The 72,089-nt window shown below is 41.1% G+C and overlaps 1 protein-coding gene across 2 annotated transcripts; it reads right to left on the bottom strand.

The window, feature by feature from the left end:
• Nucleotides 1-20,400: 20,400 nt before the first annotated feature.
• On the bottom strand, nt 20,401-48,966 carry TMEM192 (transmembrane protein 192). Of its 2 annotated transcripts, XM_070386697.1 has the most exons (6): nt 48,836-48,966; nt 41,861-42,007; nt 37,011-37,275; nt 30,436-30,570; nt 23,036-23,138; nt 20,411-22,719 (listed from the first exon to the last, which is right to left on the bottom strand). In XM_070386697.1, the coding sequence occupies exons 1-6, from the start codon at nt 48,842-48,844 to the stop codon at nt 22,581-22,583; spliced, it is 798 nt and encodes a 265-aa protein (XP_070242798.1). In that variant the 5' UTR covers nt 48,845-48,966; the 3' UTR covers nt 20,411-22,580. The 2 variants fall into 2 exon arrangements, with proteins under 2 accessions (XP_070242799.1, XP_070242798.1); XM_070386698.1 differs by lacking the exon at nt 30,436-30,570 and having other exon boundaries at nt 20,401-22,719.
• Between the last annotated feature and the right edge of the window lie 23,123 nt (nt 48,967-72,089).

The raw sequence follows: 72,089 nt of genomic DNA, 5'->3' as shown, positions 1-72,089 counted from the left end.
TGCACAAATTAACTCAAGAGACGAAGGACAATTGGTTTAAAGTCCTACCCATAGCTTTAATGAGGGCTCTAACTGCCCCCAAAAAGGAGAGACTGTCCACCTTTGAATGTATTTATGGAAGGCCCGTCTTATACACAGACATTGTTATAGACCCTGAAGCCTTGGAATTAACTAGTTATGTAACTCAGCTCTCAGCTTTTCAACAGGCATTAATAGAACTCCTGGAGATGACTCTGAGTCAAGCAAGCCTCTATTTGAGCCAGGAACAGAGGTCCTCATAAAAACATTGGGATCTAGGGGCCCATCCCTTGAGCCCCTCTGGGAAGGCCCTTACCAGGTTATTCTTTCTTCTCCCACAGCTGTCAGAGTGCCAGGAATTGATTTGTGGGTACATCACACTCGAGTTAAGAGATGGCACCCTGACCAAGACTAAGTGATGTCATTTTATGTCTTTACTTTCTATACTCTGTACTTTTCAAATGGGCCTGATAATCTAGGTGAGCCTACTTCTGCTGACTCCAAAAGTCCTGAGTTGTTGGGGTCCTTTAATGGACTGGAACCTGGTGGTCTGGAGTCAACCGATAAGAAAGTAAAGGAGAGAGAAAGAGGCTAATATTCCTTGGTTTACGCAGAAAGCCAATAAAGCCCTGCACGAGGCTTGCTCTGTTTATGAAGGCCACAGGTGCCCTCTCAATGGGGTGAAGTCACAGAGCACCTTCTCGAGAGGGTCTTAGAAGCCCGGGCAGGAAAGTGAACCCAGAGGACCTCTGCACTCCAAAGAAATAGCCTGAGAGAGAGAGAAAGAAAGCAAGACACGGGGACTAAAGCTCTGATGGAGCAAAGGTGTTTTATTCAACATTGTGTAGATATTTATACTGTCTTACAAGATAGCTATTTTCAGCAGAGATAAAATCAAAACTTAAAGGTTATCAAGGAAACATGAGGTCATCCATATGAAAGAGAGAGGGTTGTAAATAATGACTTTTACCATATGGTTCATAAAAAGGAAGAGGGTACTTATCACCATATAGAAAAACTAACGAAGGAAATGCCTGGATTCCTCAGCCCCCAGGAGAGGCTTGCCTCTTCTCTTAATTCCTGAATATTCAGGAATTAAGGAACAGAATTCCTGACAGATCCAAAACAGCACACAGGAAGCCTCCTGTTAAATGCTTCCAGACACTGAGTCTCCCATTTGATCCTTAAGACAATGCCTTCCTGTCATGGGCTCACTCCTTCGCTGCATTCTACAATCAGTCTAACTGCTGGTCTGCAAAGCGCTCCCCTCTTCATCAGTGGAAGGCTTCCCGTGGTCGATATCTCCACTTCAAGGAAAAGACTTTCTCCAAGTCTGCAAATACTTTTGACAACAATGATATGTGGTGCCTCTTCTTCATCTGATGACATCTAACAACCCTAAAATAGACTGGTGCAACACTTTGTACTTTAACTACGGACATAACATGACTTTTAATTTTGATTATACTGAAAGGTTGTTGTTGAATCATGCAAAGACACCAGTATTCTTAGCCCCGGAGGAGAAGAATTCAATCCGGGGCCAGAGACAAGGCTTGATCGCTCAGAGCTTTTGTGTAATAAAGTTATATTAAAGTATAAAGGAGATAGAGAAAGCTTCTGACATAGGCATCAGAAGGGGGCAGAAAGAGCACCCCCCTGCTAGTCTTCAGCTGGATGTTATATAGTCACTAGCAGTCTATTAATGAAAGAAAGGGATGTCTTAAAATTCAGAATGGCACCAGGCCCCTCACCCATAAGATGCATTTTGGGATAATCTTGGCACCAAATGGTTTATCCTGGGCCATAAAATGATTAACTTGAATCTTGAAGAAGGGCAGACCACCATACAAATAGTTTCATTTACATAGATTAGGGGAACAATATCTGAGTATAACATACTGGTTTGTCAAGTAGGTTCTGAGCCAAGAGCCAGAACCGACTTGAAGACAGAGTTTGGGGTAAACACATAGTACATTAGCATAGCTTAAGACAAACATTTCCATAAGAAAAAGGCATTGGTTATCTCTACCAGTAACGCTGAAGAAGCTGAAGTTGAATGGTTCTATGAAGACCTACAAGACCTTTTAGAACTAATACCCAAAAAAGATGTCCTTTTCATTATAGGGGACTGGAATGCAAAAGTAGGAAGTCAAGAAACACCTGGAGTAACAGGCAAATTTGGCCTTGGAATACAGAATGAAGCAGGGCAAAGACTAATAGAGTTTGGCCAAGAAAATGCACTGGTCATAACAAACACCCTCTTCCAACAACACAAGAGAAGACTCTATACATGCACATCACCAGATGGTCAACACCGAAATCAGATTGATTATATTCTTTGCAGCCAAAGATGGAGAAGCTCTATACAGTCAGCAAAAACAAGACCAGGAGCTGACTGTGACTCAGACCATGAACTCCTTATGGCCAAATTCAGACTGAAATTGAAAAAAGTAGGGAAAACCACTAGACCATTCAGGTATGACCTAAATCAAATCCCTTATAATTACACAGTGGAAGTGAGAAATAGATTTAAGGGCCTAGATCTGATAGAGAGAGTGACTGATGAACTATGGAATGAGGTTCATGACATTGTACAGGAGACAGGGATCAAGACCATTCCCATAGAAAAGAAATGCAAAAAAGCAAAATGGCTGTCTGGGGAGGCCTTACAAATAGCTGTGAAAAAAAAGAGAAGCGAAAACCAAAGGAGCAAAGGAAAGATATAAACATCTGAATGCAGAATTCCAAAGAATAGCAAGAAGAGATAAGAAAGCCTTCTTCAGCTATCAATGCAAAGAAATAGAGGAAAACAACAGAATGGGAAAGACTAGGGATCTCTTAAAGAAAATCAGAGATAGCAAGGGAACATTTCATGCAAAGATGAGCTCGATAACAGACAGAAATGGTATGGACCTAACTAACAGAAGCAGAAGATATTAAGAAGAGATGGCAAGAATACAGAGAAGAACTGTACAAAAAAGATCTTCACGACCCAGATCATCACGATGGTGTGATCACTGACGTAGAGCCAGACATCCTGGAATGTGAAGTCAAGTGGGCCTTAGAAAGCATCACTACGAACAAAGCTAGTGGAGGTGATGGAATTCCAGTTGAGCTATTCCAAATCCTGAAAGATGATGCTGTGAAAGTGCTACACTCAATATGCCAGCAAATTTGGAAAACTCAGCAGTGGCCATAGGACTGGAAAAGGTCAGTTTTCATTCCAATCCCAAAGAAAGGCAATGCCAAACAATGCTCAAACTACCACACAATTGCACTCATCTCACACGCAAGTAAAGTAATGCTCAAAATTCTCCAAGCCAGGCTTCAGCAATATATGAACCGTGAACTTCCTGATGTTCAAGCTGGTTTTAGAAAAGGCAGAGGAACCAGAGATCAAATTGCCAACATCCGCTGGATCATAGAAAAAGCAAGAGTTCCAGAAAAACATCTATTTCTGCTTTATTGACTATGCCAAAGCCTTTGACTGTGTGGATCACAATAAACAGTGGAAAATTCTGAAAGAGATGGGTATACCAGACCACCTGATTTGCCTCTTGAGAAATTAGTATGCAGGTCAGGAAGCAACAGTTAGAACTGGACATGGAACAACAGACTGGTTCCAAATAGGAAAAGGAGTTCGTCAAGGCTGTATATTGTCACCCTGTTTATTTAACTTCTATGCAGAGTACATCATGAGAAATGCTGGACTGGAAGAAACACAAGCTGGAATCAAGATTGCTGGGAGAAATATCAATAACCTCAGATATGCAGATGACACCACCCTTATGGCAGAAAGTGAAGAGGAACTCAAAAGTCTCTTGATGAAAGTGAAAGTATAGAGTGAAAAAGTTGGCTTAAAGCTCAACATTCAGAAAACGAAGATCATGGCATCTGGTCCCACCACTTCATGGGAAATAGATGGGGAAACAGGGGAAACAGTGTCAGACTTTATATTTCTGGGCTCCAAAATCACTGCAGCTGGTGACTGCAGCCATGAAATTAAAAGACGCTTACTCCTTGGAAGGAAAGTTATGACCAACCTAGATAGCATATTCAAAAGCACAGTCATTACTTTGCCAACAAAGATCCATCTAGTCAAGGCTATGGTTTTTCCTGTGGTCATGTATGGATGTGAGAATTGGACTGTGAAGAAGGCTGAGCGCCAAAGAATTGATGCTTTTGAACTGTGGTGTTGGAGAAGACTCTTGAGAGTCCCTTGGACTGCAAGGAGATCCAACCAGTCCATTCTGAAGGAGATCGGCCCTGGGATTTCTTTGGAAGGAATGATGCTAAAGCTGAAAATCCAGTACTTTGGCCACCTCATGAGAAGAGTTGACTCATTGGAAAAGACTCTGATGCTGGAAGGGATTGGCGGCAGGAGGAGAAGGGGACGACAGAGGATGAGAAGGGTGGATGGCATCACTGACTCAGTGGACGTGAGTCTGAGTGAACTCCAGGAGTTGGTGATGGACAGGGAGGCCTGGCGTGCTGCGATTCATGTGGTCGCAAAGAGTCGGACACGACTGAGCAACTGATCTGATCTGATCTGATCTGATCTCTAAGTTTGAGAAGTTAACTTCAGGCAAAACCAGGTGTCATTATGGCAACACAGTATTTTAAGAGAAACCTCCTTTTAAATTTGTATAGAGAAGGAAAAATTATCGCTAGTTTGTTTCCTCCTGCCGCTTAAGAGGGATAAAAATGTCTTGACACTTGCAGGCTATTTTCTCTGTTTGGAGACCCCTGGCCTTCCTGCCTGTTACCCTCTCAGTATATTGTCTCGGTTTAATGACTATTTCGCTCTACATAAGGCAAATAGGTCTAGATCTAATGGTTTTTTACCTGACGTTTATCAAATATGGGATGAGGTTATATGGCTAACTCCCGCAAAAGGACATCTAATATCTAGTGCCCCTATATGCTGGGGACATCCCCAAAAGTTAGCCAACAACTTAATTACCATGATTGAAAACAATTGGGATTTTTGCCTTAGGAAATATGCAACGTAATCATTCCTGTGTTTTCCAACCCCAGTTCAGGTCCTCCCTTTCTGGCCAGGAACTAATTGGGACTGGATATCTCAGTCACACTGGCTTGCTCCAAACAGTACTTATTAGATATGTAGCTCTTACCTATGGACATGGCTTCCCCCTGGTTGGATAGGGAGATGCACCCTGGGTCTAGCATTTACTCACAGCTTTATATTTTCAGAGCTTCCAGAAAAGCCTGCTAATTTACCGCACCTTAAAACTTGGTGGGCAAGTTCTATATTTCACTGGTATGATTATTTGGCTGCAGTATTTGTTCTCTCTTTGGGAAATACAGATATTATGCTACAAGTAGATGCTTTAACTAATTTTACTCAACAGGTATTACAAAGAGTCTCAAAAAGCTATTTCAGCTCTTAATGCTGAAAAAGCATAAATTAAAAAGGTGGTTTTACAAAACAGATTGGCTTTAGATATTCTGACAGCTGCGCAAGGAGGAACTTGTGCCGTTATTCATACCTAATGCTGTACATATATATCTGATATGAGCACTAATGTTACTCATTTTACTAAACACATGAACAAAATGATTGGGGTCATGGATACTCCTGAAGCCTCAATTGCCTCACTTTGGGAGACGTTAAGTAGTTCTCCATGGTGGAAAACTATCTTAATTACAATAATTCTGATTGTTTTGTTTTTGCTGTTTGCTCCCTGCATCTGTAACTGTGTAACTGGATTTGTTTCTAGTTGCATAAAAACTTTTAAGTTACAAATCGTTACTCAAACCCCTGCTACTGCTGCAGCTTCTTCCAACTACTATTTGGGGCCCCTGGATCAGAAATCCTCCTATAAGGGTTAGGAGAATATGTTGCCTCACCAATTTAGGGACAATGCCCCTTGTCAGCTCGGAAGCAGTTATGGAACGAGAACGATGCCCCTTTTCCCTAGGCAACATATTCTCTTAAAAGAAAAGGGGGTAATAAGAGGATAATAGGCAGGAAGGCCAGGGGTCTCCAAATGGAGGAAATAGGCTGCAAGTGTCAGACATTTTTAATCTCTCTTAAGCGGCAGGAAGAAACAAACTAGCGATATTTTTTCCTTCTCTATACAAATTTAAAAGGAGGTTTCTCTTAAAATACTGTGTTGCCATAATGACACCTGGTTTCACCTGAAGTTAACTATTCTCAAACCTTGAGTTAACCTATGCATTTTTCTTATGGAAATGTTTGTCTTAAGCTGTGTTAATGTACTATGCATTTACCCCAAACTCTGTCTTCAAATCGGTTCCGCCTAATGGCTCAGAACCTACTTGACAAACCAGTATGTTATACTCAGATATTGTTTCCCTAATCTATGTAAACGAAACTAATTGTATGATAATCTGCCCTTCTACAAGATTCAAGTCAATTGTTTTATGGCCCGGGATGAATCATCTGCTGCCAAGATTTTCCCAGAATGCATCTTATAGATGGTGCCATCCTGAGTTTTAAGACATTCCTTTCTTTCATTAACAGACTGCTAGTGACTATACAACATTCAGCTGAAGACTAGCAGAAGGGTACTCTTTCTCCCCCTTCTGATGCCTATGTCAGAAGCTTTCTCTATCTCCTTTATATTTTAATATAACTTTATTACACAAAAGTTCTGAGCGATCAAGCCTCGTCTCTGGCCCCGGATTGAATTCTTCTCCTCCAGAGGCCAAGAATTCTGGCGTCTTTTCATTCAGCAACAACCTTTCACCTTTCTGTGGCAGTCATTCTTTTTCTGTTAGAGAATTATGCTCTTAGTTTGTGTAAGGGAAATTATCCACCCCGCCCCAACCCCATATGTCTTCTCTCCTCTTACACATCAAACAATTCTGCGATGTCAGCTGGGAATCCCACAATTTGTGATTCTGAAACCACTTACCTGGAGATATAACATCAGCTCCCACAGGTTTAGGGTTTCAATCGCACAAAGCTGCTGCCCCCAATCCCATTCCGACACACTTGGGGAACCATCACAAGTCTAGGTTGACACTTGTGCTTCCCAAAACACACTCTTTAGTTTCCTTTAATTTCCTAGAGCAGTTCATAGAGCACAGGAAAACACTTTATTTACTATTAATACATTTCCAGTTTACTCTAATAGGAATAACTTGGGAACAGACAGATGGAAAGAATGCATAGGCATGATGCGTGGAAAGGGGCACAGAGCTCCCTTCTACCCATTTCTGGGCACAGCACCCCCTCCAACCTCCATGTGCTCCCCAGAAACACCTGGGCTCCATCTTTTGAGGTTTTATGGAGGCACAAATGAGTAAATCATTGGCCACTGGTGACTGCTGCTGCTACTGCTGCTAAGTCAATTCGGTCATGTCCAACTCTGTGCGACCCCATAGATGCAGCCCATCAGGGTCCCCCGTCCCTGGGATTCTCCAGGCAAGAACACTGGAATGGGTTGCCATTTCCTTCTCCAATGCATGAAAGTGAAAAGTGAAAGTGAAGTCGCTCAGTCATGTCCGACTCTTAGCAACCCCATGGACTGGAGCCTACTAGGCTCCTCTGTCCATGGGATTTTCCAGGCAAGAGTACTGGAGTGGGGTGCCATTGCCTTCTCCGACTGGTGACTGAGTCAACCACAATCCTCTCTGTCTCCCTGAAGGCTAGTAAAGAAGGGACTGTAAGTTCCAGTCCTCTGATCACTTGGTTGCTTTCTGAAGCATCAAAACCCAATCCTTAGGGTCTTTCCAAGAGTCACCTTTGGAACATCAGCTCAACTGCAGTTGAAAGGGGTTGTTATCCTTCCACTTCAATACCTTTGGATCTATTCAAGAAATGATGACAACAGACCAAATATTATAACAAGATGTTCCCATTGGTCTTGTCACATAGGAAATTTCAAGGGTTTTAGACGTGAGAGGGTCAATTTCTAGGTAGGTTGATAAGAAGTCTGGGGTCCCCAAGGAGGAAAGAGGGGTCTGGGGCTCTCAAAGAGGAGAAAAGGACAAACTGTTTCTACATTCCTTAGTCTTAGTCACATAAAACATTTTTTTTTTCTTTCTCTAAGCCCAGAGCTGATGATTACACAACAAAACAACTCAGCTTAAACTCTGCACTAAGGATTATATTATATTATATTATATTATATTATATTATATTAACTTATATGCAGAGTACATCATGAGAAACTCTGGACTGGAAGAAGCACAAGCTGGAATTAAGATTGCCAGGAGAAATACCAATAACCTCAGATATGCAGATAACGTCACCCTTATGGCAGAAAGTGAAGAGGAACTAAAAAGCCTCTTGATGAACGTGAAAGAAGAGAGTGAAAATGTTGGCTTAAAGCTCAACATTCAGAAAACGAAGATCATGGCATCTGGTCCCATCACTTCATGGGAAATAGATGAAGAAACACTGGAAACAGTGTCAGACTATTTTTTTGGGCTCCAAAATCACTGCAGATGGTGACTGCAGCCATGAAATTAAAAGACGCTTACTCCTTGAAAGGAAGGTTATGACCAACTTGGATAGCATATTCAAAATCAGAGACATTACTTTGCCAACAAAGGTCCGTCTAGTCAAGGCTATGGTTTTTCCAGTGGTCATGTATGGATGTGAGAGTTGGACTGTGAAGATAGCTGAAGGCCAAAGAATTGATGCTTTTGAACTGGGGTGTTGGAGAAGACTCTTGAGAGTCCCTTGGACTGCAAGGAGGTCCAACCAGTCTATTCTAAAGGAGATCAGTTCTGGGTGTTCATTGGAAGGACTGATACCAAAGCTGAAACTCCTATACTTTGGCCACATCATGCGAAGAGTTGACTCATTGGAAAAAACTCTGATGCTGGGAGGGATTGGGGGCAGGAGGAGAAGGGGACCTAAGAGGATGAGATGGTTGGATGGCATCACCAACTCGATGGACATGAGTTTGAGTCGACTCTGGGAGTTGGTGATAGACAGGGAGGCCTGGCGTGCTGCAATTCATGGGGTTGCAAAGCGTGGGACATGGACACAACTGAGCGACTGAACTGAACTGAAGGATTATATAACAACAATGTATCCTGCTTAATGATATGCTTTTCCTTCTTGAGAACCTTCTAACTAATCCTGTTATCTTAAAATGTATATTATGGGAGTGGGTCTGGTAAGATCTTTCTATTGCTAGTTCTAATCCTGTCATTCTAAAATGTAAATTGTGGGAGTGGGTCTAGTAAGACCTTTCAGACAGTTTTTTGATTTATTGTAATAACTAATTAAAATGCATATGAAAAGTATATAAAAGTATAAAAGCACCCTCTGTCCCCCTTCTGATATCTGTGTCAGAAGCTTTCTCTGTCCCTTTTTATACTTTAATAAAACTCTGCTACACAAAAGCTCTTGAGTGATCAAGACTGGCTCCTGGTCCCAAGGCAAAGTCTTCAGAGGTCACAAATCCAGCTTCGTTCACAGTGAGCTGTCAGATGTTCTGTGCCAAATATATACTCCTTAATAACAACTCAAATTCTTAGCCTGTGACTTTAATTGTAGATAATTTTTACCCAGTTTCTTATTTGTCCTAAATCTTTTGTCATGATTGCTTTACAACAGTTTTTTCCCAAGGGGAAATTTTAATTTCTATGCAGTTAAATATATCAGGCTTTTCACTTATGGCTTCTATGCCAATCCTAAAAGTCTTAGACTTCACCTCTCTGAAATGATTGTAAAAATACAACCATTGTTTATTTCTAATATTTTAATAGTTTCATTTTAAAACATTAATCTTTGAATTAGCTGGATTTAGAAGCTATGAATTTTAAGATAGAGATAATAACCTAAGCTTTTTCTTTGGTGCCTTACCCAGTGGTTTTAATATCATTTAGTGATTGAGCTAACTTTTCTGTGGTGATTTTAAGTGTCACTTTTATATACTAAAGGACTTCCCTGGTGGCTTAGACAGTAAAGCGTCTGTCTACAATGAGGGACACCCGGGTTCGATCCCTGGGTTGGGAAGATCCCCTGGAGAAGGAAATGGCAATCCACTCCAGGACTATTGCCTGGAAAATCCCTTGGACAGAGGAGCCTAGTAGTCTATAGTCCATGGGGTCGCAAAGAGTCGGACACGACTGAGTGACTTCACTTTCACTTTTCTTTTCTTTATATACTAAATTCCCATACACACTTTGGGCTATTTCTTTATTTCCTATTCCCTTTCTTTGATCTGATTGTTAATGGAAAATATTTAACTGTTGCTGTTATTATAATAATGAGTCCAGTTTTCTATAGCATTAGTCCTCTCATAGATTGCCTGGACAAAAGTAGACACGTTTATGGTGTCAAGACTCTGAGGACATGCCATGCCTTTTCAAGTCTTCTTTTGTAACTTTTAGTAATGTTCTTAAGTTTTCTTCAAAAGGATTTGGATTATTTAATCTTTTTTCATTGTTATTACAGATGAGGCCTGTTCTTGAATTATATGTTCTAACTGGTACTTATCTGTATAAAGCAATGAATTTTTATGTATTAAGTTTCCAGCCATCTTACTGCATGCTCCTATTTCTATTGTTTTCCAGGAATTCCAAAAGCATATTTATATACTCACAGGTGGCAAAAACATCATAAAATTATTTTTGTGGTTGTCCAGCCATGGTAATTCTTTTCTGTCTCATCAAAGTGAATATTGATTAGAAATTATTATGGGGGAAAAAAGACAACCATTCAAAGAGAGGGTGTGAACTAGGCAAGATGCATGAACCAAGTACCTATTATGGTCCTGTGATAATGTCCTTCCTTAATTTATTTTTATCTATATTTTTTAATAACAGTTTTTCTAGTAGGATTTTTGGAGTTTTCCTGGTATTCAATCCTATTATTCAATCCTAAAAGATGATGTTAAACTGCTGCACTAAGATCAGATCAGTCGCTCAGTCGTGTCCAACTCTTTGCGACCACATGAATCGCAGCACGCCAGGCCTCCCTGTCCATCACCAACTCCCAGAGTTCACTGAGACTCACATCCATCGAGTCAGTGATGCCATCCAGCCATCTCATCCTCTGTCGTCCCCTTCTCCTCCTGCCCCCAATCCCTCCCAGCATCAGAGTCTTTTCCAGTGAGTCAACTCTTTGCATGAGGTGGCCAAAGTACTGGAGTTTCAGCTTTAGCATCATTCCTTCCAAAGAAATCCCAGGGCTGATCTCCTTCAGAATGGACTGGTTGGATCTCCTTGCAGTCCAAGGGACTCTCAAGAGTCTTCTCCAACACCCCAGTTAAAAGCATCAATTCTTCGGCACTCAGCCTTCTTCACAGTCCAACTCTCACATCCATACATGACCACTGGAAAAACCATAGCCTTGACTAGACGAAACTTTGTTGGCAAAGTAATGTCTCTGCTTTTGAATATACTATCTAGGTTGGTCATAACTTCCTTCCAAGGAGTAAGCACTCAATATGCCAGCAAATTTGGAAAACTCAGCAGTGGCCACAGAACTAAAAAAGGTCAGTTTTCACTCCAAAACCAAAGAAAGGCAATGCCAAAGAATGTTCAAACTACTGCACAATTGCACGCATCTAAAACGCCAGCAAAGTAATGCTCAAAATTCTCCAAGTTAGGTTTCAACAGTGCGTGAACCAAGAACTTCCAGATGTTCAAGCTGGATTAAGAAAAGACAGTGGAACCAGAGATCAAATTGCCAACATCCACTGGATCATAGAAAAAGCAAGAGAGTTCCAGAAAACCATCTACTTCTGCTTCATTGACTAGGCCAAAGCCTTTGACTGTGTGGATCACAACAAACTGTGGAAAATTCGTAAAGAGATGGGAATACAAGACCACCTAACCTGCCTCCTGAGAAATCTATATGCTGGTCAAGAAGCAATAGTTAGAACTGGACATGGGACAATGGACTGGTTCCAATTTGGGAAAGGAGTACATCAGCACTGTATATTGTCATCTTGTGTTGGGGGCCAGAGTGAGGCACTCGGCCCGTGGCAAAGGTCATGAGGAAGGAGGCTCGACATACGCAAAGGCGGGATCAAGCCTCAGGGGTCCCCCTGGAAATCCTCGAGCATCTACCCCCATAACCAGAGCCTGCCTGCTTTACTACTTTGTGTTCCCACCTACACCTCTGACTTTACGGGGGGCTGTCCCCCACCACCTCTTTCGGAGAAGGAGTTAACCTAGAGCTCCAGTTAATAAAAACTCCTGGGCATGACAACAGTGTTTTAACCTACAAATTCCTCTGAAGGTTCTCTAGCCTGCCTGACAGGCTTGTCCAGCCACATGTGATTGCTCACAGCCTCCCAACCATGAGAGGCACAAGATGCTTTAAACCTTCTAAAAACAGGTTCCTTAGAAAAGTTAGAAAACTATTAGTATAAGTATGATGGGCTGATTAGAAATTGTATTGGTGAAGGGTTTTTCATTTGTTGAGCCAATGTTTGTTGCTAAGTCTCCACATCCCCTGCCCTTACACACATTAATGAATATATAGAAGAAATAAGTATTAACCTTTGATATTAATCATGTTAGATCTTAGGCTAAGTAAATTCTTTCCTTAACTAAAACCCACTACACCCTCACCCTATAGGAATGTAACTTTATTTAGGTGGCATCTGTTTTAAGAATAATCACCCCTGGAGAAATAAGTGTCCTGGTTGACTGACTGCTGTCACAAGGAGAGGGTCATAAATTGTCAGCAGGCCCCCTGGCCAGAAGATGATGTAACACCCCTAAGACCTCTGTATACATTTGTATGAAGCACCTGACTTTGATAAAAGTCAGGACTGCTGACCCCACGTGACTTTTGTATAACATCTCAGTGTATAAAAGTAGATCATGGAAAATAAAGAATTGGGATCAGTTTCTCAAAAGACTGGTCTCCCCATGTTGCTCTCTCTCTGTCACTCTGGCTGAGTCTCCATCTGGAGCGTGGAACCCACCATGCTTACTACTTATGCCTGGGCTTCTAAGATCCGACCGGGGAGGCCTCAGTGTCTCCTCTCCTTTGGAAGAACGGAAGGACGCCTGCGGCCTATGTAAGTGGTGCAAGCTTCTTGTCTTGAAGTTTTATTGGTCTCCCGCATAAACCAAGCTACTCAGCCTCTTTTCTCCACTGAATTTTCCTACTGAGCTATCCTCATTCTATTACTTTTTACATCTCTAATTAATATCTAATTGAAGCTATTGTATCCCGATCCTCACCAACGCTGTCCCTGCTTCAAATTCCCTGGATCAGCCAGGGCTGGACCCCGGCAATCTTGCTTATTTAACTTACATTCAGAGTACATCATGCAAAATGCCAGACTGGATGAAGTGCAAGCTAGATTCAAGACTGCAGGGAGAAATATCAACAACCTTAGATATGCAGATGACACCACCCTTATGGTAGAAAGTGAAGAGGAACTAAAGAGCCTCTTGATGAAGATGAAAGAGGAGAGTGAAAAAATTAAAACTCAACATTCAAAAAACTAAGATCATGGTGTCCAGTCCCATCATTTCATGGCAAATAGATGGGGAAACAGTGGAAACAGTGAGAGACTTTATTTGGGGGGGCTCCAAAATCACTGCAGATGGTGACTGCAGCCATACAAGCAAAAGATGCTTGCTCCTCGGAAGAAAAGCTATGACCAACCTAGACAGCATATTAAGAAGCAGAGACATTACTTTGCTAATGAAGATCCATCTAGTCAAAGCTATGGTTTTTCCAGTAGTCATGCATGGATGTGAGAATTGAACCATAAATAAAACTGAGCACCAAAGAATTGATGCTTTTGAACTGTGGTGTTTGAGAAGGCTCTTGAGAGTCCCTTGGACTACAAGGAGATAAAACCAGTCCATCCTAAAGGAAATCAGTCCTGAATATTCATTGGAAGAACTGATGCTGAAGCTGAAACTCCAATACTTTGGCCATCTGATGTGAGGAACTGACTCATTGGAAAAGACTGTGACACTTCGAAAGATTGAAGGCAGAAGAAAAGGGGACAACGGAGGATGAGGTGGTTGGATGGCATCACCGACTCAATGGACATGAATTTGAGCAAGATCCAGGAGTTTGTGATGGACAGGAAAGACTGGCATGCTGCAGTTGATGCGGTCGCAAAGAGTCAGACACGACTGAGCAATTGAACTGAACTGAATCATATAATCTGGAAGTAATGGTAATTTTCATTATTTTTTCCATCTATAAAGACCCATATACTTTTTTTCATCTGAATATTTTGCTGGAACCTCCAGAATGATAATGTGTGGACATTTTTGTCTTAATTCTAATGTTAATGGGAACATCTGATGTTTTCTACTACCCTTGTCTGTTTTCTGTTGCATTCTTTTCAAAATGAAAATGTTAAATGAGCATATTTGACTCTTACATTGTAAATATTTTCCCCACATATTCTAAATTTTATATATGGCACCAGACATCTTCTATATCAGTGTATATGTGTACATATATATATGTATATGTGTGTATATATATATACATATATAACATTATGTGTATATATATACTTAATCCCCTGAAACTATTTCAGTGTATTGTGAAATTTTTCACTCTTATAACCATTACTGCCATGATTTTACATGTCTTTGTGCATTTGTGAATAATGTAGCAAAATGGTTGTTTTTTTTTTTTACTTTTAAATCTTTGTTACATGTTAAATTAATATGTTACATTCCAGTCAGGGGAGAGAAAAATAAGCAAGTAAATTACATAATATGGAAGGTGGGAAGTGCAATGGGAGAAAAACAAACAAGATGTAGGGGAAGAAAAATCTTCTCTCCTTCCCTCTTTGTTTCTTTGACTGGTTTAATAATATAATGGCTATAAAGCCATTAGATGAACAGGAGAAAAAAATTTAATTTTGTACACATGGGAGCCCCATAAAAACATGACTTGTAAAGAAGTGACCAAGCAGTTAGCTACTCTTTTTAAAGAAACATTTACATTTATAAATAAAATCTCTATTTGTAAGGGTATCTCCGTCTCTGTGCCAGGATGAGGCAGATAGTTCTACATCTTATAATCTGACCAATGGAGAACGCAAAGACCTAAATCTACATAACAATCATACTCTCATTAACTGTGCCTTTCCTGTAGCCTCCAATAACTGGCTTCCTCACCCTTCAACATGTTCTTTGGTCCTTTGCTAGAGGTATTTAAGGTGGTGGCTTGGGGCTTCCCTTGTGGCTCAGCTGGTAAAGCATCTGTCTGCATGCGGAGACCTGGGTTCGATCTCTGGATTGGGAAGATCCCCTGGAGAAGGGAGAGGCTACCCACGCCAGTATTCTGGCCTGGAGAATTTCATGGAGTCCATGGGGTTGCAAAGAGTCGGACATGACTGAGTGACTTTCACTCTGTGTCACTCTTGGGCTGTTTTGGGATATTATTCAGTATTCCTGAGTATCTCCCATGTACACAGAAGGTATACATGCTGATAAAGTTTGGGTTATTTTGGTCTCCTGTTTACTATCTTTTATTACAGTGGGTTCCCAGGAAAGAACCTAATAGGGCAGAGGGAAAATTATTTTTTCTTCCCCTAAACAAGGTTTGTTTATTTAGAGCCTTCTTGGGTCTAAATTCCATCTGGTGATAAATATGACTTCTGCTCTCCTGGTGTTACCAGATCAATCCTGGGTTTGCTTGCCCACCATGCTGCAAAGCCAATCTAATGACACCAGGTTGTAGTGAAGAAAGTATAGCATTTATTTCAGGTCCAAGTAAGAAGAATGGGCAGCTCATGCTCAAAAGACCTCCAGATGGCTTTCAGGGAAGGGTGTTTAAAGGCAACAATTGGGATGAGGGTTGCAGGGTACATGGCTTTCTTCTGATTGTTTAGTAGTCAGGTAACCAGGTGGTTTCAAGACTCTTAATTATCAGCCTTCTTTTTCCAACCAGCCTTGGGCTACATACTCATCCTTAGCTTGTAGTTATCATTCTACATGTGGGTGCGGTCTTAGTTCCTAAACAAAAACTCAAAGATATGCATCAGATTGCTATGTATGTCACTTGGGGAGGAACCAGGACTCTTTTTATCTATGCACTATTATTTCTTGGGGCTTCCCTGGTGGCTCAAACAGCCAATAATCTGCCTGCAATGCAGGAGACCCTGGTTTGATCCCTGGGTCAGGAAGATCCTCTGGAGAAGGAAATGGCAACCCTCTCCAGTACTGCCTGGGAAATCCCATGGACAGAGGAAGCTGTTGGGCTACAATGCATGGGTCACAGAGTCGGACACGACTGAGTGACTAACACTGATGATGATGATTGTTTCTTGACTGCTTTTCGTGTCTGTATTCCCTCTCTCCACTAATAGTAACTTCTTGTGCCTGCTCTTTGGAACTCAGGGAAGGCCTAGGAGACTAAAGCCTTTTTTTCTATACAAACAAGAAACAGGGGACACAGTGGGTCTTTTGAATCCAGGAGGGCCATACAGGATCCTACTGTTTCACTGCTGAGGGGATGGTACCTTTCACATGGCAGTTTTATCTCCTGCTTTCACAGGGACAAAGGAGAATAAGAGCTTATTTCTTTTTTTTTTTAAGTGACTCTTTTATGAGTGGTGGGTTCTCTTGTGGGTTCTTTTCTGCAGGGGTTCTTTTTTTGCTGGGCCATGCGGCATGTGGGATCTTAGTTCCCCAACCAGGGTTCAAACCCATGCCCCCTGTAGTGGAAGGCAGAGTATAAACTACTCAACTGACCACCTGGTCAGTCCCAAGAGTTTACTTTTTTGTAAGTGGTTGTTTCTCAATAACTTTAGTTTAAAATAACCAATATGCCAAACTGACAATTTCGAGGAGACATATATTTGGAACCCCTACAACATAAGGGAGATGGGCTGAGTGTGAGCGGGAGGCCTCAATAAACAAGAGACATGTGAACACAGACTTGAAGGAGGTAAAGTTCCATAGGAGTTGATCTTTCCAGACAGAGGGAACTGGGGTGCAAAGTCCTTAGTTGGGGATGTGTCTCACAGTCCAGAAACAACATGACCAGAGCAGAGAAAGTGAAGGAAAAGCTGAGGTGGGTGGGAGCTGATTTTCTAGAGCCCTGGATGTCACTGCCAGGGACTTGGATTTTTATTGAACATTTAGGACTCCCCTGGTGGTTCAGCAGTAAAGAATCGGCCTGCAATGCAGGATACCTGGGTTGGATCTGTGGGTCAGGAAGATCCCTGGAGAAGGGCATGGCAACCCACTCTAGTATTCTTGCCTGGAGAATCCCCTGGACAGAGGAGCCTTGCAGGCTACAGTCGATAGGGTCACAAAAAGTCAGACAGGAATGAAGCAACTAAGCAGCAGGGAAACATCAGAGTTGCATGGTATATGTGTACTTTAGCATGACCTCTTTGGCTCTTACACTAAACGTTGATGTTTGGGGTGGGGGAACAGCATTGGTTAGAAGCTGAAACACCATGTAAAGAGACTATTTCAACAATCCATGTGAAGGTGATGGATTCTGGCTCTATTTTAAAGGAAAAGCCAGCAAGGTTTGCTGATAGATTCTGTGTGCATGTGAGAGGAAGAGGAGCTACCCTGGTGGAGATAAAGAAGGCTGTGTTGGAAGGCTTAGTTTTGCAAAATGCCTTTCAGGCATTGCAGTCAGGATCTAGAGGAACAGCTGGGTATATGCATCTGGAGGTCAGGGAGGACACATCTGGAAGTGGCCAGCTTGTACACTTTGCTATAGCCATGAAGTCAGCAAGAACAAGAACTGATGGAGACGAAAGAGGACCAGGAGACACTAACATCAAGAAAAGTAGCCTGCAAAGGAGATAGGACAGGAGACCAGTGAAAAGGAAAATTAGGAGGTTGCAGTGTCCTGGAAGCCAGAGTAAAGAAAATCAAGTGAGGAGAGAGTGGGGAACTGAGAGGACCACGGCAGGCAGGCCGAGGAGGTATACTCAGTCCCAGGTAAGAAATATCCTACCTTTTGTCTTGATAAGAAGTTCCAGTAGAGTAGCTGGGTAAAAAAGCTGGGTCAGAACAGAAAGAATGGGAGGGGACAATTTAGAGACATGTTTACTATAGTCTTCTTTAGGAAACCTAGGAAATGTCTTGAGATTTTTGTGATTTGTGGTTGTCGTATATTTGAGGTTTGTTTCCTCAAGAATTCAAGAGGCTGCCAGATGGGAGTTTTGTATTCAAGGCTCACAAGAGCATTTCAGATCAGGCTGTAAGACCACTAAATACTGGTGTCTTCTGTAAAAAGTATGAAGCAGACATAAAGTTCATTTTCTCTGCCATTCAGTTTTCTGAATGTTTATAGGATACTGAAGCTAAATTCTTTCCATAAGTCATACTAACATTAAAATCTCCATGAGGCCTGATTTACAGAAAAAGAATTGTATTCCTCAAACCAGATACTGGCTTGTTTGTCTATGCATTCACTTTTGCCCTCCCTCTATCTTACTCCTCCCAACCCCACCCCAGAATGTAGGTTCCATGACAACAGAAACCATCTCTGTCTGACTGACCCCTGTTGCGAACACCTATAACACATCCTGGTGCGCATCAGCTCCCACAGAATGTAAGTATGAAATGAAATGAAATGCCTGTGTACATACATTACAGAATCACAAGTCCATGTGCCCAATACACAGTAAGACCCATCAATACTAAAACATTAGAGTTTGGAACAGAGAAAGGTTTATCACACATTCATAGAGGGAAATTGGTGGCTCATGTCCTAAGAATCCCAAAATTACTGAAAGCTTTTAGAAAGCCCCTTTAAAAGCAAAAGGTGAGGGAATGTTGTGGTGAGTTGTTGCAAACTTCTTGGTGTCAGAATCTTTGTGGTCAGGTCATGGTTCGGTAACGATTTTCCTGTTTATCTCTACCAAATGAATGTTATTCATTTATTATTAACAGAACAATGTTACTCTGTCCTGACAAGAAAGGGCAAAGTCCCAAGGTACAACTTTCACCCTCCAGGTCCCAGTCCTGGCTAAGAGGAGGCAAAGCTCAGCTACAGCTCCTCAGGGCCAGGTTCCCCACACTCTGCCCACCTGTCACCCCTGAGGGAGCCGGGCATCCAACCCAACTGGCCCTCAGTCTCCTCAGGCTGCCCAAGTAGGTGAGACCAGGTCTCACAGACTGTGACCCAGACAAACAGACACTGCTATTAGGTCACAGACGGGTTCACTGCTGCCTCAAGGCCTGGGCCTCAGCGTGGAGGGGCTGAGTGAGGGCTCTGGAGCCCTGCAGGACAGAGTGTCCAGCCTGGTCCCTGGGCCCGCCAGCTCACCCATTGGCCCAAGGCTGAGTAAGCTGGAAGGCCTCCAGGAAAAGGCCTGAATCTGCCTCTTACCTCACTCTCCACCTTATGACCACCACACCACTGACCCTGGCTGAATCACTTCCCTAAGGTCCCTTATTGACAGTTCCTTGTGGACAGGGCCCACTGTGGTGCTGACCAGTAGCTGGGCAGGGCAACTAACAGCCCCTCATTGATGCTTGTTTGTGGGCAGGGCCTACTGAGGTAGCAACCAACAGCTGAGCGAGATCTGTTGCCTTGTAACAGGGTATGGAATAATAAGGCACAGCAATGGCCGCCTGCTAAGGGCTGTGCTCATCCTGCTGTTACATGGAGACATTTTTGGTTGTCACAACTAGAGGTTGCTACAGGCATCCCAGTAGTCATACTGCTAAACATCCTATGTGCACAAAACAGTCCCTGAAACAAAGATTATACAACTTAAAATGTCCATAGCACCAAGGATGGAGAACCCTGTCTTAGAGAATAAAGGAAAAAGAATTAACTCAATTCATATAAGACCTCTGTTTGAATCTCTGGATGAAGACAAAGGCCTCCAGCAGAAGCCTCTGTGTGTGTGTATACATATATATTTGGCCTTGCTGTGCAGCTTGTGGGATCTTCATTCCCTGATCAGGGATTAAACCTGGGCCCTCAGTAGTGAAAGCACAGAGCCCTAATCATTGGACCTCCAGGGAATTCCCAAGTCTGAGTATATTAAAATTCCCTCAAGATACTCCTAGCTTTCACCCAATATACTTTAGGGGTCTATTTGTGTCAGTCCCACCAAGGCTGCAGGGACAGAATCCAGCCTGTGGTTGAAGAGTACATGGCAAAAGTACCCCAAACAAAGTAGAAAATATTCCCAACAAATATAAACTGAAGACTATCCTGATATAGAAAGGAAGATAGTGTTTGTTATGAAAAAGAATATCCTAGGAGAATAATAAGCAAAAGACTTATACATGTACATCACAAAAGATTTGTAAAAGGACAAAGAATGAAAAAAAAAAAGTCAGCCTCATTAATATTCAAAGAAATGCAGTAAGTCATGATGCTACTGTCATCTGAAATACAATTTTCAAATTAACAATATAGGAATACTCACAGATATAAACATGATAAAATGTTACTCCACCTGCCTTTGTTCATTCAGCACCATGTACTCTGCCACCCATTTTCCCATTCCACCCTGACAGTCTGATCCTCCTGAAACTAAAACCAAGTGCCACTTCCTTGCTTAGAACTCTTCAGTGGGACCCATTCCAGTGCAGGCCCCTTGGCCTACAGGGTCAGGATCGCCAGAATCTCGGTTATTCCTCCTCCCAGTCCTGCCTCACACTTTGGGCTCAAGTTATACACAGCACGTATGGTCATCAGTAGCTGTCGTACTTCTTGTTTGCTCATGAATTTCCCTGGAATTCCTAAAGCTTTGTCCTCCCCACTCCCTGCCAGAGAACCCTCTGACTTGGAGCCCCTATGGTATCTTGGGGCTTCTGCCATCATCTCACATAGCACAGAACCTGGAAATCCTAGTCCTCTTCTTAGAGTGTAAGTTTTAAACTAGGACTGTCTCACTAATTTTTGTATCCATGGTGCTAGCACAGTGTCCCTGGTGCATAGAATGATTAATATTTAAACTGTTTTGTTCATTCTTTTTAAAATTTCTTTTATTGTTTGAAATGTTCAGCATTCTGTTTAGAAAAGCATGTTGGTGATTATACAGATATCCCATCAGAACTTGAGTTCTAACTTTTAAACTATACTTTTCTCTGTAAACCAAAGTTCATCTCATAACCTTAGAAACTGATGACAGATACAAATTGAATTTTAAAAATAAATGAGCATTAATCACCTACCACCAGTGCTTTCCTTAAGGAAAACAGCTAAAGGCAAAAGCTCTCCAGGGCCCAGAGACAAATTTCCACAGAACACAATGGCTTTGAGACATACTAAAAGGAAGGGAAAAAGAGAAAAAGGGAAGAAGAGAAAATCAGGAAACCTGGATACAATTTTAACTTTAAAAATACAATTTTGGCTTTAGTTTGTGAATGCTGTCATTTTGGGGGACTCAATGGGGTTGACTGCAGGTGACACGCAATCAATCACCTGTCCTCAGCAGAAAATCCTGAGAGTGCTCTGAAAGCGCTGTATCTGAAGGAAACAGACATTTGCCGTTTCATAAGTATGGTATGATCCACCGAAGACATTCCTTGTCAAACAGTTATGTATTAGCTCAAAGATTTTTAAATCAAATATTCATTATTCAGCTAAATACAAAAAAGATTTTTAGCAGCATACTAATGACAAATATCTCCTCTCTCATGTTAACCATTCAACCAAGAGGTTTGCTGAGGCAGCATGGAAAGGTGCCAAAAGCAAACTGACAAATGAAAAAGGCAAAGTAGGAAAAATGGAGCAAAAAAAATGCCATTTACACATAAAAATGCTTCATTTTATCTGAAGAATTAGATATGTTTAATATCTGTATATAAACAGTTGATACATTTTTTCCCATCATAATTTTTAAGTATAATCCAAGACTAAAAAAAAGTTCTTTTTTTCTTTCAGACAAACTTAAAGCCACAGAAGACTCCTTTTAAATCAGTGAACTTATTGATTCAATGACAATTGGTCAATATTGAAACAGCAATCTCTCGAAGAAGGGTCAAAGTAAAGAAAGAGAAAGCCTAAAGTCTTCTCCATTTCAGCTGCTGCCAATCGCAGGCCCTGCTGCTGCCACACGCAGCAGTGCTTGGCCTAACACCGGTCCAAGTAAACTTCAAATCTTACTTCTGGAGGAAGGAAAACTGTAAGGTTTGGAAGGTAAATAACCTAGTGGAAAATTCTTTATAAAAACTATAAGGGCCAAGGATATCCAATACCACAGAAGCATATAAAATACACAGGCTCCATGGAAAAAACCAGTAACCATAAGAAATGATGACTTCTCTCACCTGTATAAAAGTGGGAAAAACTCATTTGATCAAAACCCCATTTTAAGTAGGTTGTCATGTCAGACTTTCTTTACAAAAAGACAAATTATCACCAGGTTTCAAAGAGTATGGAAGAAGTGTTGGCCAAGGAGATGTTTAAACTACACTTTGACCTAGGATAAACCAAGTGGTTAAATAATTTCAAAATGTGCAAAAGATATATTTTCCATGAGTTATCAAGGCTCTTCAAAGTGCCTTTCAAATGATCCATGAGTCCTACTTATTAAACAGTCACACAGGTGAGAATCAGATTCAGGTTTCCAACAGAAACTGTAGAATGTTACTTGGCAAAGCTGCAATCTCCTGTGACACCTTGTCAGGGAGTTGATCAGTCTTAAGTGACTCTGGTTCCTCTGGAATTGCTGTCAAATCCCACTTGGCTGTGAGCCGAGGTCAGAGGACGAGAAGGCCAGCAGCCGCTGACTGAGGAGTGCGTTGTGCCGCTTCAAGTACACTATGATGTCTCCCTGCTTCTCCACAAGTTCCTCCAGGCTCGAGAGAGGCCTGCATAGAACCAAGGTGGCCATGGTTACACATGTTCACCAACAGTCTCTGTGCTAACGGAGCCCTACTACTTTTCAGTAAAACATATTACATTTGTTATTTTTCTTAGACATCATAAGCCAAAGCAATATCCTCAAATGAGATTCTTTCTTTAGATGTAGTTTCACCACAGCTGAGAGGAAAGAAACAAATCAAACACAGTTGTAAACATATTCTAACACATGCAGAGTCCTAAACTCCAAGCATCAGAATGGTCTCTAGATTTTTAGATGAAAAAACTTAATTCTCTTTCTCTACTCCTTCACTCTGCACATACCTGAATCCAGTCTCCGAGGTAATATTGTTGGAGTAAGCATAGATTTTTTCTTCTTCAAGTACATCAGGCTGTGGCTTGGCTTTATTAAATTTTTGAATTTTCACTAAAATAAGAAAGTCATTGTCAGGTTATCCAATCACAAAAAATTTTCTAATTCCATTTATTCAAATTACATTAGGAATTGCCTATTCTTTTCAAATAAAATGTAAAAAAAAAAAGTACTTCATAAAGTGAATAAACAAAAATAGGAAAAATTGACTAAAAGGGAATGGAAATGCTGATGCAGACAGGCAGGAGTAGAATCAGGAAACAGCCATCAGTGGTCACTGCCAGGAAGTGAAGACACCTATATAGAGGAGCCAAAGTTTGATGACTTGGAGGCCACTGATGAACTTGAAGTCCTAATCCCAACATGACTGTCCTTGGAGACAGTACCTTTGGTGAAGTAATCAAGGTAAAAACAAATGGCATTGTTGATCTGATACATGAAGAGACACCAGGGATGCACTTACACAGAGCCAAGGCCACATGAGAACACAGTGGGAGGGCAGCCACCTACATCCCAAGGGAGAGGCCTCAGGAAAGTCATCCTTGCCCCCACTAATCTCAGATGTCCAGTCTCCAGAACTGAATAACTAAGTTTGTGTGTCTTAGTCATCCAGTTCTGGAAGCCCCAGAAGACTAATGCCACTGGCAGAAGTCAGGTGCAAAGACAAGGCTGCTGCTCCCAACCTCAGATCTGCCTACACACCTGCATGTCTGAATAACAGCCACTGTCCAGGCACCTACTCCAACTGTATAACAACCCTGGGACATGGCTGGAATGAGTACTCCCACCAGAGATGGTACAAGGAGACAGAGGCTGAGGCAGGTCTCTGTGATAGGCAGTGACTGCCCTTGAGAATTATTTCTGCAGCTCAAAATGGGTGGAGTATTCAGCATGTGGGAGAGGAAGTGAGTTAGGCCCTGGCACAATTTTTATTTATTTATTTTTTAATTTTATTTTATTTTTAAACTTTACATAATTGTATTAGTTTTGCCAAATATCAAAATGAATCCGCCACAGGTATACATGTGTTCCCCATCCTGAACCCTCCTCCCTCCTCCCTCCCCATACCATCCCTCTGGGTCGTCCCAGTGCACTAGGCCCAAGCATCCAGTATCGTGCATCGAACCTGGACTGGCAACTCGTTTCTTACATGATATTTTACATGTTTCAATGTCATTCTCCCAAATCTTCCCACCCTCTCCCTCTCCCACAGAGTCCATAAGACTGTTCTATACATCAGTGTCTCTTTTGCTGTCTCGTACACTGGGTTATTGTTACCATCTTTCTAAATTCCATATATATGCATTAGTATACTGTATTGATGTTTTCCCTTCTGGCTTACTTCACTCTGTATAATAGGCTCCAGTTTCATCCACCTCATTAGAACTGATTCAAATGTATTCTTTTTAATGGCTGAGTAATACTCCATTGTGTATATGTACCACAGCTTTCTTATCCATTCATCTGCTGATGGACATCTAGGTTGCTTCCATGTCCTGGCTATTATAAACAGTGCTGCGATGAACATTGGGGTACACGTGTCTCTTTCCCTTCTGGTTTCCTCAGTGTGTATGCCCAGCAGTGGGATTGCTGGATCATAAGGCAGTTCTATTTCCAGTTTTTTAAGGAATCTCCACACTGTTCTCCATAGTGGCTGTACTAGTTTGCATTCCCACCAACAGTGTGAGAGGGTTCCCTTATCTCCACACCCTCTCCAGCATTTATTATTTGTAGACTTTTGGATCACAGCCATTCTGACTGGTGTGAAATGGTACCTCATAGTGGTTTTGATTTGCATTTCTCTGATAATGAGTGATGTTGAGCATCTTTTCATGTGTTTGTTAGCCATCTGTATGTCTTCTTTGGAGAAATGTCTATTTAGTTCTTTGGCCCATTTTTTGATTGGGTCGTTTATTTTTCTGGAGTTGAGCTGTAGGAGTTGCTTGTATATTTTTGAGATTAGTTGTTTGTCAGTTGCTTCATTTGCTATTATTTTCTCCCATTCTGAAGGCTGTCTTTTCACCTTGCTAATAGTTTCCTTTGATGTGCAGAAGCTTTTAAGGTTAATTAGGTCCCATTTGTTTATTTTTGATTTTATTTCCAATATTCTGGGAGGTGGGTCATACAGGATCCTGTTGTGATGTATGTCAGAGAGTGTTTTGCCTACGTTCTCCTCTAGGAGTTTTATAGTTTCTGGTCTTACATTTAGATCTTTAATCCATTTTGAGTTTATTTTTGTGTATGGTGTTAGAAAGTGGTCTAGTTTCATTCTTTTACAAGTGGTTGACCAGATTTCCCAGCACCACTTGTTAAAGAGATTGTCTTTAATCCATTGTATATTCTTGCCTCCTTTGTCAAAGATAAGGTGTCCATATGTGTGTGGATTTATCTCTGGGCTTTCTATTTTATTCCATTGATCTATATTTCTGTCTTTGCTGGCACAATTTTTAAAAACTCCACAGGATTCTTTCCTTTCCTGTAATAACCCTTGAGATATAATTTACATACGATGCAGTTCACATGTAATTCCTTTAATGTGTACAATTCAATGGTTCAATACATTCAAAGACTTGTGCAACTATCTCCACAATCAATTTTAGAACATCTTACCACCCCAAAAAGAAGCTTGGGTTCCTTGAGCAGTCATTCTTCATGTAGCCCAGCCTCTAGGACTAGACAACACTTACACATTCTCTTTCTCTATAGATGTGCCTGTTCTGGTCATTTCAAGTATTATAGAATCATATAACATTTATGGCTGTTTTTTCCTGTGGGCATAATGCTTTCAAGGTTCTTTCACACTGTACATGTCAGTGCTTCATTCCATGTACTCCTTTTTTTTGAGCCTGAACACTATCCTCTGTATAGACAGACTATCTTTTGTTGGTCTAGTCATCACTTTATGCTTTTGGGTTGTTTCTATTGTGTGTGTGTGTGTGTGTGTGTGTGTTAGTTGCTCAGTGGTATCTGACTCTTTGCGACCCCAGGGGCTGTAGCCTGCCAGGTTCTTCTGTCCATCAAATACTCCAGGCAAGAATACTGGAGTAGGTTGTCATTCCCTTCTCCAAAGGATCTTCCCAATCCATGCTATAAATAATGCCACTTGGAACACAAAGTGTAGAAGTAGGCAGATACCCAGAAGTGCATGTACTGAGTCATATGTTCAATCTGTCATGGAACCACCAGGACCCACAGATGATTTTCATGTGACTCTCAGCTGAGAACAAGGCAAAAGAAGTTTAAGCAATGAAGTTAAAGAGAAATGTGGGAAAGTTAGGAGATATGCAGAGGGTTCACCAGAAAGGACCAGAAGGAAGTGAGATGCCAAAAGAATGAAGTGAGGGAATGTAACAAGAAGCCCTTGACTTTCAGGAGACGGTCAAGAGAATTAAGAAATGAGAAGCCTCTCACACAAAAACAGACACATAGATCAATGCAGCAGGATAGAGAGCCCAGAAATAAACCTACACACTTATGGTCAATTAATCTATGACAAAGGAGGCAAGCGAATACAATGGAGAAAAGAAAGTTTGAACTTCAATAAGAGGGGCTGGGAAAACTGGACAGCTACATGTAAAAAATAAAATTAGAACACTCTCTAACACCATATGCAAAAATAAACTTAAATGGATTAAAGATCTAAATGTAAGGCTGGAGACTATAAAACTCCTAGAGGAAAACATAGGTAATATACCCTGACATAAATCGCAGAGATTTTTTTTGGATCTATCTCTTACAGTAAAGCAAAAATAAACAAATGGAACATAATTAAACTTAAAAGCTTTTGCACAGCAAAGGAAATGATAAATAAAACAAAAAGAAAACCTAAAGAATGGGAGAAAATATTTCCAAACCAAACCATGACACCAACAGGGATTAATTTCCAAAATATAAAAATAGTTCATACAGTTCAATATATATATATATATAAAAAAAACCCCAAACAAAAATGGGCAAAACTCCTAGATAGACATGTCTCCAAGAAGACATCAAAATGATCAAGACATGAAAAGATACTTAGCATCACTAATTAGAGAAATGAAAATCAAAACTATAATGAAGTATTGCCTCACACCAGTCAGAACAGCCATCATCAAAAAGTCTACAAATAATAAATGCTGGAGAGGGTGTGGAGAAAAGGGAACCCTCCCACACTGTTGGTGGGAATGTAAATTGGTGCAGCCACTATGGGAAACAGTATGCTGCTGCTGCTGCTGCTAAATCGCTTCAGTCTTGTCTGACCCTGTGCGACCCCAGAGACAGCAGCCCACCTGGCTCCCCCGTCCCTGGGATTCTCCAGGCACAAACACCGTAGTGGGTTGCCATTTCCTTCTCCAACGCATGAAAGTGAAAAGTGAAAGTGAAGTCGCTCAGTCGTGTCTGACTTCTAGCGACCCCATGAACTGCAGCCCACCAGGCTCCTCCGTCCATGGGATTTTCCAGACAAGAGTACTGGAGTGGGGTGCCATTGCCTTCTCCAATGGGAAACAGTATGGAAGTTTATTAAAAAACTAAAAACAGTTACCATATGATCCAACAATCCCATTCCTGAGCATATATCTGGAAGAAAAACATGGTTTGAAAGGGTACATCCACCTCAATGTTCATTGCAGCACTGTTTACAATAGACAAGATATGGAAGCAACCTACATGTTCACTGATGGAGGAATGGAGAAAGATGTGATACATATATACAATGGAATACTGCTGCTGCTGCTGCTAAGTTGCATCAGTCATGTCCAACTCTGTGCGACCCCATAGACGGCAGCCCACCAGGCTCCTCCATCCCTGGGATTCTCCAGGCAAGAATACTGGAGTGGGTTGCCATTTCCTTCTCCAGTGGAATACTAGTCAGTCATTAAACAGAATGAAATAATGCCATTTGTGGCAACATGGATGGATCTACTGATTATCATACTGAGTGAAATAAGTCAGAGAAAGACAAATATATGATATCACTTATATATGGAAACTAAAATATGATGCAAATGAACTTATTTACAAAACAGAAATAGACTCACAGACACAGAAAACAAACTAGGATTTCCGAAGGGGAAATGAGGTGCAGAGGGAGGGATAAATTAGGAGTTTGGAATTAACAGATATACACTACATACATAAAATAGATAAACAATGAAGACTTACTATATGGCATAAGGAACTATATGCAATATCTTATAATAACTTATAATGGAAGAGAATCTTAAAAAGAATATATATATCTGAATCACTTTGCTGTACACCTGAAACTAACACCACATTGTGAATTACCTACACCTCAATGAAAAAAAAAGATATGAATAGCCCCTTGGCTTCCAATGCCACAAGCACAGCACCCTCATCCAAGAGCAGATAGGGACTGAGCATTGGGCTCCACCATGAAGGCTGGGAGTGTTCAGCAATAAAGATGAGGCCACCAAGGAGCAGGCAGGATCCCAGGAAGCCAGGGTCCCAGGGGAAGTAAAGAATACATCTCGAGGAGGGAGCAAACCACCATGTCCAGTGCCACTCTGGAGATGAAGGATGAGACCTGACTGTCCCAGGAGGTTTGCTTCTGAATCGGAGTTATGTTCATATGGCATTTCCTTATAATGTTGTCTTCCACATAATAACTTCTAGATAAATGAAGAAACTTGGAACAAGTTTAAGTTTCTTGAATTTGGGAACAGAAATAACACTTAACAGGGTATTAAAATAAAAGTTAAGAGGCAGAAATAAAACACTTAGCTCGACAATATAAAAATGTCCAACAATCAGACTCATCTTTGCAGGGTTTTTTTTTTTCTGAAGATGTTCCACTTTTTAAATTGAAGTACAGTTGATTTACAATGTTGTGATAGTTTCTGCTGTTTGTGGTTTTTAAAATAAGCTGCATGCAGTCAGCATTTTACAGATCGCAGGCCAGGCGACACCATGAGTGCAATCTACATAGAACAAGAAATCTTCCACTCTTTCTTTCTGCTACAATAAGCCCAGGAGAGCTCTCACTAAACTGCAGGACATGGGACATGGGCCTGCGGCCCTTACACTCCTTTCCTCCTGAGCTGAAGCCAGAACATCAGGGCTGCTAGAAGACTGGTAACGGAGTAGCATTTTTTGAAGCTTGGATTGTTTTTAAACAAATGGTGAGCTAATCAAATCACAAAGCTTGTAAGTTTCACGTTCCTAATTTTTTTCTACAGAGGCAGTCCAGTGCTCAATGAAAAAGTCCATCTGTATTTCCAGAGATTAACTACTTTACTACAGACCAGTCAGTCCAGTTTAGGTTAGAATTAGTGTATCAAAGAATCACGTCATTAAGAGTTACTACCCACATTACCAAAACTAGGTATCTTTTAAATCTTTTTAATATAGGGAGGAAAAATGCATGTATCAGGAGATTAACCTTAAATATTTTGTGATACACTTCAATGTATCATAACAAAAGCAATATTTGCCCTAGAAGTCTCAATCAGAGGCACAAAATAGTAAAATGGAACACAAGTTTTGGTCGATGTGACTTTTCCTTCATAACTGAAGAAATTATCTCTTTCAAATGGGACAGATAGGGTATTTTATTGTCACAAAACAACTGTTGATCAACACTACCAAATTAGCTGTATTACAGATTTTGGTGCATGTCAATATTGCAACAGGCATGAAATCTTGATTTCTTCCAGCTTTGGATTTTTTTTCTCTTCAAGAATCCTTCCACCTATTTTCCATGTTAACATACTTGAAGCTTATTTAATTTTACCACTCAGACTTTTGAGAGACAGCTATACAGAGCAATCCTCAGACAATTCTAAATTTAGAAAGAAGTAGGTTTTTAAATGGTTTATCAAAAACAAGTTTGGTTTAAATGCAGTTTTCACGTACTAACTTATTTACTTTCATTTTTTATTACGATTTTGACCCCACCAGCACGTGGGATCTTAATTTCTGGATGAGGATGAACCCATGCCTCTGCAGTGGGAGTTACAGAGTCTTACCCAACATGACCACCAGACAAGTCCTACATTTTGTTATTTTCTAATTTAAAGCCAGACTTACACCTCAGTTGCCTTTGAGGACGCAGAATTTATGGATTTTTTTTTTATCATTTTTTTTTAAATGAAAAGCCTTCATTCTATTTAATAAGAATTTGTTGATGACACAAATTTAGAAATATGACTCACTGGTATGTACCTAGTGGTTTGAAATCAGAGGAGTTTGGATGTGGTCAGCAATGAGAGACATGGGTACTCAATAGGGTCTCAGCCACGTAGAAAAGCTTTCCTGCCAGAAAGGTAAACGGGCTGAGCTTCAGGTGGGGATGCGACCTGCAGTTAAAGACCTTTCTCAGTATTAACAGGCTCCTTGTCATGCTCACCTGTGTACACAAGCAGGCATGTCAGGGAACAGATCAGCTCCAGGGCCAGGGTGGCCAAAATGAGGTCCAGGTACCACGTGCTGGGCTCAGGGAAGGAGTGCTGCAGGCAGAGCAGGAGGAGGAGTGCCGTGCTGCCTGTGGGGAGATGTGCACAGGTGGGGGCACAGCCGGGGTCCAAGCGCCCCGGCCACCACCACAGCAGGGGCACCACAAGGGCATGCAACCCCAGTTATTCAGCAAGAAGGAAGTTAGAGGATGGAAATCAAACACAAATAACAACACTGCCAAAAGTAAATGATGCCCATAACACAAATAGAGAAGAATCTGGACTTTCTTAAAACTCAAGGAGTAAGTTTCTACAAAGACCCAGTGGCCTGTTCTGGTCATGCACCACAGTCAAGGGCAGGGCGAGGGTCCAGAAAAACCCAGGACACGCTGCTGACCTTGGACAGATGATCCACCACCTCTACTTACTGTGACATATGGGATGACGGTACCTTCCTCACAGAGCTGCTGTGAGGAGTAAATGAGTTTGTGTGTGAAAAACACTTAGAATGATGCCTAGCCTGTAAGTATTCAATAAATATGAGCTGTTTCCCCCTGCTCAGATATCCATTAATTATTTTTGAAGATCATTTTAACTTCATCCTATACTTTTATTTTGAAGACTGTCAAAGAAAAGTTTGGGCTTCCCAGGTGGCTCAGTGGTAAAGAATCTGCCTGCCAATTCAGGAGCTGGAGGAGTTGTAGGTTTGATCTTCAAGTTGGGAAGATCCCCTGGTAAAGGAACTGGCAACCCACTCCAGTATTCTTGTCTGGAGGATTCTGTGGACAGAGGAGCCTGGAAGGCTTCAGTCCATGGGGTCACAAAGAGTTGGATGTGACTGAGCATGCACATGCATCAAATAAAAGTTTAGGGGCAGAAATCATTCCTAGTGTTTTATCTTAGAATTTCCTAAAACTAACACACTTATCTAAATCTGATCATGGCTGGGGAGATGCTTATTTGACTTACCTTCTATTTCTTGGTACAATGGGATGATTTTGAGCCATGATTTTAAATAACCTATCAGAAGTCCCTCTACACAAAGCAATAGTCTAGCACAAATCCCTAAGGTCTTTCCTTACACTCACAAATGTCAGTGTCCTAGCGTGTTGACCAAGAGCTCAATTTATAAATTAGCTTTATATACAAGGAAAATTTAACTTTACAGCTTTAGGAAGAGGAAAAAACTAGGGGAAAACCTTTGCAGGGAAAGTGAACACAGTTTCCAAAGGATTTTTGATATCCTGAGAAGGCCTGTGTCAGCAAGGTGGCAGGACATGGGGTGAACTTGCAGGCAGCAGCAGAGACTGCTGAAGTAAGACATTCTCCTGATAACAAACACTGTAGACACAAGAGCACCAAACCCATGTTTCAGTGAAGGGTTAAGTTTTCAAATCAATGAAAAAAACAACTAAATGTGCAACTTGCTATGTAGCTAGTAATATTTGAAAGAGTTCAAGATTAAGGAAGGAGAAGAGATAAATCAGATAAATACTTTCAGCTTACTGGAAGGAAACCAAAGCCCTTTCTCCCATCTCCACAAAATAAAGTAAAATCAATTTATTTTTCTCTCTGCAGAGAAAAACAAGTGTCAAGATGAAGCTAAACAATACCCAGAAATACTATCATAGGCAAAAAAAAAGAATGGTTACACCCTTCATATTAACTGGAAGTTCTATATCCTCATAGATTTATGTTCTTTTTATTCAAATTAGAAAAAAATATATATTTAAAGAAAATAGAAACAAAGTAAACATCTACCCCAATCTCTCAGATTTTCTGGGTCCTTATATAAGCAACTTAAAAGTGAAGCCTTCTGTGATTGTTTAGAAATAGGTTGTGATTAAGGGTCACACATGTAGCAATAATTTCAAAGTCAGAAGAAAGGCAAAAGATAACTAGAACATGGAAGCAACCTAGATGTCCATCGGCAGATGAATGGATAAGAAAGTTGTGGTACATATACACAATGGAATATTACTCAGCTATTAAAAAGAAGGCATTTCAATCAGTTCTAATGAGGTGGATGAAACTGGAGCCTATTATACAGAGTGAAGTAAGTCAGAAAGAAAAATGCCAATACAGTATATTAATGCATATATATTGAATTTAGAAAGATGGTAACGATGACCCTATATGTGAGACAGCAAAAGAGACACAGATGTAAAGAACAGACTTTTGGACTCTGTGGGAGAAGGCGAGGGTGAGATGATTTGAGAAAATAGTATCGAAACATGAATATTATCACATATGAAATAAATCACCAGTCCAAGTTTAATGCATGAGACAGCTGCTCAGGGCTGATGCACTGGGATGACCAAGAGAGATGGGATGGGGAGGGAGGAGGCAGGGGGGTTCACGATGGGGGACATATGTGCACCCATGGCTGATTCATGTCAATGTATGGCCAAAACCACCACAATATTATAAAGTAATTAGCCTCCAATTAAAATAAATAAATAAATTAAAAAAAAAAAAAAGATTAGACAATCTCTTGGTGATTTCAATACTATTTCCAGACCAGCACTTGGAGAAACTGAACATACAGTCAGTATACAGGTCAGTATACAGACAGGATTCCACTTTTGCTTTGTCAGAGACGCAGAGTATAAGCGACATCTTCTAGCCAAAAACAAGCACTGCACATTAGCCATGAAGTGAAAATGAAGGTCACTCAGCCCTGTCCCTGTCCAATTATTTGCGACCCCAGAGACTATACAGTCCATGGAATTTCCAGGGCAGAATACTGGAGTGGGTAGCCTTTCCCTTCTCAAGGGGACCTTCTCCCCCAGGGATCGAACCCAGGTCTCCTGCATTGCAGGCAGAATCTTTACCAGCTGAGCCACAAGGGAAGCCAAAGAATACTAGAATGGGTAGGCTATCTCTTCTCCAGGGGATCTTCCCAACCCAGGAATTGAACCAGGGTATCCTGCATTGCAGGCGGATTCTTTACCAACTGAGCTATCAGGGAAGCCCACACATTAGCAGTAGAAGGCAGAAACAGCTCTTCCTCTGGGGGCAGTAAAGGCCACCCCCTTGGAGATGTGTCAGAACTAGTTATCCCACTACAATGTTTCTTTCTCTGCAATCCCTGGACCCTCCACCCCTACTGAGACCCTTACTGAGCAGATGAACTCGCAGTCTGACTTTCAAAAAAAGGCACTACAGAATAAGAAAAAAAAAAAAAAACATTAAATTCTATAGAGCTGTTTTTCTGTGAAAAGATTAATTTCTAATTTGGCTTCAAAATGTTTAAACATTTATTCTGGACTCAAACTGAAACAGAGGGCTTTTTTAAAAAAGGTAGAAACCTTGACAATTAGGCAAAAATACATGAGAGTTCAAATTAATTCCATTAAGCTTTTAAAATGTCTGCAGCAATAAAGAAAAGCAGGTAGGCATATGTTCAAAGTCCTCGATGGACTTTCTGATCTTGCATTCATAAACTGTTTTCCACATTTCTGTTTTAAATAATACATCTTATTATAAAACAGTCTCTCTCTTACTGCAAGAAAAGCACTATGCTGTTGTTTAGTCATGAAGTCGTGTCTGACTCTTTGTGATGCTATGAAGCCTCTGTCCATGGGCTTTCCCAGGAAAGGATACTGCAGTGGGTAAGAAAAGCACAAAGAAGCTTCATGTAAAATAAAACAACTCTCTCTTATCCTACAAGTATAAACTAGCATCAGCTTTATATCTCCTTGAGATAAATAAGCCTGCTAGTAGCAAGAGGAATGAGGGGAGTCACATTTCACCCAGGCATACCTTGCTCACAATGAAGTGGACAGACAGTGCCACAGTAAAATATGCCTTTTTGTCATAAAGGTTGTTTTAAGCTGATTAGTTTTAAGAAATGGTAGACAAAGATGAAGTTCTGAAAACCAACTAGGAGTTACCTTTTACGAGAGATATTTACATTTATAAGGGAAATCTCCATTTATAAGGTTATATCCCTCTCTATACCAGGATGAGATTCGAGAGCCTTCCTAAGTGAACAAAGGAAAGAAATAGAGGAAAATAATAGAATGGGAAAGACTAGAGATCTCTTAAAGAAAATTAGAAATATCAAGGGAACATTTCATGCAAAGATGGGTACAATAAAGGACAGAAACAGTATGGACCTAAAGGAAGCAGAAGATATTAAGAAGAGGTGGGAAGAATACACAAAAGAACTAAACAAAAAAGATCTTAATAACCCAGACAACCATGCTGGTGTGATCACTCATCAGGAAACAAACATCCTGGAGTGTGAAGTAAAGTGGGGCTTAGAAAACATCACTACAAACAAAGCTACTGAAGGTGATGGAATTCCAGCTGAGCTATTTCAAATCCTAAAAGATGATGCTGTTAAAGTGCTGCACTCAATATGCCAGCAAATTTTGGAAAACTCAGCGGTGGCCACAGGACTGAAAAGGTGAGTTTTCATTCTAATCCTGAAGAAGGGCAATGCCAAAGAATGCTCAAACTACTGCATAATTGCATTCATTTCACATGCTAGCAAGGTCATGTTCAAAATTCTCCAAGCTAGGCTTCAACAGTATGTGAACCAAAACTTCCAGATGTACAAGCTGGATTTGGAAAAGGCAGTGGAACCAGAGATCAAATTGACAACATCTGCTGGATCATAGGAAAAGCAAGAGAATTCCAGAAAAACATCTACTTCTGCTTCATTTTGTACTCTAAAGCCTTTGACTGTGTGGATCACAACAAACTGCGGAAAATTCTGAAAGAGATGAGGATACCAGACCACCTTACCTGCCTCCTGAGGAACCTGTATGCAGGTCAAAAAGCAACAGTTGAACCGCACATGGAACAACAGATCGGTTCCAAATTGGAAAAGGAGTATACAAGGCTGTATATTGTCACCCTGCTTATTTAACTTTTATGCAGAGTACATCATATGAAATGCCTGGCTGGATGAAGCACAAGCTGGAATCAAGATTGCAGGGAGAAATATCAGTAACCTCAGATATGCAGATGATACCACTCTTATGGCAGAAAGTAAAGAAGAACTAAAGAGCCTCTCAATGAGAGTGAAAGAGGAGAGTAAAAAAGCTGGCTTAAAACTCAACATTTAAAAAACTAAGATCATGGTGTCTGGTCCCATCACTTCATGGCAAATAGATGGGGAAAAAATGGAAACAGTGAGAGACTTTATTTTCTTGGGCTCCAAAATCGCCGCAGATGGTGACTGCAGCCATAAAATTAAAAGATGCTTGGTCCTTGGAAGTAAAGCTATGACAAACCCAGATAGTATATTAAAAAGCAGAGACATCACTTTGCCAACAAATGTCTGTATAGTCAAAGCTATGGTTCTTCCAGTAGTGACATATGGATGTGGGAGTTGGAACATAAAGAATGCTGAGCACTGAAGAATTGATGCTTATGAACTGTGGTGTTTGAGAAGACTCTTGAGAGTCCTTTGGACAGCAAGGAGATCCAACCAGTAAATCCTAAAGTAAATCAACCTTGAATATTCATTGGAAGGACTGATGCTCAAACTGAAGCTCCAATACTTTGGACACCTGATATGAAGAGCTGACTCATCAGAAAAGACCTTGATGCTAGAAAAGATAGTAAGTAGGCAGAGAAGGGGAGGACAGAGGACGAGACGGTTGGATGGCATCACTGACTCATTGGACATGAGTTGGAGCAAGCTCTGGGAGACAGTGAAGGACAGGGAAGCCTAGTGTGTTGCAGTCCATGGGGTTGCAAAGAGTTGGACACGACTGAGGGACTGAACAATAACAAATACCACAATGACTCTAACTCTCTAGAAACTCTAATCATGGGGAAGGCAAGAAATCAATGGAAATCTGCCTAACAACCTTACCATTGCTTATTGCGCTTTTCCTGGTCACCTCTCAGAATACTGCCCCCTGCAATCTTTCCCATCTTCTTTGGTCTTTAGCTGTAGATGTTATTGAAGTGGGTGGCTTAGGCCATTTTCGAGTCACTCAGTTCTCTTGGGTCTCTCTCTTGTATATTGTTGTTTAGTTGCTAACTGTGTCTGACTCTTTTGTGATCCCATGGACTATAGCCCACCAGACCCTTCTATAAATGGGATTACCCAGGCAATCATACTGGAATGGGTTGCCATTTCCTTCTCCAGGGGATCTTCCCAACCCAAAGATTGATTGCATCTCCTGCATTGGTAAACAAGTTGTTTACCACTGAGACACCAGGGAAGCATCTCCCTTGTATACAGGAGGTATAATGTTATTAAACTTCTGTTTGTTTGTTTGTTTTTGTCTCCTGTTAACCTGTCTTTTTTTGGTGGAATCTCAGCTAAAAACCTATAAGGGAAGAGGAAATATTTTTCCTCCTCTATATAACAAATACAGATTTCAAAGGGAAATACAAGAAAAATTTCAAGACATTAAGGTGATATGAATTTTAGTGGCCACATCACTCTCACAGAAATAACAGCATATATTTGATTATAAAATCAAATTTAACACTTTATTCTGCTGTCATTTATGCCACTCAAGCAAGCTGCCAAAGAGCTGAATGAGACAACTGAACTTACCAGTGGAGTGTATCATCAGTGGAAGTCTTTTCAGATGTCTTGTTGACCGGTAGATCTTGTTATAGCCTCGGTTTCTTACTTTGCAATGGTGATACTGAATATATCGTTCAAGAAGGAAATACAGAATCCACAAAATAACTTTTCCAAGGATTATGACTGTCTGAACTTTCAATGGGTTGGTATAGTTTCCTGGGCACTTGTCCTCCATTGGATTGGGGTAAGAACAAAGCACACCTGTTAAAAATGCTAAAATAACAAACACAAGCTGGTCGAAAAGAAAACAGTAGGATTAACATTCAATATTTGGATTTAAGAAACAATAATGTCCATGCCCAGCACATACTCTTATACCTATGACTTTCACTGTCCTATATTTTATGAATTTAAAAATGCATTTTTGCTATTTTTATAAACTTTTTAAACAGATAACCTGGAGAAATTTTTGCAGAAAATTTGGGGAACAGACAAAATCGCAAATAAGAAAATAAAAACCACCCTAAATCCCATCTGCTAGAGATGAGCACTTCAATGTTAAATGCAGTTTCCTGTCCACTTCTTTTATTAAAAAGAGTAAAAACAATTAATTCAGCACCTCAAAAGTAACTAATAAACATCATGCATTAAAGTTTATTTCTAATTTCAGTTTTAAGAGAACTAAAATAATTGTCCAATTAGATTGACAAAATTTTAAAGACTGGTATCAAAATATGGGCAAACAGACAGTCTTACAAAATGCTGACTGGTCTGGGAAGTGTTGTTGAAAATAATTTGGAAATATCTTGACTGAGAAATCCTATCTTAAGGACCCGGTAGTCACTCAGAAGTAAAAGCAGAAGTAAAAGATATTTTACTGCAGTTTTCTCTGTATTTGAAAAGAAAAAAATGTAAACTGTCCAAGTATATGTGTGTATCCATAGCAGAATATTTGAATAAATTAAGGTATACCCACTCACATAATAGAATGTTATTCAGCTATAAAAGAATTAATTGAAGTTCCAGCTATTAGTTTGGGTGGATATCTATGACATGTTAAGATTTGAAAACACTAAGGTATAAAGTAGTAGTTGAAAGTGTGGTCTCCAGACCAGTTAGAAATGCAAATTCTCAAGCCCCAAATCAACACCTCTTGGGGAGCAGCCAGCAGCCTGTGGTGTAATAAGCCTGTCAGGGGGTCTGATGTATGTTCAAGTTTGAGAAATGTTGTTTAGAAATAAATACTGTAGTACCCTTTTTTTTTTCTTGGAAATGGGAGACCTTTTACAATGTGGTAATCTTTTTGTATTTATTTGTATGAACTTAACAAAAGATACCGTAAGAAATACAACAAACTCTGAGATACATTTACTAACTCAGGGAGATAGGCTGAAGCAGAGAAATAGGAAGATTATATCTTTGTATACTGTGTTTTACTTGTTACAATAAGGTAGTATTATTCTGTAATATTTTAAAAAATCAAATTAAAGAAAATGTTAAATGCTGTCATTAGCATCCATCACCAAGCAGGCACCTATCACCAAGCAGGAAATCTTATCATGTAATAAATCTATTTAAAATATATGTGATTTGTCAAGAGCAGTAATATTTGCTATATTATACACATCTTCATAAAGCAAAAGTGGAAAAGTCAACATACTCCCTCTACTGTAATGTACTGTACATTGAACCTAACTGAACCATTTTATACACAGTAGCATATAAAGGCATTAATTTTTCTTGTTCTTTAATACAAGATTATCTTAGTCCTAAAATTAGAGCAATCAGTGCCATAATAGCAAGGCAGGCAATTTTTTTTAAGTGTTGTGTGATGTGTGTGTATGTATGTATCACATACATAAAAAGTATGTAATACAAATTACACAAAAAGGCACCAGGAAAGAAGTGCTTCAGTTGCTGTCTGGAAATTAGGAAGCCATGGCAGAACCAGGCCACTTGCTAGATGTATAGAGGAGCACAGGGTACCTCTGTCCTCAGTGCAGTCAGTTCTCCCGAAACGCACCTCACTGGAGTAGCAGCTGGGCCAGTCCTCAACCACATCCACTCTCCTCACGAACACCCAAGAAGTGGCAAGATTTTGCCCTCTTTTGGTTTTTCACATTTCAGCAAAGAGCAACTGCAGCCCCTAGTGCTTGAGACTGCAGTCATCAAAATGAGGAAGAGACTTAGAACAGAGCCCCCAGTGAGCCTCCAAGACCATTCATACATGTGTCTTGTTTTTATGATGTTGAACTTTACTTATTTCTTTTTATTGAGGAATATAACTGACATAACATTGTGTAAGTTTAAGGTGTGCAATGTGTTGATTTGAAACACTCATATGTTGCAAAATGATGGCCACCATAGCTTTAGCCAATACCTCTGCTGCTGCTGCTGCTGCTGCTAAGTCGCTTCAGTCATGTCCGACTCTGTGCGACCCCATAGACGGCAGCCCACCAGGCTCCCCCGGCCCTGGGATTCTCCAGGCAAGAACACTGGAATGGGTTGCCATTTCCTTCTCCAATGCAAGAAAGTGAAGAGTGAAAGTGAAGTCACTCAGTCGTGTCCGACTCTTAATGACCCCGTGGACTGCAGCCCACCAGGCTCCTCCGCCCATGGGATTTTCTAGGCAAGAGTACTGGAGTGGGGTGCCATTGCCTTCTCCGAGCCAATACCTCTATCATATCATATATAATTACCATCTCTTTTTTGTGGTAAGAACAATTATTTAGTCTCCAAGCAACTTTGAAATTTATAATATTATAGTGTTGACTGTAATCTCTATGCTATGCATTAGATCTCCAGGATTTATTTATCTCGTAGTTGACATGTTTAAAAAATCCCCAGACATTTGTAATTTTATCATATAAAACATGGGAAAACATTATACTGATTTCTCTGTTTAACATTATTTCCTAGGTGTAAATAAATTGGTAAATGTCTGTCAACATATAGATTTATCTATATCTTTTTTTGTTGTTTTTATAACTGAAAAAGTAATACATGATATGGTAAAAAAATTTTTCAAATAGTACAAAAGGTAAACATTAAAACATATTAGGTGTCCCTTCCATTCAGATGCTCAGTTCAACTAGTATTAAAAGGGTCATGTCTGCTTCTGGAAATACTCTATTACAGAATACAGAATAAATGTTAAATGTTTCCAGTACTAATTCCAAGGGGGTGGGTGAGCAGGAGGTGAGCAAGCCTTTAACACCAGCTTTAACACCAGCTGCATGTACTGCTGCTGCGGCTGCTAAGTTGCTTCAGTCGTGTCCGACTCTGTGCAACCCCAAAGACGGCAGCCCACCAGGCTTCCCCTCCCTGGGATTCTCCAGGCAAGAACACTGGAGTGGGTTGCCATTTCCTTCTCCAATGCATGAAAGTGAAAAGTGAAAGTGAAGTCGCTCAGTCATGTCCGACTCTTAGCGACACCATGGACTGCAGCCTACCAGGCTCCTCCGTCCATGAGATTCTCTAGGCAAAAGTACTGGAGTGCGGTGCCATTACAGTTCAGCTCAATTCTGATACTATCCACCTGTATATCCACTATCCACCTAAAATCACTTCCACTATCCACCAAGGTATCAGATTCCCTCGGATTATAGGCTCAGTCCCACAAGACTACCCCCACTTCAGATGCTAATTGCAAGTCTAGCTTGTAACCAGTGTTTCTTACCTACTGGCTACAAATCAAAGATTCCCAACTCCCTCATGGGCTCAATTAGTTTGCTAAAGGGGCTCACAGAACACAAGAAACCTATTTACTCTCCAGATTACCAATTTATTACAAAGGATATTAAAGGATGCACATCAACAGCCCATTGAAGAGACACACTGGGTGAGGTCCCAAAGGAGCTCCTGTCCTGGTGGAGTTTGGGGCCTGGCAGTATGGCACATCACAAGCATTCTGGCTCACTAACCTAGAAGCTGTCTGAACCCCTTCCTTTTGAGCTTTTACAGAGGCTTCACTACATAGGCCTGGTTGATTAAATCACTGGCTGTCAGTGACTGATTCAACCTCCAGCCCCTCTCCCATCCCCAGAAGTCAGAGGGTGGGACTGTATGTTCCAGCCCTCTGTCCCTGCTTAGTTTCCCTGGCTGTTGCCCCCATCCTTTAGGGGCTTTTCAAAGTCAACTCATCAACATAAACAGAAATGGTGGAATGATGCTTGCTATGAATATCAAGACACCCAGTTCACCTTTATGACACTGAAGTGATCTTAGGAACTGAAGACAAAAAGACCAAAAACTGTAACAAAAGATACTCCCATTGCTCTTATTGCTCAGGAAATTCCCAGGGTTTTGGGGAGCTGAGAGCCAGAAACCATGGATGATGACCCAGTGCACCTGAGAACTCTACTCTGATCACCTAAATGACCAAATATGTTTCTTGTAAGTCACAATATCACCCACATGCCCAAAAGCTCTCTCAACTCCCTTGCAAACATGCAAAAGGAACATTCTGTTCACACCATTGTAAACCTCATTTTTTTCCATTCAACAATGAATCATGAAGAGTAGTTTAAATACACACGCATCTACCCCAGATTTCTAAGTTTCTCTTTTAATATTACATAAGCATTCCTTCATATGGAAAGGACATACAAAACATCTTCTGGGCAGTGGTAGTTTGCAGTTCCTTCATATTGCAGACAACATTGCTATCATAAACAATACCCTTGCATGTGTGCAAATATGTCTACAATAAATACTTTGAAGTAGAAGTATGAGTAAAAAAGTATGCATACTTTAAATGCTGATAGATACAGCCAAACTGCCCTCTGCCCTCTGAAGAGGTTATAAATTTTTTTTAGAAACATCACCGCTAGCAAAACATCACCTCCAAATGGATCACTTTCCCCCAGCCAACTTACATGTATCAGCAAGAGAAGATTTGCTATGATGACTGTAGGAAGAGGGTGGAATCTGGGCCTAAAATGAGCGTGTAAAGAGTGATGTGGAAGATGCTGGGTGTCCAGAAGAGGGTCATCTTCAATACTCTGGATAAGATCCAAGGAACCCTGGGGTACAGAAAATGGAAGCAAGCAATAAACACCACTTTCTGGATTATGTTTTCAAGAAAAACTACTAACTATAAAGCTTTAAAATTCATTACAAAAATTACAGACAAGACACCATACTCCCTACCTAAAGCCAAATTTGAAAAAATACCATAAACCTCTTAATAACTACTGTAAATAAATTGGTAAAAATAACAACTATTAAAACAAGTAAAGGAAATATTGATTCTTTATCTCCAAATAAGGTAATACATAATGGGATTAAAGCAAATAATTTTCTTCAAGCCCTGAAAACTTACTTATTTTTAAAATACTTTATTCAACAGCTTTATTGACATATAATATATACAATGTAAAATATACTAGCTTAAGTATACAATTCAATAAATGTCTGTATATTTATAGTTAGGCAACTATTACAACAATTTTAGAACACTTGCAACATGCTAATCATGACCATTTATAATCACTCCCCATTTCTGTCCCTCGACCTAGGGAACCGCTAATCTGTCTTTATAGATTGTTTTTTTTTTTTTTGACATTTCATGTAAATGAAATCATAAAAAATGTGTTGAGTCCTGCTTCTTAGTACTGAATATGTTTTTGAGTTCATCTGTGTTGTGGCATGTATCAGTAATTAGTTCATTTTTATTGATGAATATGGTATTTCATATATGGATATACCACATTTTGTTTGACCATTATAAATTGATGTCTATTAATAACAATGCTGCCTCATACAACTCAACAGCAAAAAAGCAAAACCAAAAACAATTCAATTAAAACATGGGCAAAGGAACCAAATAGACATTTTTTCAAAGAGGAAATACAGATGGCCAACAGATGCATAAAAAGATGCTTAGATCCCTGATCACCAGGGAGATGCAAATCAAAACAGAGATAAGCTATTAACTCACACTTGTCAGTATGGCTTTTATCAAAAAGATGAGATAATATGTGCTAGAGAATATATGGAGAAAAGGAAACCCTTGAGCATTGATGGTGGGAATGTAAATTGGTATAGCCACTGTGGAAAACAGTATGGAGGGGCCTCAAAAAATCAAAAATAGAACTATTACATGGCCCAGCAAATCTACTTCTGGGTATATATCCAAAGGATACAAAGTCTTATCTTAAAGAAATATCTGTACTCCCATGTTCATCACAGCATTATTCATAACAGCCAAGACATGAAAACAATCTATTTTTATACAACAAATTATTATTTAGTCATAAAAAAGAATGAAGTCCTGTCATTTGCAACAACATGGATGGATCTTGTAGGAATTATATCAAGTAATATAAATCAAATAGAGAAAGACAATTACTGTATGATCTCACTTTTACGTGGAGTCTATAAAAACTGAAGATAGATACAAAAAATAGATTGGTGGTAGCCACAGGAAGGAGATGGGAGAGTAGGAGAAATGAGTGAAGGTGGTCAAAATGTAAAAATCTGACAGCAAATAAGTCCTGGGGAAATATAATTTGTGGCCCAGTGACTACAGTTATCTGTAATGTATATATATTTGAGTGTTGCAAAGAGAGTAGATAATTTTTTTCACAATAGTAAAAGATTCTTATCAGTTTCCACATTTAATAGTCATACACAAAAAAAGATATTTACAATTGTAAGTAATAATGGAAACATGATTAACCTAACAGTATAAAATAACTGCATACAATTTGGGGAGTTAAGTAGAGTGACGTGGTAAGTGCACGTGCATACATGCATATATTTTCATCTACTCAGCCAGTTTATGTCTTCTGGTGTGCATTTAATCCATTTATATTTAAGGTAATTATCAATATGTGTGATCCTATTACCATTTTCTTCATTGTTTTGGGTTAATTCTTTGTAGGTCTTTTCCTTCTCTTGTGTTTCCTGCCAAGAGAAGTTCCTTTAAAATGTGTTGTAAAGTTGGTTTGATGATGCTGAATTCTCTTAACTTTTACTTGTCTGGAAAGCTTTTGATTTCTCCATCAAATCTGAACAAGAGTCTTGCTGGGTAGAGTTTTCTTGGTTGTAGGTTCTTCCCTTTCATCATTTTAAATATATCATGCTATTCTCTTCTGTTGAAGGGAATTTCTGTTGAGTTTCTGTTGAGAAATCAGCTAATAATCTTATGGGAATTCCCTTGTATGTTGTCATTTTCCCCATTGCTTTTTAATATTTTATCTTTGTTTTTAATTTCTGTCAGTTTGATTACATTGCGTCTTGGTGTATTCCTCCTCAGGTTTATCCTGCCTGGGACTCTCTGCACTTCCTGGATTGGTTGACTATTTCTTTTCCCATATATAGGTAAGTTTTTAACAAAAACCATCTCTTCAAATATTTTCTTGGATCCTTTCTCTCTCTCTTCTTCTGAGACCCCTATAATGTGAATGTTGGTGCACTTAATGTTGTCCCAGAGGACTCTTAGGCTGACTTCAGTTTTTTTCTTTTTTTTTTTTTTATATTCTGTTTTATAGCAGCGATCTCCACATTCTGTCTTCCAGGTCACTTATCTGTTCCTCTGCCTCAGTTATTCTTCTACTGATTCCTTCTAGTGTATTGTTCATCTCTGTTTTGTTTGTTTAGTTCAACTAGGTCTTTCATAAACTTTCTTACATCTGCTTCATTTTTTTCCCAAGATTCTGAATCATCTACACTATCATTATTTTGAATTGTTTTCCTGGACCTAGCTCCACTTTATTTAGTTATTTTTCTGGGATTCTATCTTGTTCTTTCATCTGGGAGATAATTCTCTGCCTTTTCATTTCAGTTAACTTTTGTGGTTGTGGTTTTACATTCAGGAGGCTTCGGGATTGTAGTTCTTCCTGCTTCTTCCTTCTGCCCTCAGGTGAATGAGGCTGATGCCAGGGACTGGTGGTGGGAAAAACTGGGTCTTATTCTTGTGGGCTGGGTAAAACTTTAATCTAATTATCAGCTGATGGGGCAGGTGGGGCTAGTATTTTGGCCTGAGGCAACCCAGCCTTGGAGTCTACAGGCTCTATGGTAGGTCTAATGCCTCTTCCAAGAGGGCTCACTTGCCAAGGAGCACCTCCCAGGACTGCTGCTGCCAGTGACCCTGTCCCCACAGTGAGCCACTGACAACCCACACTTCCACAGGAGACCCTCCAACACTAGCAGGTAGGTCTGGTTCTGTCTTCTATAGGGTCACTGCTCTATTTCCCTGAGTCCTGGTGCATGCAAGAGTTTGCTTGTGCCCTCCAAGAGTGGAGTATCTATTTCTTCCAGTCCTGTGGAAATCCTGTAATCAAATCCTGCTGGCCTGCAAAGTCAGATTCCCTGTGGATTCCTAGTCCCTTTCCCAGATTCCCATATTGGGAAGACTGACATAGAGTTCAGAACCCTCACAACAGAGGGAGAACTCCTTAGGTTTTATTCTTCTCCAATTTGTGGGTCACCCATCCAGAAGGTATGGGATTTGATTTTATCATGATTGTATCCCTTCTATTGTCTCACTGCAGCCTCTCCTTTGTCTTTGAACATGGGGTATCTTTTTTGGTGGGTTCTAGCATTCTCCTGTTAATGGCTGTACAACAGCTAGTTGTGATCTTGGTGTTCTTACAGGAGGAGATGAGCACATGTCCTTCTACTCCACCACCTTGATTTGATCTCCTTATTTAACATTATACATATATATATATACACACACACACACACACACACACATGTTGTTGTTGTTCAGTCACCGAGTCGTGTCCAACTCTTGGCGACCCTGTGGATCGCAATGCGCCAGGCCTCTCTGTCCCTCACTATCTCCCAAAGTTTGCCCAAGTTCATATCCATTAAATCAGTGATGCCTTCCAGCCATCTTATCCTCTGACATCCTCTTCTTCTCCTCTCAATCTTTCCCAGCATCAGGAACTTTTCCAATGAATCGGCTGTTAGCATCAGCTGTTCACATATATACGTATGTGTATATATATATATATATATATATATATAAATATATAGGGCTTCCCATGTGGTTCTAGTGGTAAAGAAACTACCTACCATGCAGGACACAGAAGAGACATGGGTTGGATCCCTGGGTCTGGAAGACCCCCTGCAGGAGGGCACGGCAACCCACTTGCCTGGAGAATCCTATGCACCAGGAGCCTGGTGGTCTGCAGTCCATAGGGTCTCCAAGAGTCCAATACAACTGAAGTGACTTAGCACCAGCACCACACACACACACACACACGTGTGCATATATACATATATACGTGTGTGTGTGTGTGTGTGTGTATGTGTGTGTGTGTGTGTGGCTTCCCAGGTGGCTCAGTGGTAAAGAATTCACCTGCCAAGCAGGAGATGCAGGTTCAATCCCTGGGTCAGGAAGATCCCCTGGTAAAGGAAACGGCAACCTATTCCAGTATTCTTGCCTGGGAAATCCCAAGGACAGAGGAGCCTGGCAGGCTACAGTCCATGGGTTGTGAAGAGCTAGACATGGCTTAGTGACTTAACTTATATATTTACTTCCAAAGTAAATATATATATAATATATAAATACATATATTATACATTTAATATAATTTAATTGTAGTTATTATTAATTGACTGTTGTTAGTTAATATTAATATTTAGTATATATATTAAATATACATAACATTTTATATATTATATAATATATATACATATATTTACTTTGGAAGGGGTAGAGAGGGGGACAAATGGTGTAAGGGTGGGCTCTGGGGACCGAGATTATAAAGATAACACAGAAGTCTGGGACATAACCAGATCTGGGATGGGCTTCTCAATTTCCACTAGCAGGCATTCAACACTGCTACAATTTTTTTTTTTTTAATTCAATGCTTAGACAGCTTCCTAATTAGTTTGCCATAACTCAAGGAGCAATTCTGATGATATCTGTTTTCTTCATGACTTCTATTCTTCTAGCTTTCTCAGCAGCTGTCTCACCTCCCTGGGTATTCCCTTAGCTAATGTCCACGCACATCTCCAGGAGCCATTTTTCGAATCTCTGTGCCCCTTCATCCCTCCCCACCTGTCAAACGGCTGTCTTGCAAACATGCTGCTTTCCCTGATGCCTCAATGCTGTTCGCTCTGCCCTTTTCATTTTGACACGGTAGTTTTTATTTCTACAAGTTTGAGTGGGTCTATTTTATATCTCTCATGTGTTTTTAACCTTTGGAACATATAGAAAAGTTATAGTAGTTTTTTTAAATGTCCTTGTTTGCTATTTCATGTCATTTTTTAATCAGTTTTAATTGATTTATTATGTTATATTTCCCTGCCTCTTTGCATGCTTGGTCATTTTTTCCACTTTATTAAGATATAATTAACATGTCACATTGTGTAAATTTGTATATCATGAGTTGATTTGATACACTTATATACTGCAAAATGATTACCATGATAGCATTACTTAACATCTCCATTATATCACATAATTAGCAGTGCCTGGTAATTTTGGATTGGATGCCAGACACTGCAAAAAAATTTAACTCTTTGGATGCTGGATACTTTTGTATTCCTGTAAATATTCTTGAGCTTTTTTCTGGATTCAGTTAAGTCACTGGAAACAATTTGATCTCTTTACTCTTTTAAGGTGCTTCTTAGGTGGGACCATACCATGTTTGGTCTAGTGCTAAATATTCCCTACAAGTGAAGTAAGACCTTTCTGAATACTCAATACCCTGTGATTATGAGGTTTCCAGTCTAGCTGGAAGAACAAGCACTAATCCTGGCCCTGTGTGAGAGTACTGCTCCTTCTAGTCCTTCTGGGTCATTGTTTTTTTTTCCCTCGGTCATCAGGGCATTACCTCAGAGGCATAGAGAACAGGACTTAGCTGAATAGGGACTCTGCACTCTTTGGAGCTCTCCCTCTGTACAGCACTCTGCTCTCTGGATTCTCTGTCTGGTGAACCCAAGCTGCTTCAGTATCCCCAGATTCAGCTCCACCTACTCAGCTCAGGGTCTACTGAAGCCCACCTGGTGCCCCAACCTCTGCCAGTTTGCTTTCCACTTTTTCATAGTGGAAAAAACATGGTTTTTAGTCCTATCATTAGAAACTGCTTGGTCTTTATTTAGTCAAGATAATTGAACTATGGTCACTATTTGAACAAAAATCTAAGGTATTGTAGGGCTCGAATTGTATTTCAAGTGTCTTGCGTGATGCATCTCATTCAGTGGCAGGATCACAGTAATATTCCTATTAATTTATTAACTTAAATCAGTGCTTTAATATAACCATCAACTTTGCTTTTTCTCAAGAGCAAGAATTTTGTGTCAATGGGTAATCTAGTTAATTCTGGCCACAAATACATGATTTTCCTAAAAATGTTTTAATACACTCAAGCAAAGACTTTTACAGTTAGGCTGCACTCTGTACACTGAAACTAGTGCAGTGGCTTAATAATCTGGTTTGGATCCATTTGAGTAAGATTTAAAAATCCCTTCACTCCTACCAGGCCTCCATTCAAAACATCACATTGTTTGTCTCCAATGTGGGTTTCCGGGTGATGATAGCGACAGATCTGCCCTCAGAGCCAAGGCCAGAGGCCAAGAGGAGGTGGACTCGCTCCTGCTCCCGAGGCCATGCGCGCATCGCTGGCCTCCCCAGTGCCGGGACCCGACACGCGAACGCAAGGGCCGGGTGCCCCTCCTGCCTCCTGTGCCGAGAAAATAAGCCCACGGCCAGCAAGGCGCGGACCCCGCCAGCGCCCCTGTGCCTCCTCCCACACACCGCAGCCCGGTGGCCGCGCGCAGAAGGATCCCCTCCGCCAAGGCTGCTCCCAACCCCATCTCTGCCCAGGGCGCCCAGCATCAGAGGAGGGGGATGCGGGCCGGTCGCTCGCCACCTGCCACTGAGCACTCACGTCCTCCATGATGCCGGCCGCCGGAGGCCGCAGCCAGGCCGCCCAGCCTCCGCACCTGCGCCCGCTCCTCCTTCCGGGACACGCCCTGGGACCCGCCCTTTGCTTTCAATTGGCCGAAGCGTAGAGGCGGGCCCCTCCTCCTCGCTCCAGGGCCCTGCTTCCGGCGGCCGTCCCAGACCCGCCCCTCGCCCTCGATTGGCAGAGGGGCAGGAGTGATTGGTCCCGCCTCTCTCGTACTATTGGTAGACTCTGAGGGGGCTGACCCGATACCTCGATCCCGAATGGCCGAGGAGAAAGGGGGAGTGATCCTTCCTGCAGTCCATCCCTGGGGGAGGTGCTGCCTCTGGGAACGCTGCGGTGCCTACGGACTGCTAAACCTGTGCTGGTGTCCTAGGTTGGCCAGAGATTTGGGTGCTAATGGATGCGTTCTAAGTCCAAGAATTGAATTATTTTGGGCCGTCAGCTGCTTCTTTGTAAAGCATTATTTTTTCTCAGCTTTTCTTAGTTATTGTTTGCAGCCTAGGTCTGTGCATAGAACCAGCGGTAGAATCCCAGGTTTTCATTGATAGCACAGAACTCCGCCAGCAGAGGAACACAAACAGAATAAAAACTGGTTTCGAGGACACAGTTAATGATTTCACCAGTAGGAAAGGAGGCAATAAGGGGTTTTCTTGGACTTTTTATCCCAAGTGAAATTGAACAAGAAATTTTATGGCATTTTTCTGAGAATACACTATCATTTGTTAAAATGTGAAAGTGAAAGTGAAGTCGCTCAGTCGTATCCGACTCTTTGCGACCCCATGGACGGTAGCCTACCAGGCTCGTGGGATTCTCCAGGCAAGAATACTGGAGTGGATTGCCATTTCCTTCTCCAGGGGAAATTCCCAACCCAGGGATCAACCCCGGGTCTCCCGCATTGGAGGCAGACGCTTTAACCTCTGAGCCACCAGGGAAGCCTGGTTAAAGTGTAAAGAAAGTTAAAATTTTTGTCAGTATCAGCCCCCATTCTATTGTGATATTGTAGTAATACACTTTCATACTTTTTAATGCTTATTTGTACATTGTGTATGGTGTAATCTTGTTTATACCATTGTTGAAATAAAATTATTTAAATATCAGCCAAGAAAAAGGTGGAAGAGCAAGCAGATCAAGCTAGTCAACCCTAAAGGAAATCAACCTGAATATTCATTGGAAAGACTGATGCTGAAGCTAAAGCTCCAACAGATTGGTCACCTGCTGTGAAGAGCTGACTCATTAGAAAAGATTCTGATGCTGGAAAAGATTGAGAGCAGGAGGAGAAGGGGGCAACAGAAGGTGAGATGGTTGGATGGCATCACTGACTTGATAGCTATGAGTTTAAACAAATTCAGGAATGTAGTGAAGGACAGAGTAGCCTGGCTTTCTGCTGTCTGTGAGGTCACAGACAGTTGAACTTAGCAACTGAGCAACAACAAAATAAAAGATGAACTTTTGATCTTTAAAATCTCAAGGCAACTTTAAATCTTTAAAATTTTCTGAGACTCTATAAATTATATCTCAAGAGCTTTGTCTAGATGTGCACTTCCCCTAAACATTTTATTTTAAAAGTTTTCAAACCTGGGAAACTTTGAAAAACTAGTACAGAGAACATCTGTGCACCTCTCATATTGATTCAACAGTGGTTAACATTATCTCAACAGTTAGTTGCTCTGTGTGAGGACTCATGCTTATGTGTGTGTCACATATTTTTAAATTGAACCATTTGAAAGTAGATTGAGTCCAAAATGAAGATGTTTCTAGATTGTTCATTGCCTAAAAGGAAGGTATTTTCATGTTAACTGCAGGTTTCCCTGGTGGCTCAGATGGTAAAGAATCCAGCTGCAAGAGACCTGGGTTCCATCCCTGGTTGGGAAGATCTCCAGGAGAAGGGAATGGCAACCCACTCCACTATTCTTGCCTGGAGAATTCCATGGACACAGGAGCCTGGCAGGCTCCAGACCAGGGTGTCACAAAGAGTTGATCACAACTGAGCGACTTTCACTTTCCTTCTTAACTACAATAATATGATTATACTTAAGGAAACCCATAGTAATTCCATATTTGCAAATCCATGGCAAAAATTTCCAAATTGTCCTGCAAATGTATGTTTTGCTGCTTCCCTTCACCCAACCATATAGGATCCAATTGTCGGGAAACTGTGTAATTTCCTCGGTTCTGTCTCACCACAGCAAAGGTTTGAACAGTGGACCAGTGTTACAGCTCCATTAGAGCTCAGAGTTTTATTCCACAAACAAAGTATAGTACACCCTCGAGGCGTGAGGGCAGGCCAAAAAGAGAAGCCCCAGCCCATCTTAGCTCCCTCTTTGTAAATGTTTTGTCTCCTCACCCTCTGAGCCTGTGCTATGCAAATTAGGGCTAGCCAGGAAGGGGGTGTTTGTTTCGCCTGAGGTTCTCATTTCTGTCTGCGTATTTTTCCTTTGTTCCCTTTGTGTGGGCTTTTCCCTTTCTTTGTCTTTTTGCCACCACCACTTTAGACTCCTTTTTCCTATTCTAATTACCTAAAATTCCCCCCTCAAGAGATGGGAGGCCCAATTCTTTGGGAATAGGGGCACCGAGGTCTCTCTGGCTACTTCCTGCTAAGTTGGGTCGGCAAGGGGGATTGGCCTCCCCTCTTGCTAGTCTCAAACCTCAGAGTCCTTGTAGTGGTATCCGTCTAAGGGTGAGTGATAGATGTTTTCTGCAGTTGGTGTAGATTTATATATCCTTGTTGAACTAGCACTGCATTTTGTAGCTTGTTGACCTGGGCAGAGACAAAATGAGTTAAATAATTTATACTACATGGAACAATTATAAGCAGTATCAATATGGTGCTAACGGGGGTTAGCAGGGACATTAGTCAACTCCAAATCCCCCCTTACCAGAAGAAAGATCCCCAAGGAGAGATTATAGACACCCTGAGGACTCTCCAGCTCATTCTTTGAGATCCTGTAGGATCTGAATACTTTTCTTGAGGATTGTGAGACTTTCTTCAACTTGGCTGGAGGGGTTTAGCCAGAAAAAGCACATCTCATTCAAGATGGCCCAAGTATCTCCTTTTGGAACCACCCCATATTATCTTCTTGAAAGCCCTTACTCTTAGCTTTAAGAGTTTCACCTTCAGTATAAGGAATTTCTGGTAAATTAATCTGTGGAACTAGGGTGGCAACCCCTATTAAGTCATTGTTCTGTAATGCTGCTCTTTCAGCTGCCTGATCGGCTGTTTGGTTCCCTTGTGCCACTTCCGTGCTCCCATTTTGGTGTCCTTTATAGTGGGAGACTGAAACCTCAGCGGGCAGATGGACTGCCTCCAAGAGCATAAGGATTTGATCACCATACTTGATTGAGGACACTCTGGTGGTCAAGTGGCCTCTTCCTTTCCAAATAGCAGCATGTGCATGTAGCACCAGAAAGGCATACTTGGAGTCAGTGTAAATGGCTACTCTTTTTCCTTTTCCCAGCTTTAAAGCTCTAGTCAGAGCTATGAGCTCAGCCAATTGGGCTGAAGTACCTTGTGGCAACAGTTAGCCTCTATGGTCTTGAAATTGGAGACTATTGCATATCCGGCTCTTCTTTTTCCATCTAAAGCAAAGCTGCTTCTATCAATGTATCAGACTTCCTCAGGATTAGTCAGAGGATCTTCAGTCAATCCCTTTCAGGGTTTTGTCCAATGGTCCAAAGTTTCTAGGCAACAGTGAAAGGTGAGAGAGCCTTCAGGGGTAGGCAGGAGGGTAGCTGGGTTAAGAGCCTCACAAGGGGATATAGTCAGGCCTGGATTTTCATCAGCACTACTTGATATCTGAGGATCCTTTGATCAAACATCCATAAATGGCCTTTCCCATTCAGGAGTTGTTTCACTTGGTGGCTGGTAAAAATAGTTAGTTTTCCCCCAGGAGAGAGTTTTAAAGCATCTTCTATCAGGACTGCAGTAGCTGCAAGATTTCAAAGGCAGGGAGGCCAGCCTCATTGGTTGGGTCCAGCCTCTTGGATAAGTAAGCTACTGGCTGGGGCTCAGGTCCCAACCTTTGACTTAACACTCCCAAGCCTATTCCATCATTTTTGTGGACATATAGTTGGAATGCTTTCTCTGGGTATGGCAACCTCAAGGTGGGTGCATGAGTTAAGGCTTGTACACTAAAGTAGCCTCTACCTCCTTTTGAGGAGTTCCCCTCATCAATGGGATTGAATTATCCAGTTCCTTTAAGCTGTCCTATAAGGGCTGGGCAATAGACCATAGTTGGGTATCCAGATTCTACAATATCCGGTTAGCTCACAATTGTTTTAGAGTTGTGAGGGAAGGCAACTGCAGGATTCTTTGTTCTCAGTGGGTGGACAGCCTCCTGGACCCATGCATAATCTGAACTCCCAGGTAAGTAACCCTTGTCTGGACCATCTATGCCTTAGCACAAGAGACTTTATATCCCCTCTTTGCCAAAAAGTTTAGAATTTGAATCACATTTTATTGAGCATTTCCCTCATCTACAGATTAGCAGGTCATCTACATATTGTAATATTTTCCCCTTTGGTCCCAGATCCAGATCTAGGAAATCACAGGTAAGAGCCTGTGCAAACAGGTGGGGACTATCTCTGAACCGCTGATGTAATAATGTTCAGGTTATTTGTTGTTTTTCTCCTGGAGCCTCCCACTGTTTTTGTTCCCTCCTTATTGGAGAGGGAGTAATGGGTTCCTCAGTAATAACCAGAAGCTGTAGAGCTCTAAGGGCTGAAAATCTTTCCATCCCAAGGGTGGTTCCCAGCTTAGTGAGTATATCTCTTCCCAATAAGGGAGTAGGACACCCAGGGACCACCAGAAACTGGTGGGAAAATATTTGTCCATCCCAATAACAAAGAAGTGCTCAGGTGAATCTTTTTGTAATTGTTTTTCCTGTAGCACCCAAAATGGTATAGGTTTGGGGGGAGAAGGCTCTGGAGTAGAAGGTCAGGATAGAGTGGGTAGCCCCTGTGTCAACCAGAAGAATTTTGGGGTCTACCTGCCACATCCAGTTGTACCCTTGGCTCCAGCCCTATGATGATTATCTGTGACAGGCAGGCTGACTTGAGGGGGCCACTTCAGTCCTGTTGAACCATCGTGAGGGAAGGCTTAGCACTTGACCTTGAGACTGTACTGCCCAGTGTCCCAATTGACAGCATTTGTAGCAAATTGTTTTAGGAAGCTTACCATGATTTGGACAATCTTTGGCCCAATGTCCCACCTGTCTACCGATTAGGCATTCATATAGTGCTTTGTCCTTCAAGGACTCGGGGTTTGCCATAGCTCTTCCCTGGAGGGCAGCCAACATCTGGGCATGCCTAGTCTCTCTTTCTCTCCCTTTCCTGGGCCTTGGCCTCCCTCTTATGTTCTGTTATAAAAGGTATTGGTGGCCATCTGGACCATCTTGTCTAAAGTGGCAGCAGGGTTCTCCTACTGTAGCTGTTGAAACTTTATCCGTATATCTGATGCATATTAGGACAGGAATTTGTCCTTTAAAATCACTGTCTCTTGTAAGAGTATCAGTCCAGATTGGTAAACTTTTGGAGGGCCTCCTTTAGCCTTTCCAGAAAGGCAATCTGGTTCTTGTTGGGCTCCTGAGTTGTTGTTGAGACTGGGCACAGCACCACAACTAATATGCTTCCTACTATTTCCATGGGTGGACTTCCTTAGGGGTGAGTCTTTCTGAAGCTTATCCTACCCAGTACTGTTGCAACCTGGGAGCCAGGCATCCCCGGGTCAGGGTGCAGATCGCCAGACAGGTTGAGGCACATCAACCTCTTGGAGATCAAATCCCCGGGCAGGTTAAGGCATGTTGGCCTCTGAGGGTCAACCTCTTGGGACCCCTGGACGAGCAGATCCCCAATGACGACCTCCTGGGGACCAGATCTCTAGGCAGGTCGAGACAGGTCGACCTCTTGGGCCCCCTGGGCTGGAGTTGGGTGTCTCCAGCATAACTAGTGCTGGGTAGGATTAAGGGGTTGTAATCTTAACTCATTGTCAGTTTGTCCACCATGATGTAAAGCAATTTAAGCCCATGCCCTGAGACTGGGAACCTGGCAAAACAGCCACAAGGCTAATTCTCTTAACCCTTGTGTGGGAATGTAAGTCCCTGGTTCCCTCCCCTAGTCCTCCATAAGAAAAACATTTCATTGTCATAGATCCACTCTAGGTAATAACAGAAGTAATGACAAACGAGTGGGTTATTGGCTGGGTGGAGTGATGCTGCCTACAGAAGGGGAAGGGTTGTGGTTGTAGAAGTTGAGGCAAAGTGGCCTAAGGACAAAATGACAAGAGGCAACTGACTGATTTTCAATAAAGTGGAGTGGAGATTTGATCCAGGGAGTACATTCACAGCTTTAAGAGAAGGGTGGTAAGGGTTTGGACCCAAATGGCCTGCATGGCTAACTCCCAAAGTGGCAAACATTGTCCCTGGTAGCCCAATTGCCCTTGAAGGGATGCCACCAAAAGATGGACTTCTAGCAGGCATGGCGTGCCTGTCACCCCCCAAGTGCATCCACTGAAAGGTGCTGTTGTCGTCGCACATGTTGTAGTAAACATGGAAGATGAAGGCCTGAATCTCTATAGGGATTGCCTATTATACCATCTTTCCCACATAAATGCCAGCTATTTTCTTTTATTTATTTATTTATTTTATTGAAGGATAATTGCTTTACAGAATTTTGCTGTTTTCTGTCAAACCTCAACATGAATCAGCCATAGGTATACATATAACTACCCCCCCCCCCCCCCCACCGCCGCCACCTTTTGGAACTCCGTATTTTCTGATTGTCCTGCCAGAAGATGGTAGAGGCAACATTGTGGTCCCAGACAGGGCTCACAAAAAAAGCATGAGATAGGAGGGAAGGGGGCAAGGCACAACTTTTGAGAAAATGACATAACCCAAGAACATAACATAAACCAATTACATCAAATGTGTCCAAGATGGCAGACAAGTTGACTTCAACTAAGCCTTGATCCTCAATCTGCCAGTTAAAATGACACACCCAGAGGTGCCAGGACAGTTCCAAGGCATTTATCAAGAGACAAAGAGTGGGCAGTTCCCCAATAGTTGGAATGATCCTCCCACTTATTAGCATATGAAATTACCCAGCCCTTAAAAACTAACCACACCACATTTCACAGCCACCACACTAGCCCTCTAGGATGGCTCACACTCTGTGGAGTGTGTTTCTCTCTGAATCTGAACAAATCTACCTCTTACCTATCCCTGTGTCTCTCATTGAATTCTTTCTGCAATGAGACATCAATAACCTGAGTTTCATTAGGCCTTGAAACCAGGCACCATAGGTTTTGGCCAGGCTGGAATCCTGGTCAGACATGACTGAGCAACTAAGCACAACACAGCACAGAGTCCCGGTCACATGGATTCGAGTTCCAGTCTTAGGTAAGTGGTTTCAAGCACAACTTTTGGAAATGGAAAGATGATGACCTGCCCAATACTTTGTAAACAGTGCTATAGATGGAGAGAGGAGCTGAAGGATGGGAGGAAAAGCAGTGGGAAGAACTTGCCAAGGAATCCCCTTCATAACCTGCTGGAAAAACTGCTAGATGCCTGACCTGTGCCCACAGTTTTCATTGGCCTGATCCTTGGGACAAAGGAGATTAAGGAGAGAAGAACTCTCACTTGCTTGGGCAACAGTTACTAGGACACAGCAGATAGTGGAGCCTTCAGGACACACTGGGCAGTAGCCCCTACCAGAGTCCCTCATTTGTGCCCACGATTTGCAGAAGGTTCGAGGAAACAAGAAATGAGAGATTGTAAAAGAATTGATTTTTTTTAGCCATATGTCCTTCCAGCCATAGGGATGAGGACTTCTTACCTTAACTGGAGGTCTTCTGGAATCTGAGACTGAGCCGTGTGAGCTTTCTGCTGAGTTTGTGTTTGCTGTACTGGTTTCCAGCACGCTGGGCTTCTTGTCACTTCCCCTGCACTGGGTTTCTTTTTCTGCAGTTTCCACAGCATGAACTTTTGCCAAGTTGGGCTTCTGTCGTGCTTGGTCTCTGCCTCACTGGAGCCGAGCCAAGGTTACTTCAGCTAGGTTACATCCAGGTCATAGCACCAGATATGTAGGGAGAGTGTGTAATTTCCTCAGTTCTGTCTCATTGCAGCAAAGATTTGAAACAGTGGACCAGTGGTACAGCTTGGTTACAGCTCAGAGTTTTATTCCACAAGCAAAATACACCCTCAAGGTGTGAGTGCAGTTCAGTTCAGCTGCTCAGTCGTGTCCGACTCTTTGCAACCCCATGAATCCCAGCAGGCCAGGCCTCCCTGTCCATCACCAACTCCCAGAGTTCACTCAGACTCACGTCCATCGAGTCAGTGATGCCATCCAGCCATCTCATCCTCTGTCGTCCCCTTCTCCTCCTGCCCCCAATCCCTCCCAGCATCAGAGTCTTTTCCAATGAGTCAACTCTTCGCATGAGGTGGACAAAGTACTGGAGTTTCAGCTTTAGCATCATTCCTTCCAAAGAAACCCCAGGGATGATCTGCTTCAGAATGGACTGGTTGGATCTCCTTGCAGTCCAAGGGACTCTCAAGAGTCTTCTCCAACACCACAGTTCAAAAGCATCCATTCTTTGGTGCTCAGCTTTCTTCACATTCCAACTCTCACATCCATACATGACTACTGGAAAACCATAGCCTTGACTAGACAGACCTTTGTTGGCAAAGTAATGTCTCTGCTTTTGAATATGATATCTAGGTTGGTCATAACTTTCCTTCCAAGGAGTAAGCGTCTTTTAATTTCATGGCTGCAGTCACCATCTGGGGTGATTTTGGAGCCCCAAAAATAAAGTCTGACACTGTTTCCACTGTTTCCCCATCTATTTCCCATGAAGTGATGGGACCAGATGCCATGATCTTCAGGGTGACCACAAAAGAGAGCCAAGACCCCAACCCAGCTTGACTTCCCCATTTTATACATTTGTCTCCTCCCCCCTGAGCCTTCCCTATGCAAATCAAGGCTAGCCAGAAAGGGGGAGTGTTTGTTTCACCTGAGGTTCTCACTCCGGTCTGTGGATTTTTTCTTTGTTCCTTTTGCGTGGGCTTTTCCCCTTTGTTTTTTAGCCACAACCATTTTGGACTCTTTTTTCCTATTCTAACTACTTAGCACAATCAAGGTTTACATACAACATTTAGTTATTATGTCAACGTGTACAGTATATTGCTTTCAAGATGGTAGAGTAGAAGGACATGTGCTCATCTTCTCCCAAGAGAACTCCAAAAGGGCAGTTAGCTGCTGAACAACCATCAGCAGGAAAATATTGGATCCCACCAAAAAAAGATACCCCATGCCCAAGGGCAAAGGAGAAGCCCCAACAAGATGGTAGAAGGGGTGAAATCATATTTAGATTCAAACCTCATGCTTGCCAGAGACACTCAGAGGGCACAGCCAAAACCTTGTGCACCAAGACCCAGGGACCCCACAAGAGATTGAACCAGACCTTCCTTTAAGTGTCTGAGTGTCTCCTGCAGAGGCGTGGGTCAGCAGCGGCCTGCCAAGGGGACAGGGGCTCTGGCTGCAGTAGACCTGGGAGGCATAGCATGTGGCATACGTCCTCTTGGAGGAGGTGATCATTAGCCCCACCATACAGCCTCTGAGCAGAATGCCCACAAACTGGAGAACAATTATACAAAGAAGTTCTTGGGATGTAGAAAAAGTTCTAGGGCCCACAATAGATTTCCCAGCCCAGAAATCTGGCAAAAAGACTTAGAACCCCAGGGAATTTGACCTTGAAGGCCAGTGGGATTTGATTACAGAACTTCCACAGGACTGTGGAAACAGACTTTTGAAGGGCACAAACAAAATCTTGTGAGCACCAGGACCCAGGAAAAAGAAGCAGTGACCTTACAAAAGACTGAGCCAGACTTCCCTGAGAGTGTCCAGGAGTCTCCGGCAGAGGCGTGGGTGACAGTGGCCTGCCACAGGGTCGGGACACTGAATACAACAGTCCTGGGAGCTGCACATGTTGGTATAAGTCCTTTTGAAAGAGGTCACCATTACCACAATTACCCCTATCATAATTTGGCCTCATGCTAAACTACAGAGAAGGAACACAACACCTCCCCTTCAGCAGAAAACTTGGGTTAAAGATTTACTGAGCATGGCCCCACCCATCAGAGTGAGACCCAGTTTGCCCCACAGCCAGTCTCTCCCATCAGGAAGCTTTCCCAAGCCTCCTATCCTTATCCATCAGAAGGCAGACAGAGCGAAAACCACAATCACAGAAAGCTAACCAAACTGAGCCTGAGCAAGCTTCAGGAGATGGTTAAGGACAGGGAAGCCTGGCGTGCTGCAGTCCATGGGATCACAAAGAGTCAGACCTGACTGAGCAACTGAACAACAACAACCAAACTGAACACATGGATCACAACCTTGTGTAACTCAATGAAACTATGAGCCATGCCACGCAGGGCCACCCAAGATGGATGGGTCATGGTGGAAAATTCTGATGAAACTTGGCCCACTGGAGAAGAGAATGGCAAACCCCTTCAGTATTGTTGACTTGAGAACCCCATGAACAGTATGAAAAGGCAAAAAGGTATGAAACTGGGTAATGAGCCTGCCAGGTTGTTAGGTGTTCATTATGTAACTGGGGAAGAGCAGAGAATTAGCTCCAGAAAGAATGAAGAGGCTGAGCCAAAGTGGAAATGACGGCCAGTTGTGGATGTGTCTGGTGGTGACAGTAAATGGGGAAACAGTGGAAACAGTACAGACTTTTATTTTCTTGGGCTCCAAAATCACTGTGGATGGTGACTGCAGCCATGAAACTAAAAGATGCTTACTCCTTGGAAGAAAAGAAATTACAAACCTAGACAGGATATTATAAAACAGAGACATTACTTTGCCGACAAAAGTCCATATAGTCAAAGCTATGGTTCTTCCAGTAGTCACGTATGGATGTGAGAGTTGGATCATAAAGAAAGCTGAGTGCCAAAGAACTGACGCTTTTCAAATCAACCCTCTAGGGTTCAATCAACGAATATTCATTGGAAGGACCTGGGATGATGATAGTGTACCTGGTAGGCTAAAGGACTTTCTTACACTTTAAGGTAGAAATCATCTGTGATTACACAGAGATTACATGGAAAAGAGGGCTTCCCAGGTGGCACTAAAGGTAAAGAACCTGCCTGCTAATGCAGGAGACAAATCCCAGGTTGGGAAGATTTCCTGGAGACAGGCACGGCAATGCACTACAGTATTCTTTCCTGGAGAATCCCATGGACAGAAGGGCCTGGTGGGCTACCGTCCATAGGGTTGCAGAGTGGGACACAACTGAAGCAACTTACCACACATGCAATAGGAACCTTTGTATTCGACAGAAGTCAAACTTTAATGACAAGTTAGTCATTAAAATGATTTGCCTGTAAGCTCAATTATACATAATGGTCCATCCATGGGAATCCTACCTCCCAGATAATGAGCATTTAGCTTTGTTTTACTCATAGGAAACATCCAGACCAGACCCACCTGTGAAAACTGCAGGAAAGAAGAAATTAACATGTTCCCTTTGAAGGCTGATTGCAACCAGGAAATGTTTGACTTTACTCCCTCTCATTTTGGTATCAAAGAAGCCTGAATTCTAACTCAGAGAAAATGGTTCTTTGGGACATTAGTCCACTATCTTCCTGGTCTGCTGGCTTTCTGAATAAAGTTGGTATTCCTTGCCCCAACAACTTTTCTCTCAATTTATTGTCCTGTTGTGCAGTGAGCAGTACACACTTGAATTTGGTAATACCATCAACTTTTTATTTGAAAAAAAAAGAGGTTCAGCTCCAATGGTAGAGCTAATGGTGACCTCCTCCAAGAGGACTTAGGCCAACAAGCCATGTCTCCCCAAACTGCTGTTGCCAGTAACCCTGTTCCTGCAGCCAGCCACTGCTGACCCACGCCTCTGCAGGAGACCTTCAAACACTCATAGGCAGGTCTGGCTCAGTCTCCTGGGGGGAGGTGACTTTTCCTTTGTCCTGGTCCTGCTTTTATTTGTGCCCTCCAGGAGACTCTGGCGAGTATGAGGTTTGATTTTAACATGATTGTGTGCCCCTCCTACTGCCTTGTTGAGGTCTTTCCTTTGTCCTTGGATGTGGGGTATCTTTTTTCTTGGTGGATTTCAATATTCTCCTATTGATGGTTGTTCAGTAGCTAGTTGCGATTTTGGTGTTCTTGCAGGAGAAGATCAGCACATGTCCTTCTACTCTTCCATCTTAACTCCCTACAGGTGCAAACAATAGGTGCCTAATTAATATTTATTATTGATTTTAAAGTGAGATCTCTTTATTCACTCTCATTCTCTTTAGCTATTGATACTGGAGATTGTTTTGGGCTTCCCTGGTAGCTCAGACAATAAAGAATTTGCCTGCAATGCAGAAGACCCCAGTTTGATCCCTGGGTCCAGAAGACTCCCTGAGAAGGGAATGGCTACCCGCTTTAGTATTCTTGCATGGAAAATTCCATGGGAAGAGGAGCCTGGAAGGTGAGCTACAGTCCATGGGGTCGCAAAGTGTTAGACACGACTAAGCAGCTAACACCTTCATTGATAGTTTTTTAAAATGTATTTATTTTTGTCTGCATTTGGTTTTTATTGCTGTGTATGGGCTTTGTTTAGTTGTGGATAGAAAGGGCTACTCTCTAGTTACTGTGTTCTGGCTTCTCATTGTGGTGGCTTATTTTGTTGTGAAGCATAGGTTCTAGGGCTCACAGGCTTCAGTGGTTGTGGCACATGGGCTCAGTACTTGTGGCTCCCGGGCTTAAGAGCACAGGCTCAATACTTGTGGTGCATGGGCTTAGTTGCTCCACAGCATGTGGACTCATTCCCAATCAGAGAATGATCTGCATTAGCAGGTGGATTCTTTAACACTGAGGCACCAGGAAAGCCAATACTGATTTCTAACTTGGCTTTAAATCAAATTTCAAATTTGACCTTTTTACAAATCTCTTGTTTCCCTGTACCTTTATCAGGAATCCATATATTCCAAATTCAAGCTTTGAAATAAAGCTTTGTAGCTAAATCTCTCTTAGATCCCCAGAGATGTGTCACTGAATTTTTTTTTCTTTCAATCAACAATCAGAAAAAGTAAGTTAATAGTTATTTTAGTGTGTCAGATTATTTTTGGCTTATAAACTTTTCTAGAAAGAAATTTAAGGATATTGTAAGCAAATGGAAATATTCTGCAGTTTCTATTTATTTGTTCCATAAATGTCTTTCAGAGCACTGTGTACCACAAATAGAATCCAACTGTAACAAAACTTTGCAAATTTGTGTGAAAGTGTTCTATTCGAGGTCCTCAGGACCTGTGAAATTTCAGACTTTATCCAGCACTTTCTCCCAAGTTATTGGTTTGTGTTATCCAGGAGTTCTTGTGTCTGACATTTTAAAACACACTTGTTTTTGAAGACAGAAAAATTTTATATTGGTTTCGCTGACTAATTCAGAGTGGGAGAACAAATTTGCTAAAACTTCCAAAAATAATTTGTCCTTGGATAGACACCAAAATGTGAAGATTTAAACCAAAAGCAAAATTTCTCTGAAAGTTTAGAAAAACCATTTACAGAAATTCAGGATGAAATGAATTTTGTACACTTCATGGAAATCATGGCTGCTGCTGCTGCTAAGTCGCTTCAGTCGTGTCCGACTCTGCGTGACCCCATAGATGGCAGCCCACCAGGCTCCCCTGTCCCTGGGATTCTCCAGGCAAGAACACTGGAGTGGGTTGCCATTTCCTTCTCCAAATCATGGCTTTTAGGCTTAGGAATTTAGAGCTGGTCTCATCTGATCTCTGCTCCTGCCTGATTCAACTCTAAAGCTAAATCCCAGGCCCTGAAATCCAGCCAGGTTAGTTCTTAGTATTTCCATGGAGGATTTCCTTATTTCAGAAATAACCAGAAGATGGGGCTTTCAGCTTTCAGCAGTGATATCTCATTTAATTACATTCTAGGCTTTAAGAAGGAAAATTTTTCTTTTAAAATACAATTCACAATTTTGTGTGCTAAGGTTTAAAAGACATTTGAAAGTATCTTCCAACAACTTATAAAATAATTATTTTGATTTTCCAATATTTAGAAAAGTTTGTAGTTTCAGTCTCTGAAGTTGTTTGTACAAAGATGACATAAAACAGGACATGTGATGATTTGCTGTTAACAGCATTCTTGTTAATATAAGCTAGAGATGAATTTATTCTTTAAAATAAATGAAAATTAAGTTACTTAGAGTGTAATAAAGGAGAAAGAAGACACAAAGGAATAAAATGTACATTTATACATGGACATGTGCATATCCTGCCTCTCTTTAAGAAGGATCCTATGTACAGCATTTATGTGGGCGTGACAATTTAAAAAACCTTTACACATTTTTAACCAACATTTCTATTTTGGTCTTGACAACAATCCTCAGAGATGGGCTTGTAAAATACTATTGCTTGCATTTTACAGTTCAGAAAACTGGTAAGAGTGTTCAAATGACTTTCCCAAGATCACAGGGAAACTAGAGTTTGAGTGTATATTCAGCACTCCCTCACTCATTCATTTATTCATTCATCAATAAATATTTGCTAAAGTCCACCAGTGTGGGACACTGATAGGCAATATGGGAAACTAAAATAAAATCAGCTATGTTACCTTGTTTCTATTCTTTGTTGTTGTTGTTTAGCCACTCAGCCATATCTGACTCTTTGCAACCCCATGAACTGCAGCACTCCAGGATTCACTGTCTAACCATCTCCCAGAGCTTGCTTAAACTCATGTCTATTGAGTCAGTGATCCCATCCAACCATCTCATTCTATGTTTTCCCCTTCTCTTCCTGCCTTCAATCTTTCCCAGCATCAGGGTCTTTTCCAAGGAGTCAGTTCTTCACATCAGTTGGCCAAATATTGGAGCTTCAGCTTCAGTATCAATCCTTCCAATGAATATTCTTTGCAATCCAAGAGACTCACAGGAGTCTTCACAGTTCAAATGCATCAATTTTTTGGCACTCAGCCTTTCTTATGGTCCAACTCTCACATTCATACATGACTACTGGAAAAACCACAGCTTTGACTATACTGACCATTGTTGTTAGCAAAGTAATGTCTTTGCTTTTTAGTGTGCTGTCTAGGTTTGTCATGGCTCTTCTTCCAAGGAGGAAGCATCTTTTAATTTCATGGCTGCAGTCACCATCCACGATGATTTTGGAGCCCAAGAAAATAAAGTTTCTCACTGTTGTAATTTTTTCCTCATCTATTTGCCATGAAGTGATGGGACTGGATGCCATGATCTTAGACTTTTGAATGTTGAGTTTTAATCCAGCTGTTTCACTCTCCTCTTTCACCCTCACCAAGAGGCTCTTTAGTTTCTCTTTGATTTCTGCCATAAGGGTAATGTCATCGGCATATCTGAGGTTACTGATATTTCTCCTGGCAATCTGATTCCAGCTTGTGCTTCTTCCAGCCTGATATTTTGCATGATATACTCTGTATATAAGTTAAATAAGCAGGGTGACAAAATACAGCCTTGATGTTCTATTCCTTGTCTGCTGGCTAATCATTATAAAGTCTGCTCTAAGATTTATCCTTAGACTCCTGTTTTAGGCTTAATCTCTACGTGCACTGAGTACACTATACTCACAAATGTCCATAACTCTTCCAATTATTTTCTCACATGATGTTCTAGTTTCCAGCATAAGCCCAATTCTCTGGTCTCCTTTCAACCCTTTCCCATTTTCAGCTTTCTATTCTCAGCTGACAGTTGAAAATGATTCCTGGATGTTCTGATATGTGTGTTTGAAATGGAGCAGGAGAAAATACAGAAACTTTGGGGGAACTTGTAAATATTTCATAATGGTTGAGGTAGCAACTGAGTTGGATTTCACAGAGAAAAGTAGAAAGAGAGGGATATTTGAATTAAAGGGAAGGAGCAAAGAACCCAAATTAGAAACCATAGTATCACACACTGGGCTAGCAGTAGTTCCCTAATCTGGCTCCAATTCTGTTCTGAAGGATAGGTAGTTTTCTGTCATGAGACTCATGCTATAGAATAAACCTTTTAAACCTTCTGGGAGTAAAAATGCCCTAGTCATTTTTTAACTTGAACTTTATATTTCTTTTATAAGTACCTCCCAGTTGATGGATTATTTAATGAATGATGTTGGGAAAACCAGATGGTCATTTAGAAGAAAATGAAACTGATCACTCCCACATTCCTTAAGACAGAATAAGTTCCTAAACTTCTAAAGATTTAAACATATAAGATAAATCGACAAGTGCTCTAGAACAAAGAATGATTTTTAACATATATTTATATTAGTTTTATTTTATGCTAAGTTGTGTAAAGAAAGACTTTCCCCAAACCCAGAAGCATAACCCCAAATCCAGAAGCACCAAAGGAAAAAAATGTAATGAATTTGAATACATAAGAGGTTTGAGATTACTGCATAAGAAAAAAAAAGACAACATAAAGTTAAAATATAAATGCCACATAATTGGAAATAACCTAAATACCCATTATTTGTGAAATGGTTAAATAAACTATGGTATCTATAATTAAAATGCTATCCAACCATTTTTAAAATGAGTTAGATCTATACAAACTGGACTGAAAAAAGAAGCAGCTCTATAACATGTTGCTATTGTTGTTGTTCAGTTGCCCAGTCATGTCCAACTCTTTGCAATCCCATGGACTACAGCATATCAGGCCTCCCTGTCCCACATCATCTGAAGTTTGCCCAAGTTCATGAATATTGTATCAGTGATACCATCCAGTCATCTCATGCTCTGATACCCTCTTTTCCTTCTTCCCTCAATCTTTCTCAGAATCACAGACTTTTCCAATGAGTTGGCTCTTCATATAACATGACCAAAATACTGGAACTTCAGCTTTAGCATCAGCCTTTCCAACAAGTATTCAGGGTTGATTTCCCTTAAGATTGACTGTTTGATCTCCTTACTATTCCAAGGGATTTTCAGGAGTCTTCTCCAGCACCACAGTTTGAAGGCATCAATTCTTTGGTGTTCTGCCTTCTTTATGGTCCAACTCTCCCAACCATATGTGGCCACTGGGAAGATCATAGATTGGGGTATATGGACCTTTTTTGGCAGAGTAGTGTCTCTGCTTTTCAACACACTATCTAAGTTTGTTATAGCCTTCCTCCCAAGAAGCAATCATATTCTGATTTCATGGCTGCAGGCACGTGATCCACTGGAGGAGGGAATGGCAAACCACCCCAGTATACTTGCCATGAGAACCTCATGAACTGTATGAAAGGACAAAAATATATGACACTGAAAGATAAGTCCTCCAGGTCAGAAATTGTCCAATATGTTACTGGAGAAGAGCAGAAGACAACTACTAATAGCCCCAGGAAGAATTAAGTGACCAGACCAAAGCAGAATGACGCTCAGTTATGGATGTCTCTGATGATGAAAGTAAAATCTGATGCAGCAAAAAACAGTATTGCATAGGAACCTGGAATGTTAGGTCCATGAATGAAGGTAAATTGGACATAGTCAAGCAGGAGATGGTAAGAATAAACATCGACATCTTAGCAGTCAGTGAACTAAAATGGACAGGATGGGAGAATTTAATTCAGATGACCATTATATCTATTACTGTGGGCAAGAATCCCATAGAAGAAATGGAGTAGCCCTCATAATCAACAAAAGAGTCAGAAATGCAGTACTTGGGTGTAACCTCAAGGATAACAGAATGGTTTTGGTTCGTTTCCAAAGTAAGACATTCAACATCACGGTAATTCAAGCATATGCCCCTACCACTGAAGCCAAAGAAACTGAAGTTTCTTTGAATTTTCTTCACAGTTCTGTGAAGACTTGGAAGACCTCACCTAGAAAAACTAACACCAAAAAAAGATGTTCTATTCATCATTGAGAATTGGAACGCAAAAGTAAGAAGTTAAGAGATACCTAGAATAACAGGCAAGTTTGGCCTTGGAGAACAAAATGAAGCAAAGGCTGACTGAATTCTGCCCACAGAATGCACTGATCATAACTAATACCCTTTTTCAACAACAAAAGAGATGACTTTATATGTGGACATCACCAAATGGTCAACATCAAAATCAAATTGACTACATTCCTTGTAGCTGAAGATGGAGGAGTTGTATTCAGGCAGCAAAAAAAGACCTGGAGCTGACTGTGGTTCAGATCATCAGCTCCTCATTGCAAAATCCAGGCTTAAACTAAAGAAAATGGGGGAAACTACTAGGCCAGCCAGGCACCACTTATATCAAATCCCCAGTAAATATGCAGTGGAGGTAATGAATAGATTCAAGGGATTAGATCTAGTTAACAGTGTGCTTGAAGAACTATGGACCGAGGTCAGTAATATTGTACAGGAGGCAGTGAACAAAACCACCCCAAAGAAAAAGAAAAGCGAGAAGGCAAAGTAGTTGCCTGAGGAGGCATTACAAGTAGCTGAAGAAAGAAGAGAAGCAAAAAGCAAGGGATAAAGGGAAAGGTATATCCAACTAAATGCAGAGTTCCAAAGAATAGCATGGCGAGACAAGAAGGCCTTCTTCAATGAGCAGTTCATAAAGCTAGAAGAAAATAACAGAAGGGAAAATACTAGAGATCTCTTCAGGAAAATCGGAAATATCGGAAACAGTAGGAAACTAGTACACACTGAAGAGATCAAGAAGAGATGGAAAGAATATGTGGAAGAACTGTATAAAAAATATCTTAATGAACGGAGTTACTACAGTGTGGTCAGCCACCCAGAACCAGACATTTTGGAGTGTGAAATCAAGTGGGCCTTAGGAAGCCCTGTTGCTAATAGAGCTAGTGGATGCAATGGAATTTCAGTAGAGCTATTCAAAACCCTAAAGGATGATGCTATCAAGGTGTTACATTTAATATGTCAGCAAAGCTGGGAGACCCAGCGGTGGCCACAGGACTGAAAAAGGTCAATCCTTATCCCAATTCCCAAGAAGGATATTAATAAAGAATGTGCTAGCCATCAGACAATTGCACTCATCTCCCATGCTAGTAAAGTCATGCTTAAAATCTTGCATCCAAACTTCAGCATTATGCAAACCAAGAACTTCCAGGTGTCCAAGCTAGGTTTAGAAAATGAAGAGAAACCAGAGATCAAATTGACAACATTGGCAGGATCATATGAAAAGCAAGAGAATTCCAGAAAAATATCCACATCTGTTTATCAACTATGCTAAAGCCTTTGACTGTGTGTCATGAAAGCAGATAGCAAAATAATAGTCTGTTATAAATTTTTTCATTAAAAAAAGAGTACATATGTAGTGCAAAAAACAAATATTTTGATGTGTAAATATATGTTATGAACAGATGCAGAACAGGAGAAATTAGGCAAGAAAAAGAAATAAAAGACATTCAAATAAAAGCAAAAGAAGTAAAACTATCTCTATTCATAGAAGTTATGATATTACATCTAGAAAACCTTAGGGAATGCGTAAATACACCACTTGAGCTAATAAACAGATTTAGCTAAGTCTCAGGATTCACAGCTACTCACAAAATGATTTGCAGTTCTAAACATTAGCAACAAACGAGTGTTTGTTCTGGAGACAGAATAAAAGAAATTCCAAAAATAATTACACTTACAATAACATCAAAAGAATAAAATACCTAGGAATAAATTTAACCAATAAAGTGCAAGACTTGTGCACTGAAAACTGAAGAACATTGCTGAAAAAAATTAAAGACCTAAATAAGTGGGAAGACATCTTATGTTCATTGACTGCAAGACAATATTGCTAAGATGACAATACTATCCAAAGTGACGAACAGTTTCAATGCAATCACTATGAAAATCCTAACAGTATTTTTTCAGAAATGGAAACCCTCATCCTAAAAATTGTATGGAAATTTAGGTGACCCAGAATAGCCAAAATAATCTTGAAAGAGAAGACTCATCTTTTTCCTGATTTCAAAACTTGCTACAAAGCTATAGTAAGCAAAATAGTATGATACCAGAGAGTTGGTGTAGGAGACAGAGAAGAAGTGCAGAGATCATGGGGTGGGCAGTATCATGCAGACAAGAGATGATGACAGAGGTGGACCAGGGTAACGTTCAGGAAGGGGATGGAGTCAGGAATGATGTAGGGTATATAAGCCAGGCTTTAGACCAGTAAAATAGAACTGAAATCCAAGCAATAACTCACACATTAATAATCAATTGATTTTCAACAAAGATTCCAAGATCGTTCAATGAAAGAAAGAAAAAACTAAATAAAATGGATTAAAATCTAAATTTAAGAACTAAAACTGTAAAACTATTAGAAGAAATGTAGAGTATGGGGAAGGAAAAGGGAAGAGGGTTCAGGATGGGGAACACATGTATACCTGTGGCAGATTCATTTTGATATATGGCAAAACCAATACAATATTGTAAAGTTAAATAAAATAAAATATTTTAAAAAAGGGGAAAAAAAAGAAGAAATGTAGAGTCAAACCTACATGACCTTGAATCTGGCAGTTTTTAAAAATATGATATCAAAAACACAGAGAACAAAAGAATGAAAAGATAAACTGGACTTGATTAAAACGAAAACCTTTGTTCATCAAAAGATGCTATCAAGAAAGTGAAAAGAGAATGAAAAATATTTGATGCTCACATATGTAATAAGGGTTTAATATTCAGAATATATAAAGAACTCCTACAACTCAACAGATCCTTGGGTTGGGAAGATCCCTTAGAGAAGGAAATGGCAACCCACTCCAGTATTCTTGCCTGGAGAATTCCATGGATAGAGGAACCTGGGGGACTACAGTCCATGGAGTCACAAAGAGTCAGACACGACTGAGTGACTTCACTTTCACTTTCACAGCTCAAAAACATTTAAAAAAATGTATAAAGAATTTCAAAAGACATTTCTCCACAGAAAACATACAAATAGACAACAGGCACATGAAAAAGTGCTCAGCATCATTAGTCATCAGAGAAATGCAAATCAAAAAACCCCACATCATATCTGTTATAGTCAGAAAAAGAAAACAGCAAATAACAATGTGGGAAAATTGGAATCCTAAACATTGCTTGTGGAAATATAAAATAATGTAGCTGAAATCAGTTTGGCAGTTCCTCAAAAAGTTAAACAAAATTACTATAAGACACACCAATTCCTCCTGTAGGTACACAACCAAGAGGATTGAAAGCAGGCACTGAGTGAAGGCAGACAATGTCCACTGCAGAATTGTTCACAACAGTCAAAACGTGGAACACTCCTTTTTCTTTTTGTTTTTGTTTTTTTGCTGTTGTTGTTTTGCACGTCTCCATGTTTATTGTGGAATTACAGATAGGAAATATAAACATTATTAAATAGGATGAGTAGCATTCTGGTTAAAGGCAAAAATGGTTATGTGTGTGTGTGTATATATATATACGCACACACATACTACTATATATGTGTGTGTGTATATATACATATATATATATATATATATATATATATATATATATATACTGTAGTATATACAAGGCTGTATATTGTCACCCTGCTTATTTAACTTATATGCAGAGAACATCATGTGAAATGTTGGGTTGGATGAAACCCAAGCTAGAGTCAAGATTGCCAGGAGAAATATCAATAACCTCAGATATGCAGATGACACCACCCTTATGGCAGAAAGTGAAGAGGAACTAAAGAGCCTCTTGAAGAAAGTGAAAGAGGAGAGTGAAAAAGCTAGCTTAAAACTCAACATTCAAAAAACTAAGATCATGGCATCTGGTCCCATCACTTTAGGGGAAATAGATGGGGAAACAATGGAAACAGTGACAGGCTTTTCTTGGGCTCCTAAATCACTGCAGATGGTGACTGCAACCATGAAATTAAAAGATGCTTGCTCCTGGGAAGAGAAGCTATGACAAACCTAGATGGCATATTAAAAAGCAGAGACATTACTCTGCTGACCAAGGTTCATCTAGTCAAAGCTGTGGTTTTTCCAGTAGTCATGTATGGATGTGAAAGTTGGACTATAAAGAAAGCTGAGCACCAAAGAATTGATGCTTTTGAACTGTGGTGTTGGAAAAGACTCTTGGGAATCCCTTGGACTGAAAAGAGATCAAACCATTTAACCCTAAAGGAAATCTGTCCTGAATATTCACTGGAAGGACTGATGCTGAAGCTGAAGCTCCATTACTTTGATCACCTGATGCGAAGAGCTGACTCATTTGAAAAGACCCTGATGCTGGGAAAGATTGAAGGCAAGAAGAGACAGGGACGACAAAGGATGAGATGATTTGATGGCATCACTGACTCAGTGGACATGAGTTTCAGCAAGCTCTGGGAGTTGGTGATGGACAGGGAAGCCTGGAGTGCTACAGTCCACGGGGTTGCAAAAAGCTGGACATGACTGAGTGGCTGAACTGAACTGATACATACTGTATACATGGGCTTCCCAGGTGGTGCTATGTAAGAGACACAGGTTCAATCCCTGGATGGGGAAGATCCCATGGAGGAGAGCACAGCAACCCACTCCTATATTCTTGCCTAGAAAATCCCATGGGCAGAGGAGCCTGGCAGGGTAGAGTCCATAGGGTCACAGAGAGTCAGACACAATTGAGCAATTGAGCATGCATGCATGCATACACATACATAGGATTGACATTACATATTTACATATGAAACAAGTTAGGGAACTTAAATCTCTGTAATTTGCAGTGGGGATTATGATTTCCTGCCACTGAAATTTAAGAAAATAGACAGATAAGGCTCTGGAAGCACCACAAATGTAAACAGATGGAACCAAGAGCTTCAGAGCTGAGCTGTTCCTCACAGGCTGTGGAGAGACACACAGGGAAGTCATATCATGCACATAATTACCAAGTTCACTGTTTACAACTCCATTTTTAGAAATTATTGTGCCAGTCTGGTCTATAGCAAATGGCCTGAACTCTTTGGGCATCTTGGGGTCACAAGCCTCTCTCTGCAGGGGTGAGGATGTGAAGGCCAGGCCTCTCCATTCCAGCACCTCCCTTCACTCACAACTCCCGTGTCCATCAATAGATGACTGGATAAATAAGTTTGGTCTCCGTCTAGTCAAGGCTATGGTTTTTCCAGTGGTCATGTATGGATGTGAGAGTTGGAATGTGAAGAAGGCTGAGCGCTGAAGAATTGATGCTTTTGAACTGTGGTGTTGGAGAAGACTCTTGAGAGTCCTTTGGACTGCAAGGAGATCCAACCAGTCCATTCTGAAGATCAGCCCTGGGATTTCTTTGGAAGGAATGATGCTAAAGCGGAAACTCCAGTACTTTGGCCACCTCATG

Source organism: Bos mutus, chromosome 17 (genome assembly GCF_027580195.1).
Source record: "Bos mutus isolate GX-2022 chromosome 17, NWIPB_WYAK_1.1, whole genome shotgun sequence".
Lineage (NCBI taxonomy): Eukaryota > Metazoa > Chordata > Mammalia > Artiodactyla > Bovidae > Bos > Bos mutus.
Note: the sequence above shows the minus strand (reverse complement) of the source record. Positions and strands in the feature narration are given on the sequence as shown.

Excerpts from the sequence above, each read along its gene's own strand:
- TMEM192 (XM_070386697.1), bottom strand. Across the intron at positions 37,276-41,860 it reads ATCTTCTCTTGCTGATACAT|CTTGTGTTTGTTATTTTAGC; the intron begins GTAAGTTGGCTG and ends CTTTTCGACCAG. Across the intron at positions 30,571-37,010 it reads ACTGATGATACACTCCACTG|GCAGCACGGCACTCCTCCTC; the intron begins GTAAGTTCAGTT and ends ATCTCCCCACAG.